This window comes from Protomyctophum bolini, assembly GCF_963924005.1.
Source record: "Protomyctophum bolini genome assembly, chromosome: 21".
In the NCBI taxonomy this organism is placed as follows: Eukaryota; Metazoa; Chordata; class Actinopteri; order Myctophiformes; family Myctophidae; genus Protomyctophum; species Protomyctophum bolini.
In genome coordinates, this window is record NC_137882.1 from 30954316 (window position 1) to 31026404 (window position 72089).

At 42.4% G+C, this 72089-nt stretch overlaps 4 protein-coding genes across 10 annotated transcripts; 2 read left to right on the forward strand and 2 right to left on the reverse strand.

Annotated features, from left to right (window-relative positions):
* Positions 1–6083: 6083 nt before the first annotated feature.
* LOC308336490 (eukaryotic translation initiation factor 3 subunit G-like) lies at positions 6084–6959 on the forward strand (the record flags this gene model as incomplete). The annotated part of the gene is made up of 1 exon (XM_080793854.1): positions 6084–6959. One exon carries the CDS (start codon positions 6084–6086, stop codon positions 6957–6959), a length of 876 nt encoding a protein of 291 aa, XP_080649980.1.
* A 5340-nt stretch (positions 6960–12299) lies between these two features.
* LOC308336282 (uncharacterized protein) lies at positions 12300–17145 on the reverse strand. 7 transcript variants are annotated; one of them, XM_080793599.1, is made up of 5 exons: positions 17059–17145; positions 15893–15974; positions 14081–14231; positions 13486–13611; positions 12300–12663 (listed from the first exon to the last, which is right to left on the reverse strand). In XM_080793599.1, the coding sequence occupies exons 1-5, from the start codon at positions 17081–17083 to the stop codon at positions 12646–12648; spliced, it is 402 nt and encodes a 133-aa protein (XP_080649725.1). In that variant the 5' UTR covers positions 17084–17145; the 3' UTR covers positions 12300–12645. The 7 variants fall into 7 exon arrangements, with proteins under 7 accessions (XP_080649725.1, XP_080649726.1, XP_080649721.1 ...); XM_080793600.1 differs by having other exon boundaries at positions 14081–14188; positions 15880–15974; XM_080793595.1 differs by having other exon boundaries at positions 12300–12660; positions 14081–14242; positions 15880–15974.
* Positions 17146–19735: 2590 nt separating this feature from the next.
* LOC308336491 (cysteine-rich secretory protein 3-like) lies at positions 19736–23392 on the reverse strand (the record flags this gene model as incomplete). Its single annotated transcript, XM_080793855.1, has 7 exons — positions 19736–19829; positions 20414–20511; positions 21149–21269; positions 21672–21745; positions 22135–22232; positions 22670–22737; positions 23340–23392. 7 exons carry the CDS (start codon positions 23390–23392, stop codon positions 19736–19738), a joined length of 606 nt encoding a protein of 201 aa, XP_080649981.1.
* Positions 23393–26828: 3436 nt separating this feature from the next.
* LOC308336284 (cysteine-rich venom protein-like) lies at positions 26829–30753 on the forward strand. The gene is made up of 7 exons (XM_080793603.1): positions 26829–26902; positions 27119–27210; positions 27723–27813; positions 29100–29242; positions 29652–29734; positions 29938–30023; positions 30357–30753. Exons 1-7 carry the CDS (start codon positions 26830–26832, stop codon positions 30488–30490), a joined length of 702 nt encoding a protein of 233 aa, XP_080649729.1. The 5' UTR covers position 26829; the 3' UTR covers positions 30491–30753.
* The last annotated feature ends 41336 nt before the right edge of the window (positions 30754–72089 follow it).

Genomic DNA, 72089 nt, shown 5'->3' on the forward strand with positions numbered 1-72089 from the left:
CATAATGGAATGTCAGAACAGGTCAGCTCCATATTATGGAGATCTAAGGGCTATATATGTTTGAGGTCAAATGTAGAGTTGCTGGCCGGCTCCATATATGCAGATCTAGCATGATCCGGTATTCTCCATGTATGGCTATCCAGAGTTTGATGAGGTCAGTGTCGTGATGTTCACATATGGAGACGGCCATATTTGGAGCGTGTCACGAGGCAAGATGGACTGACGGCCATATATGGTGGCGTGACGTGTCACAAGGCGTGATGGACTGAAAGCCACAGTATATGGTGACGTGACTGACTGACGGAGCGACAGGTTTTACAGGTTTTAATAATATATATATATATATATTTAAATACATAGCATGAAATATAAACACATGTATTCCTCACCCAATCTTTAAGTCAAGAGGTTCCCTTGTTTTGTTCTGTCTGAATCAATTATAGTCTGTTGACCATCCGTCGTCCACACTACTCAATGTTCTGATTTGGTTTATAGTGTCCTTGAGCAAGACACTGAGCCCCTAACTGCTTCTGATGAGCATGTTGGTCCCTTGCATGGTTTCCCCTGCCGTGCGTGCGTAAATGTAATACACATTGTAAATTGCAAATAAAGCACCTTGGATAAAGTCTCTATATAATTGCACCATTTGTGGCCATGGATGTTTTCTTTCGTGGTTTAAGTGGCTTAAACAATACAGAACCTAATGGCTTCCTCACAGCAATTATGCCTCATTCACCATTTTATTCAAGGGCAATGACAAATGGCTTTCATCTATACGGTATAATATGCACTGATACTGAATAACTATACGCCACAAATTCCACGCTAATTCCAGCCCACATTCCACACGATATTGTCATTGTTTCAATCCAAGAACATGGAACAGTCCCTTGTGTAGGCTTATTATGGGGGACAGGGAGGGTAGAAGCACCGATGACTGCTGCCGTTGCTGTCGGGACAGTTCTGAGCTTGTAGATCTGCTACTTTGTAGCAGATATATAATAATCCTGAGAAGTAACAGTTTTGGACAATAGTTTCCACCCGACAGAGGCGATATACAGTAACAGCTGCTACGAGAGGGACTGCACCGAGTGCAGAACTATGATTTATTATGCCAACACGGTCCCGCTCTCTTTCACTATTCATGTCACTGCAGAGAAAAGGAACAGCGCTGTTCTTCTTAATGAACGCTGCCTGCAGCGACCTTTACAACGGGTGCTAAATCTGAAAAGTAACTGCCGGTAGTAAAGTCAAGTTTTTAAATAGTTGTGGAGGAGTATAACGTACAAACATTTGCCTCTGAGATGTTAATGGAGTAGAATATAAAGTCTTGAAAAATGGAAATACTCCAGTAAAATAATAGCTCAGATTTATATAGCGCTTTTCTAAATACCCAAAGCGCTTTACAAGGGAACACTAGGAACAGACTTTATTAAGAGAAAAAAACTAAATAAAACATAACAGATACAGGGTTAAAAAGATAAAAGGATAAACGAGACGTCAACTGGGGAAAGCTATTTTGAAGAGGTGGGTTTTGAGTGAGGTTTTGAAAGAGAGGAGAGAGGGAGCAGCTCTGAGATGGTTAAAAGTAATACTAGTAGTATAGTAGCCTACCTTAACAATATTGTACTACAGTAGTAAATGCTTTTAAATGTACTTTCCACCACCTTTAATTGTTGCTAGACCCAGGACCTTCTGCGAGGCGACAGTGCTACCGTGCCCGCCCCCCATTTACTCAAATATTGTAATTTTGAGGGATTGTTTTTTTTGAGTATTTGCAATACTTTACACTTCTACTCCACAATATCCCAGAGGAAGATATTGTACTTTTACACCACTACAATTATTTGAAAACTTTAGTGACTAGTTACTTTGTATAGATTATGATGATTATTATTATTATGAGACATGCATGAACCACTTCAGCCCTATATATTTACCTTGGCTATTATATAAAATATCAGTTAATGTGTCGCTTTGTGAGCTTGTGGATCTGCTATTTTCAAAGGCTTTTTAAACATTTGGAAACTTGGACCCTTGGACCCCGTCAAAAACGTACATCTCAAGGGGATATCTTTTCTCAATAAAGGTTCATATATATATATGTATATATAAAATGGGACATTCTGCATTGTGAGTATACTTTTACCTTTGTTACTTATAAGTATATTTTGATGTCTTTACTTTTGTAGTTCTGCTCAACATTTAGAATACCGGACTTACTTACTTACTTATACTCTTACACCCGGGACGTGCACACATAGACATCAAAGGGGGCTTCCGCCCCTGCCCTTTTACCCGTCTGTAAAACAACTACCCTTTCCAGACCACGAACGCAGCGTTTGCCGTTTACTACATGGTGGAATAAATGCAAATGCCGCTCCTCTCCTTTCCATGCCATAGGCCGATATACCGGAAGTGTCACGGTGAACTTTGACTGCAGTCCTTATTTACATTTTGGACTTTAATTTGTATTCCTGTCATTTCACTGATTTCAGTATGTTTTGTATGTATGTGCTCTTGTATTCCTGACTGTTTCTCTTTGGTTTTGGTTTTCTGTTACTCTGTTGTTGCCTTAGTTTTGTGTATCTTATTTTGTAGTATTGTTCATAGTGGTTCCTGTCTCCCTAGTTACTGTTAGTTTGTCAGTGTTTCCACCTGTGTCCTGTTAGTCCCCCAGCCTATCCTAGTGTTGATTGTACTTTGGTTCCACCTGTGCCCTGTTATCCTGTGTGTATTTAAGTCCTGTGTTTGCTTTGCGTTCTTGTTGTGTGAGTTCCTGTATGGTTTCTGTGTTTTTGTCCTGCCTACTTTTCCCTGTTAATGGAAGAGTTTGTTTAATAAATCCTTCTAAGTTATATTGCTCTGCCTATACTGTCGCCTGCATTCGGGTCCTCATCTGTACTCACTCTTAACAGGAAGGCAGCATTCAGGATAATTGCTTTTTTTTCTCCTGAACTTTTTTATTATTTTTATTTATTTATTTATATAGCACATAAGTGCTGTACAACAAATTCACCAAAAAAAGCAGGAAAATCGAACACAATTAAATAGATGCAACATAGCAAATCAACAACTTACTATACAGCCAGCTGGCCAACAGCAGAAAGCAATATAAAAAACAACAATGTAATAGATAAAAATACAGACAGACAAAGTTCAGTGAACAAACATTCAACGGGGCAGGGGGGAGGGGGGGGTGCTTTTCTGAATCAATAAGTTGTGAGAAGAGATTTAAAGGATGCAATGGTATCTGCTTGTCGGATGGTTTTGGGAAGAATTTTACTTTGAACAAATTTGTTTCGAAATCCAATGCCGTTACACCGCATCTCTCCACTAGCAAAAGAGTGCTGGGTTAATACGCCCCGAAAATAGCTGATCTACAAGCTCTCAACGTGTCGCAGCGCGACGCGTTGTGAGCTTGTAGATCTGCTATTTTCGCTACTGTCCAAAAGTGCCCTCCTAGCGGGATTTCAGCCCCTGCCTCTCTAACGCTCTCTGCACGTCCCTGCTCTCACTTACTTAAGTAAACGAATGGAATACTCCATCATTCCATCATTGCCAGTAAATGAGTGGAATACTTCATCATTCCATCATTACCAGGAACAGCTCTGCCCCCGAGAGCTGGTGCATGGCGAGAACTTCTGGGAACTCACATTACTGTACGTTACTGTATTATGTCTGGCAAATGTCTTGGAGATTATTATTATTATTATTATTACATTTAGAGGTTACGGTATATATATATCACTTGATTTTCAAACCTTTTCATATCAAGGTCCATTATTTATTCTGGCATTTGAGCCATGATGAAGGACCAACATTTGATGAGATTTATGGCCCGATTGTATCCCTGAACCTTCTGTTATTACTATTTTGAAAAACATTTTTAACCCATTCAGGACGGGAGAACCCCGTTTGGTGTTTTAAGCATTGTTATACTTTAGCGATTGAAAAATAGCAGATCTACAAGCTCTCGTAGCGTGCCACATAGTGCTGCGCTATACGAGCTTGTAGATCTGCTATTTATTTTTTTAATCGTGAAAATGTGACGCAAATCTTTGAATATTATATTCTTTCAACGTTTTTAACTCAAATATTTGCTTCTGGGGGGGGTCCCCGTGGAACAACATATAATTCAGATGGGAGTCGGCAGCCACTTTTAAAATGTGCAGATACCCTGTATACACTTACATAATAATGCATCTTGGTTTGTTTACTGTTAAGATTCAGCTAATCCTCTGGGGTCCCCCCTCCCAAAAAAATATATTAGTGGATCCCCCAGTTTGGGAACCAATGACCAATTAGGCCATGAATGCAAAGCAAACCCCAAATCACACACAATTATGCAGGAGATGCATTTGTGTGGCTCATTTATATATATAGCCTATAACATGTTGTGAACAATGCATGGGCTGCAAATGTATAGCCTGGGTAGAAGAAATGTGGTTATTTGCTGTCATGGTGTCATCCAGCCAGGCCCCCCTGGGCGCCTTGGGGGTCTTAATCCCCATTTAGCCTCGTTGTAAATCCAGCCCTTGGTGAACAGTTGCATTGGAGACTAGTGACAGTATACAGATGGAAGAGCGAAAGTCATTTTTCGGATTTCAAACCCTTGAAGTCATACGTATAGCCTACATAAGAAGTTATACAACACTGGGCTGAGGTTCAATTGTTTGCATCCAGGGAGAGTGTGTGCAAAATTTAGCAGCAACCAGGTTAACGGTTCCGGAGATTAGCTGGTAACAGACGGACGGACGGACGGACGGACGGACGGACACACACACACACACACACACACACACACACACACACACACACACACACACACACACACACACACACACACAAACGGACGGTCGGACGGAGTGCAAAACATACTCTCTCCCCATGCCTTCGGCCTGGTGGAGACAATAATAACATGACTATAGGACACGTTTCCCAAACTTGTTAATAGAAATTGCAGTAATTGTCTTGTGAAAGAAAGAACTGAGGCTAGTAGCCTACTTACCGTCTGTATATGTGACGGTAAGTTATTCCAAAAGTGTGGTCCTCTGAACTTGATGGAGAATAGGGCAGATGTTGTCCTGAAGAAAGCAGAATGAAGATCAACGGATGCTCTGGTGTAATGATTTTGAATTTAGTTATTAAACTGGAATACATTTTGAAAACAGGCTGGGAGTAGTAGTTTGTGAATTGATTGAAATAAAAATGCATATTTGAACTGGAACTGGTTAATTTGCTAGAAAAAGTAATAATTTTGATTATAAAAGTGTTTTTGTAATAGAAACATGCAATTAAGATTAGATGTGAAATTGCTAACCAGAACAATGTTTACAGTGTATGGATAAATCATTGTATAATCTAAATGTAGTGGCATATTCTTCGAATGACTCCAATAATATTCTTACTTTGTTAGAAATAAGTGCTATTTGATTTTTCCAACTGAGTTTTTCATCAAGTATTCACGTTAAAATATACCGTAAGAACTGAGAGAAGTACTCGTTTGACAGAATGTTCCATTTCACAAGTTTCCCAAATGTGTTTTATAAACATATTTTTGTATGGTTTCTCAGATTGGAAAATCCCTGGTGCCATCATTATGTGATGCTGATTGCGAATGCAGTGAGCACTTATGAGACCTAGCAGATCATGTCTGTCTGTGTGTCTGTCTGTCTGTCTGTCCCGCTATCCAAATATGGAGTGTGTTGCATCAGCAATCACTCAGCTCCATATATGGGCACAAAAGGGGCCAGGTCCACATATGCAGTAACAGCGGGACAGACACACAGACAGACAGACAGACAGACAGACATGATCTGCAGGGTCTCAGCTGCGTTCGCTTCCCGCGTTTGCGCGTCTTACTGGTATGCTAGTCCTTGTCCGTTTTATGTCCATATATGGAGACCCCTGATGACATCATATTTGGGCATATAGCTGCATTGGGAACTCCATATATGGCTGAGACACGAGAGTGATGTCGGAGCCCGCCGACAAACAACTGGGGTTATAAATAGTTGGCGTGTCACACGGGCCGCCATCACAAACCTTCGAGGTGTGAGCTCAACCAACCCAAGACGACGATGGCATCAGCTGACGGCGGAGAATTCAAACCCAGCTGGGCGGACCAGGTCGAAGAGGAGGAGACAGACGGCGGCCGGTTACCGCCTCGGAAAGAAACGACCAAAGGAAACATCAAGACCGTCACGGAATATCAAATAGACGAAGCGGGGAAGAAGTTCAAGATCGTGCGGACCATCCGGATCGAGACCCGGAAGACCTCGAAGGCCGTGGCCGGGAGAAAGACCTGGAGGAAGTTCGGCAACGCCGAGTTCGACGCGCCGGGCCCCAACGTCGCCACCACCACCGTCAGCGACGACGTCTTCATGACCTTCGTCTCCAGCAAAGAGGAGCTGAACGCCCAGGACCACCACCCGGACGAAGACCCCATGAGCAAGCTCAAGGGGCAGAAGATGGTGACCTGCCGCGTGTGCAAAGGCGACCACTGGACCACCCGCTGCCCTTACAAGGACACTCTGTTTGCGACCGCCGGCGGCGGCGAGGAGAAGCCCGCCGCGGCGGGGGAGTCGGAGCCGGCGCAGCCGGCGCAAAGCAAGACCGGGAAGTACGTTCCTCCCAGCCAGAGGGAAGGAGGCTCGACGCGCCGGGGGGAGTCCATGCAGTCCAGCCGCAGGGCCGACGACAGCATGGCCACCATCCGCGTGACCAACCTGTCCGAGGACGCCTGCGAGGAGGACCTCCAGGAGCTCTTCAGGCCCTTCGGCTCGCTGTCCAGGACGTACCTGGCCAAGGACAAGTTCACGGGCCAGTCCAAGGGCTTCGCTTTCATCAGCTTCCACCAGCGGGAGGACGCGGCCAGGGCCATCGCAAAGATGTCCGGGTACGGTTACGATCATCTCATTCTCAACGTCGAATGGGCGATTCCGTCAAATAACTGAGTGCCACTTATATATCCAAAAAATATGCCAGTGCGGGCGCGATGCCAGATTTGTATTGTTCCAGAAGTTCAACTTGGCTTTTATTATGATAGCGGAGTTTTTGACGAGAAAACAACTTTAAATAGTAAAACCACACCCAGTGTGAAGTGAGGGGCGCTCTTATAATCGTACATCATCATGCATCATCTCATACTGGCCAATCAGAATGCCTGTTGCCTGTTGCCACAAATTTACATCATATTTGGCGGACGTAATTTCTCCTTTCATTGTCAATGGCGGATATTGAGATTAGTCCAGTAAATAAAGTAAAAAAAATCTTCTCCGGTTGGACAAAGTTGGATTATTTTGTTTCTCAACTGATTCTGACAGGGCATTATGTCTAGGATAAAAAATCTACCCAAATCTGCTCACTGCTAAGACCAGAATCATGAAAACCCCCTAGTTTGACACGTCACATGCTACTAAAGCAAAATTAAATTTAGAAAATATTGCCTTATAATAGGGTGTAAATGGTGGCATCTTGGATCAAATTTAGGGTATTAGCAGTGAGCAGATTTGTGTAGATTTTTCATCCTGGCTAGTAGACCTAATGCCCTGTCAGAATCAGGTGAGAAACAAAATAATCCAATTTTTCCAACCTCTGCCATTTAATTATTGGACTAGACGTGTGGAGCCAAAAGCTGTATATAGGAGCCGAGGGGCTAGCGCCCCTCAAATCACACTCGTGTGAAGTGAGGGGCACTCTTATCATCAGTCACAAAATGTATTGGCCCACATGATGTCTCATCATTAACTGCTGCGCTAAACACAAAAATAAAGTCCATAGACATGGCTACCATTCGATTTTTGAGGGGCGCTATATTCAGCTATAGATTCAGTGTAGATTTTCGTCTTACACAAACATTAAATTCCCATTGACAATGGAAAATTTATGTCATAATATGTGGACGAGCAAATCGGCTATTTTTGTCCTACACATTTGTCCTACACAAATTAAATTCCCATTGACAATGCATGGATGATGTACGATGATAAGAGCACCCCTCACTTCACACGGGTGTGATTTTTGTTCTCTAAACAAACATTAAGTCCATAGACTTGGCTGCCATATGACTTAATTTAAAAGGCCAGGCATTGGAGGGGTTATAGCACCCCTCAAAAAAAACTAAGCTCTATACTGACAATTTTGTCAACAAATGTAAACTAAAATGTTAGGGAGAGACTATAGTGGAGGAGAGATCCAGTAGAACTAAAAGACAAGTTCTTTCATGTGTGGTTATGTAGTGGTATATTAAGGCCTAGCAGATCTACAGATCATGATCATCTATTTTCAGCATGCCAACCACGTTTTAAAATCTGACATTATGACTCCATAAAGGCCTTATACAGATCTACATTTTAGTCAACAAAGTCAACTGTATAGTTGACTAAAACAAAAACTTTTCAGATGACTAAAATATTACTAAAACTAAATTATTTTTAAATTCAAAACAATATGACAAAAAAAAAAGGTTAAATTAAGTTCAAAACTAACTACATTTGCTGCATAGCCTATACAACCAATCAGATTTGGGCTGGATTTGGGGGCTGCCGCGGCCATCCCACGCTGCATAATACAACCAGATGCTAGACTTCTTAAAAAGGCCTTTGGAACTAATTAGATGTTACTTTGGTGAGAGAGAGAGAGAGAGAGCTGTGGGCCTTGGTGGTTTGTGTATGTGCGTGCGTGTGTGCGTGCGTGTGTGTGTCTGGACGACGACGACAGGAAAACGTGGGAGTATAGCCGCGATCCATCCATCTCCGTGCTTGTCAATTATGTCTGCGGTGGGTCCACTCCACGACCACCACGCGTCTTCATTTACTCTGTGGGCACACCACCACCACCACCACCACCACAGTCTCTCCGAGTCACCGTAGAGCCAATTAACCGCGCTGGCATTATCTGCTGCAATGCGGGGTTTCATTAAGAACAGGCCCGGCACATGGGCATCAATGTGAGGTCTTCATTATGAAGCACTCGATGAATATTCATCCCCGGCGCTTTAATTCAATCGTTTATGTGGAGTTGAATCACGCTATAAAGTGTCCCCCCCGACAGAGTCATATAACACAACCTGGTAGGCTAGCAGTGTTAATGGCACTTAATGCTTCTGGTGTGGGAGGGAGGACTGTCTACAATGCATTAACCTCCTCGACCTCAACGCATTCAGACCCGTCACCTGAGGCAGATTCTACAAAATGTCTTCTAAAGATGCTTTTTGTTGTTGTTGCTATGCCAGTGGTGCTCAAACATTTTCATGTCAAGGACCCCCAAAATGAATGGATGTCCCAGGGATCCAAATATATTGCCCCCCAGAAAGGGCCTTAGTCCTACTCCTCCTCCCAGCCAACACTCTCCACTGACAGGTAGTTACCCCCCCCCCCCCCCTTTTGATTTACATCAAAAGGGCATGTGAGCTAAAACCCACAATTCAACAAGAGTGTCTTTTTCAAACAAAGTGTTTTTTGACTGAATTGCCTGTCATAATTTGACCCCTTAGTATTAGGATGTATTAGGATGTTGATATTCATTCATCAGCCAACACTCCCCACTGACAGGTAGTTATGCTCAACAACCTGGTAAACTAATTTCATGTTACAAACCTATATTCCCTAGACCCAAAAGGGTTTCATATAACAATAGTCTATAGCTAACATCAAATGACAGGCAAATAAAGGGACATATTTAGTAGGTGACAGAAAGCCATGCCTCAGGCTCAGTCTCACACACTTTATACTCACCCACCCAGCAACGACCATAAATATAGCTAATTGCATTGTCAAACCCCCCAACCCCCACCACCAATTAGCTGTCTTCCTCAACAGAGAATAACAAACCAGCCAATAAGTCACTCCAGGGCCAGGCTTTGCATCCATTACAGGCCCTAGCTGCTACATCTCCAAGGAGACCACACGCATGCACACACGCGCGGCACGCATGCATGCCGGTTAAAGCCGCAGAGCCGAGCTTCATACTGTACTTCTTAGCACGTACAGTGCTATATTATACAAATAAAAAGTATGTCATGACTCATGACATCACAGGTCCACTCAAAATGTCCCACTACTTTGTGTCAATTCAACTGTATACAGTATTACAACAGTTTTCTTGTACACAATGTATACACAAATGGACATATATAACCAAAATACCATTAGTTTCCGTATAATATTTGATATTATTTGCCATACAAGGCCCTTCATCATTTGCTGCATGGAAAGCAATCAATTCTGGATTAGTTGAAACACTGCATATTTACTGATAGCCTTAAAACCCATTTACAAAACAGATGGGAAAATTAGCTGCAGTAATTCTGTTGTCCGTTCTAAATGATTTGGCTTTTCATTTTCAAATAGACGGCCCGGATTTGCCTAATGTGAGAATGTGCCGCAGAACCACTTAGGCGAGTTATTTTGCATTTTGAAACGGATTTTAAATGTCAAACATAATAAGCCTCGCCTCTGGCGGTTTTAAATAGAGTCCATTATGCAAGACGTGTGTGGACCTTGCTCAGATCCATCTTATGGAGGTAATCACTCAGCACGCACGCACGTGCACACACACACACACACACACACACACACACACACACACACACACACACACACAGACACAGCTGACACACTAATCAATGCACATTCACAATTCATTAATTTGTTGTCAACCCTGACTGGATTTGTTTGACTCATTGGTTACAGATGCGTACCTTTAAGGCAATGCAATGGCCGAGGGAAATCATTCCCAGGGTCTGAACATGACATATAATTGAAGGACATCCCGTTAAAGTGACTCGCAGTATAGCCAACAGACATGCTATTTGTTTTTTCGTCTTCAAATTACAGAATAATTCCGTCTACTTATTGTAGCCAGGCAATTGTTCAGGTTTACCTCATTAAAACCTGAGGCTGGTTCTACAAATACCTTCTAAATAGATAGTTCTCAAACTTTAGGACCCATGAATGATATTTATCAAAACACGGACATACAACGTATATATACGTGGACGTAAAAATAATATCACCAGAAACACATGAGAGCCAGGCCTTTCATTACCATAACACCATAACACTTGTATAAAGCTGCTTTTAACATGCACCTATCGAGTAATACAATACACATAGAAAAACATCACAATACATCAGGAAGATCAGGAAAAGAAAAACAAAAGGTAAACATGTGAATTACATAGGTTTACAAATAAAAAGCTATAAGACAAATTTCAAAATGATCTAAAAACAGTTAGATATTGTGGGGATCTATACGCTCACCAAGGTTTTAAAATGACTCTAGGGTACCAATGTGGTCTTTTGTTAACTTTTGGTACCTTGAATTTGGGGAAATTGACCGGGTGTGATATTCACTCGAGGCCACGCCCTAATTGGACCCTGTCTTATTGTTAATCATGGCTGCCAGATCCCACCTGATGTTGTGTGGGAGTCCTGACCGACAGGTCCAGGTTGGTACTGAATGACTGCTAGCTTGCATAGTGTCTTCAGACTAGGATTACAGTCTAAAATGTACAGCAGGTCACGAGGTGTGTTCTCCCCTCCAAAGAGGACGACACCATCTCCATGAACAGCACGACCTGTACCCACACGTATACGGACTAAACCCACACAAGGGGTGGAGGTGGAGCCCTTTGGGGGTCAGCAGACAGACAGGCTCCACGCAGCAGGCAGACAGGCTCTACATAGCAGACAGACAGGCTCCACACAGCAGACAGACAGGCTCCACACAGCAGACAGTACCCTTGGTACAGAACTACTTCTGATGATGAGTCAGTCATACATTTCACAGCTCAACTTAAGTTGTTCTCTAGCCCAACAATGTGAACGTCAATTAAACTTGGAGCAGGAGCTCCATCGTGTGGCTGAAGGTGACATTACAATTAATATCATGTCTTAGTGTGATTAACTGCACTGTACCATTGGTTGTGCATTTTGTTAAGTGCTCTTGTTAAAATGCTTAAATGGGCCATAAGTTCATAATGCACAATGTCATGATATAACTGAATATATCTATAATTCATGTAAGGTTAAAAATGTTAAAACCTAATGTGACTTTCTGGGGGGGAATAAAAGTTCCATAAGGGGCGAGCTCCAAAAGTGGTATATACAGTTATACACCACTCTACAAAAAAATGATTTATACCACTTTGAAAACGGTATGCCATTGGGCTTCATGCCTCCTCCTGGCTTTTCTCTTTTATATGTTGCATAATTATTTTTGTATTGTTTTTAATAGTGTGCTAAATCAAATACAAAATCAAAGAGGTGGAAAACATGAAAAAAAAACTCCACAACAATCCAGTTTGCTTGTTATCTTGACAATTATTGACACTTAAAGACATTAGTTGCATTTGTACACATGAATACAGAGTCACAAGTCAGACAGTAGTAGTAAACAACAACACAAAGGTGCTTTCAGGCCACATGTCGTCAACACACGCACATTTTCAAACATTTTCAGAACTTTTAGAAATTGTTCACAAAGTAAGTAGTTGAAAATAATACAAAAATAGCATAACCCAATCGATGCGTCATGTGAGCTTGTTTATTGTCAGTTGTGGGCTATTTCTGGGCTTTATGAATTACAGCTGAAGTGGATCAATACGATCTGATTGCAGCTCACAGAAGAAGAAGTCGTTCACTCTTTCTTCTTCTCCTGAAATGAGACGTAAACATGACGTTACTGCAAGTACATTTACTCATAAGTGCTGTAATTAAGTACAAGTACAGCGGTGCCCGTTGGGCTCTGCAGGCCTACTTGGAACGATGCAAGTTGGAAATGCGTTTCCATTTTGAGAATGTCCATTTTTTTCCAATCATATTATATTTACACTCCTGTATGTGTCAGTCAGAGCTATTCGGAAAATAATTGCCGATCTACACGCTCACAACCCACTGTGAGCTTAAAGATCATATACTGTAGTGGTCCTCTGGAGTGAGTGTGGAAATATAGTGGCCCTCAGGAGTGAGTGTGGAAATATATAATAGTGGCCCTCTGGAGCTAGTGTGGGTAATGGCCCTCTGGAGTGAGTGTGGAAATATAGTGACCCTGGTGGAAAAGGACAAGTTGTCATCACTCGTTCATGGTTCACAGCATTCTGAACAGAAGCAGCACAGCCCTTTTCCTGCTCGACTGCATTTTTTTAAAGTCACATTAGTTTAGAGTCCTTTGTTTGTCCTTTCCAAGTATACTGTCAACGTCGCACGCCCACTTTCAACTATTATTTCACGGATTGCTTCTACTGTCAATGTGGTCGACACCAACTTTTACTTCACCACGGGATTGTGCCGTTTGTGTGCAGCAGCAGACACGTGTGTGTGTGTGTGTGTGTGTGTGTGTGTGTGTGTGTTCTGCTATTTTTCAACAGCTAAAGTTAAAAATAATGGTTCAAGTGGTTAAAAGCTATACGAGGTGACACGGATGCGTCCTCAGGTCTAAGTAGGTTAAGTGGATGCAGGTGTTACGTTATAGACCCACCTTTTCATCACTGCTGGAGGAAGATGAGGACGATGAGGATGATGATGAAGATGACTCATGTCCGTCCTCGTGTTTGTGTTTGTGTCCGTCCTTGTCCTTCTTCTTCTTCTTCTTGTGTTCCTTGTCCTTGGATTGGACAGACAGACAGACCGATATCATCATAAATGAATTCATTTGAGTAATTATTATAAACCTCCCCTCCAAGTTTTGTAATATAGAGCTTACGGTCTCCGAGGAAAAAATACTTCAACGTGAATTTTCGCATTTTCCCATTCATGTCAATGGGGAAATGTAATGCACGAATACATTAATATCAATTAAACTATACAATATTTCTCCTAGCAATGAGCAAGCACACCATTCCCGATGAAGCCGGTCAATTTGAGATATGGCTCAAGTGCGTACCGTCAAAACTGTGGGAGGAGTAACGTTTCAAATGTAGCCTTACTCCAGTAAAATAAAGTGTTACAATTACAATAGTCTGGTTGCACTAATAGACATTTCATTCCCCACACACACCAGTTCCGTGGCACTGGTTGGCCATGCCACGGAAGCCCAGCCCATATGAGACATGGAGCTAATAATAAAAACATACCTTGCAGTCAGACTTGTCCTTGCAGTCAGACTTGTCTTTGGACTTGTCCTTGCAGTCAGACTTGTCTTTGGACTTGTCCTTGCAGTCAGACTTGTCTTTGGACTTGTCCTTGCAGTCAGACTTGTCCTTGGACTTCTCCTTGGACTTGTCTTTGCAGTCACTCTGAAACAAAGCAAAGTATTCTGGAATTAAACAAAGAATAATGAAATCTCACGACTGAATATCTTTGACCAGGTCCAAACTCCCAATCTGTTATCTGTGAAACCGGGTGGAAAAACATGCCCCCACACTATCTAGCACTCTGATTTCAAAACCTGTCACTTCTCAAACTATAATAACTTCAAGCAACTCCATATACCATGAGAGTAGATTTGATTCAAATTCAAAAGCATCAAAAGTAGCAGATCTACAAGCTCGGAATGCATCGCCTCACGCTGCGCTTCGAGCTTGCAGATCTGCTACTTTTGTGCGACACTGTAGTGTGATCAAGTACGGCGTTAATTTATGAAGAAAAATAATCACACAAGTTAGAATATGGAGATAGGAGGATTTCTGCAGAGTATAGGGTTTAAGTGAGCTCAGCATGGTGAGGAATGCATTATGCATAAGCAGGTTGGACAAACTGACAGACTGCTTTCCATAACCAGCTTACACCAACTGGAAAAACGCATGAATGTGTTCCATACGGCAACAGCGAGACTAGCCCTGAAACATGACTGTCATAATCATGACATTTGCAGAGCAAACGTGTACATATAAACATTCAGATTTCAAGTATAAAGTGCTCACCCCAAGGTGCCACGGGTGTTAGAAATGTCCTGGAATATGGCTATTAGCACCCGCGCATCCTGTGAGGCCTAAGGCTCTTGGGGTTTGCCAGGTACAACAACCACTTGGCCCCCGATAAGGCCTGCAGACGATAGACATGGCAGGCACATGCAGTCCCGGTGGAGAGCACCACAACCAGATCCATTACATCGTGGTCAAGAAGTCAAGCGTTAACACCGGTATACGGTAGGACATGCAGCTTTCCAAAAGCAGACATCGGGAGCGACCACAACCTTGTCCTGATGTCTTTCCGGCTATACGCTTGAAAAATATCAAAAGCTCCAAGTGCACTAGAATGAAGTATGATCTGGACAAACTACCCTGAGACCTGAGGTGCCTGAAGCCTTCAAAGCAATGATAGGTTTGCAGACTTGTTTGCACCACTGCTCATCCTAGGTGTGACCACCGTGTTGAACATAGTCATAAAACAAACCGCCACTGAGATACTTGGCAAAGTCCGCCCAAAGAAGAGAGTTCAGGAAACTGTGGGTAATGAATGTGAAATGTGAAGATTGAGCTAAAGACTGGCTTGATCAGATTGAGCTAAAGCCTGGCTTGATCAGCTTCAGAGACTAGAGTCACTTAATGATATTCTACCATTCTATAGCATTTGCCCCAATAAATACATGTACATGACATGTTATTTGCGAATGCATCTCTTTGTTATACAGGTAGGGTTAAAATGTAGTTTGGAAGCAACTTGGAAGGGAATTCATAACTTATAAGCAATGAGTTAAAAGCAAACACAAATAAAGAAAGAAAGAAAACAATGTAACAGAGCTTGCAGATCTGCGTTTTTCAAATGAGCATTTAAATCAGCCTCATAAGTGATGAAGAGATGGATACAATAGCGCCAGTTACCTTACGGTCAGTGAAGAGGCTGACTAGAGATGTGCTATAGTGTACTCCTCAACATTGCAAATCAATCAAACATGTTTTTAAAGTTACGGTTTAAAAGCTATGGTTCTGACCTTGTCCTTGTCCTTGTCTTTCTTCCCATGACCAAACAAGGAGAACTTCTGGTCCTGACCAGCGGCATCGCCCTTCTTCACATCGTCCTCCATAGCTGGAGACATTATAATATAAAGTATTACTGTAATTAAATCATTCATATACACCAGAGGGAGTTCAACAAACCATGTGCAACCCAGATTCGGCACAAACAAGGGACTAAATTATTTTCGCTCCCATTATGTGGAACGCCCTATACGAACAGTACAGTGGTGAAAAGTTGTCTACATTTACTTAATTTTGTACTTGAGCAATTCCAAATTCTAATATTGGCATCTGTCTACATAACATGCTATCTAAATTACATTTTTAGCCTCTGCAGAAGCCTGCAAGGTTGTTGAGGCTTGGGGCAACGGCCGTATACCATAGTCAGATGCCTCATGCCAGGTTGATAATTGATCTGGCATCCTATAGTGTGTATAGTTTCAATGTGCAGATTATTGATGTGTTTAGACTGATGATATAGGTTATCGGTTTACCCATACCTTGATTACGATTTCTATGCATTGGATGTAAACCTCCTATTATTGTAAATCACTCTGCGACCAAACCATTTGGCATCAGAACACAGCATTTGCACTGCATAATGCATACATTTGGCTTTAATCCAATAACATCCTAAAATTATCACAAGATATTCACAAATTAACCCGTTAAAACCGGGAAAGCATCTGAGTCACTTTAGATTCGAACCTGCCGGCTCCCCCAGAGTTATAGTGTCGAAGTGTTCATGAGCAAGACTCTGGAACAACATATCTTGAGGTGGGGTCGGTGAACAAATACAGACATTTGTGGAAGTCATTGAAATGTAAATGTTTGAGCACCACTGATAGAAACAAAGTTTCAATAAGTTATGGTGCTATATTCCTTTTAGACCAAGGGTTATATCTTCTGCCACCCCTTATCCCTTATCCCTAAACTTATTTTGAATTTTGAAAAGCAATTTTTAAAATAGTTCAAATAGCCGATCTACAAGTTCCCAATGTTTCAATGTAGATCGTCTAGTTGAGTGCTTGACTCTACTGATTTTTTACTGTTTTCACATTTCTGTCTGATTAAGTTTAACAGAAAACTGTTTATTTAGAAGACATCTGTAGAATAAACCTCAGGTCTTAAATGGGATTAAAACAAAGGCTTACCTGAAGCCAAGTCGAAATCTGCCATGATCCTCCCTGTTGCAACACCTGAGTGGAAGTGACAAAACACGGCTGAACACACTCACCACGTGCACACGCGCACACACATGCGCGCACACACACACACACACACACACACACACACACACACACACCTGGGACAAGACTGAGTGGGTGTACCCACATGGGCACGCCCCAAACAGTCACATGACCGAGCTATTTCAGATGGGTGTGTGTGTGTGTGTGTGTGTGTGTGTGTGTGTGTGTGTGTGGGTCAGCTTGTTCCATATCTCTGGCTGATGATGGGTGTGTTTATTATGTGTGTTCACGTGAACTCCTCCAGAACTCGCAGAGCTGCATTCCACACCCAATACAAAGTACAGCACATTTACGAGTTATGACTCATTTACTATGAGTACTTAAAAGGGGATATTCCACTCACTTTCAGTCATTGTAATGTTGACTCTGGCTTTTTTTGTGCATTGCACCCCTGCGTGACAGTTTTCTTTTTAAGTTGCTTGATTCACTATTATTTAAGGCCTAGTCATAGTTCAGTTTGTGCTAGGCCAATGCTGGTTGAGGGTTGAAACCATAGATATTAAAAGAATAGATGACTCATTGGCCGCTGCGGTTCATTGGAGTGATGCGTGTCGACGGCGGGGGGCAGAAGACTTTAGGAAGTAGAGGAATAGTACAAGAGACTATAGTGGCCAAGAGACTAGTGGCCACAGCGACAGAGAATGGTCCAATGACATCATATTGGCCCCTTTTCCACCGGTTGGTTCACAGTGGGAACCGGTTCAGTTCTTTTTGGTTTTTAGTCCACGAGCCAGAGTTCCAAAATTGAAACGTTAATTATTGAATTGAGTGTCAAAACCATACCAATATTAGATTGTTATCACCATTAAACTTCCCCCAATTGAGTACTTACACGAAGACAATGATTTATTGTATTACACATTTTTTATTTTAAAATATGCAAATTAGGCATTATGTAGGAAAATATGCTAAATAATCAAAAATATGAAAAAGCTACTACTGTGGAAGGGTTTATCATGTATTAATTTACTTGGATTGATCCTATAAACAATTTAATATAGGGTATAGTTTGCCCACCAATTCTGGAGCTCTGGCTCATGGACTAAAAACCAAAAAGAACTGAACCGGTTCCCATTGGGAACCAACCGGTGGAAAAGGGGTCATTGTGTCAAGTACAGTATATAGTACAACATGCCAATTAACGTATTTATTTTGCAGCATAATCAAACAATGTCCAGAGGAACTGAGGTCAATGTCAGTTTGTTTCATTCTTCAAACTTTATGAGGTGACAATCTACTGTAGCAACTGCTAAGTTGGATATTTGGAGGCTTATTTGGAGGGTGGGGAAGTTATACTAGTGCATACACATCAAAGTTCTAAGAAATACATCATAGTAAATGTATCTATTTACTAACAAATTCAATACACTCTGGTTTCTCAACATTTTCCCGACCACTGAACCCTTTCGACCTCAAGTATACCCCCTATATGATTTGAATTTGTGTGCAATATATAGTCAAGGGATAATCATTGGGGAACGGGTCCTTATTGAGAAATAACACCCGACGGGGTGATAAGATCCGGCCATGATCGATCATCCTGCTTATTACACGGCTACTCGTTCACTGCCATTGACAAATCTATTTGTCTACTGGCGCAGACCTCCATTGACCTGGTATGGCGTTCGTCATTTGGTGTTACTGAGACTTTTTACTCAAGTAAAGTAAAAGAAGCTGTCAAGACTCAAATCCTTGCATGAACCATTTCTCTGTAGGTTTTGTTTTGTAATGGTGTCGTCACACCTCCACAATGAATGTTAAGTCCACGTGGCTACAGAAGATGAACCGAATAAAACCATGTGCCATGTTCAGTTTACACTTAATAACCATTTGATTCTGATTCGGTCAGCCAGCAATATTATTTTCTATTTTCATGTTTTTCAAAACAGGCGAGAAGAAGAAAGTCAGTATTGTAACGCTCAGTCGATAAATGCCGCTTTATTTTCTGAAAGCACAAGAATGATATTTCCATTATATACAGTAGAGCAATGGTTCTCAAACAAAATAATAAATAATAAATAAATATAAATAATATAAATAATAAAGAGTGTCATTGAATGCAGATTCCATCGTGTTTCTTGTGATGCGTGTGGAGTCGGCGTGGGCAGGCGTTTACATGATCTCCCCACTGTTGCAATTGCAGAAGGCCTCGCACTTGCCTGAATTGCACCCCCAAGTCCCCAGAACAGCACAGTTGCTCCACTTATCGTTATAGTTACATGGGTTGGCTGAGAGAGAGAGAGAGAGAGAGAGAGAGAGAGAGAGATATGAGTAGCAGGAGTGTCCATGTCTATATACTATAGCCCTTTATTCATAAACAGAACAAACACCCAGGTCGGGATACCAATTTGATCCAATCAGAATAGAGAACTAGTAGAAGTCAGGATGCAGATTAAACAACTGAAATGGGAAGTGGTGACACAAAGGCATTAGCAACCAGTGCCACAATTGGAACTGGAACCCCATACAAACGAAGCTGCAATGATAAATGGGTACGTGTTCTGATTGGACTTTTTTTCCAGAATAAAGTGTTAGTTTTACTATTACCTACTTTTAACAAAAGAAGAAAAGAAAATCGCGGTCACTTATTACTGCACAGCCCGTCATCACAGTGGTCGGGACAGTCACCACAAGCTGTTCCGTTCTTGTAGGGGTGAGTGTACCCGTAGTTACCGCTGAAATGGGGGGAAAACAACATCAAATACTAAACATCGTCTGACGAGACCAGTGTCCAATATCTCATGTCCATCTACACACTATAGTGGTTCCAAACCTTTACCGGATCAGGACCGACTAGGAAACTCTTGCTAATGTTTGGTGATTTTCAACTACTTGCTTCCCTTTTCTTTTTTCTCTCTCCTGCGTACCAGTAGAGGGGGGGCATCACGTACCGCCGGTGGGAACCATAGGTTGGGAACCATGTCTCTATTAATGCATTTGAAAGTGTTAATTTAACACTGGGGATCTGCTATTTTTTGAGTGGCGCTAGCGCCACTTCTAGTACAGTACAGTACAGTACAGTATTTGGAGTTTAGGTATATACAGTTGTCAGCAATTCATAGTGTCTGAAATCCTTTTTACCCTCTTTTGATTTTGCGAATATTGGAAAATGTAGTACTGAAATCAACCAGCAGTTGAAGCAGTTGAGTATGTTTTTATAATAGGACTGAACCCTGCACTATAATTAGTGTAGGGAAGCATTCAGGTCAGACACAGATATTTGTACACAGTGTTGGGACAGTAGGCTACTAGTACTTACGGTGGACAGTACTGACACACATGGATGTATTTTTGGTACGTGGCGTCGGGGCAGTGAGCCACGCCACACCCTATCTGGTTGGAACGGTACCACACAATCTGCAGAACACACACACACACACACACCACTGTTTAAACACTTTCTTGTCAGGGACAGGGGGCGCCATTTGGAGTATAGCAGGGGATATAGCAACTGGCACCCCCTATAGTGTTTAGCCTCAAATAATTATCGTTACTTTTTTTTTTACATTTTGTTGCCAATACTTGTAAAAGTGTACTTGTAAAAGTGCATTTTGCCACTATAACAATATCAACTTCTTATTGATTTTACCATTTCATATATAGTGCAGTGGTTCTCAAACCTATTCATGCCAAGGACCCCTAAATCGACATGCATTAGCCTGCCTGCGGACCCCATTTTAAAAGATATGCCAGGTACCCCCATGAGAGAAGATTTGTATGACGGTTCTAGCAGTGATTCTCAACCATTTTCATTTCAAGCACCCCTAGTTGGACATGCATTGGGCTTCGGACCACCCCATTTAATGGCACTTTTCTCTCTGGTACCCCAATTTATATGGTAAAATAAATGGTCATTTAACTCTGAGAGTGTACAAATGGAACCAAACGGACCCGTTAGAGTCACCCATTTAGGTGGGGACCCCCTGGAACCCCCTCCTCAAGGACCCCTGCAGGGTCCCCAGACCCCACTTTGGGAACCAGCGCAGTAGTTTACCTGTGTGAAGTGTCCCACAATGCCTCCATAGACAGAGCCCTCCCCGTACTTCCAGTCCTTCACCTCATCGTACCACATCTGGATCTTATCGGCCCATGAATTCTCTGTATGGCTATATACTCTATATATGACATATATGTTCTCACCACAACCACTGGCTAGAGAGAGAGAGAGAGAGAGAGAGACAGACAGACAGAGAGAGACAGACAGACAGGTCAGAGTTTTGAAGCACTCGTTATCAGTGAAGCCACCTCCTGCTGCCTCCTGCAGTATGTGCGAATTTAAAACTGGTGGTGCACATACAGCCGTCGGCGAGTTTGACGTTATTTAATACTGAATGGGCTGTCTATGGGAAGTTGCACCTAGGTAGTACCTTGCTGGCAAGATGGCAGCCGTGCGCATGTGTCATCAATAGAGAGCCGATTGCGCTGCAGTTATGATTGTGCCCTGTTAAGTGATAACTTACTTAATTATTGACAATAATGTTGAAGGGGTCTTACTGCTGATTTTCCTGTCCGCCCACTTGCTGTGTTGCAAGACACACTGTGACTTGACGGCCCATGCCTGAGCGTTGGCAGCAGCGTCCTCACTCCACGACTGAGAGAACGAGAGGGCATGAGAGGATGTGTGTTTACTATAGCATAAAGATAACGGTATGCATGTTTATCCCATTCTGACCTGAGATCAGATTCATGCGAGGTTTCCACTGGACACTACACTGGTCTGATGAAACCATTCTGACCCGAGATCAGATTCTAAAAATGTCGGTCGTTCTTCGATTTTTCAAAAAATAGCAGACCTACAAGCTCGTAGCGCGCCACTCGGTGGCGCGCTATGAGCTTGTAGATCTGCTATTTTTCAATAGCTAAAGCATAACATGATGCAACCAACACCAAAATGGGTTCCCGTTCAGAATGAGTTAAACATGATACGAGCGATGATGTCATTAAAAGATGTCTGATCAAAGCTCCAGTATAGTGTCTTACCATCTTCAGCATGTTGCTGGCGGTAGGCTGCACACCTCTTCTCAGCTCGTTGTGTCTGTTCACGATGTATTCCTTGTCAGCTTCGGTCATCTCGACGACTATACACGGACACACCAGAAAAGACCCCAAAAAATGTATAACAATATATAATATGGCACGATTTTGTAACCCTTTTTTATACGCTGTGCCAATTTCCTAAACTGTAATCCTGGGCGCTATACTCTCCCTCTGCCAACCTGGGGAGAGCCCCGAACTGATGCTCCCTTCAATGCATGAGGAGTGAGCAGGCTGCCTTTTTTATCACCTGACAGCAAGACACTGAGCCCCAATTGCTCCTGATGTGCTAGTTGGTTTGCCTTGCATGGCTTCCTCTGTTATCGGTGTATGTATGAATGTGTGTGTGTGAATGTAATGCACAATCTATGTAAAGTGCTTTGGATAAAGGCGCTATATAAATGCACCATTTACCAGGTAATAAGGGAGCATACGGTAGTATGGAATCAGTAATAAGACTGCATAAGGCTGATTTTCTTACCTTCAGCTTCAGCTTCAGCTCCAGCCAGGACAGCAAAAAGCACCGTGAGAACAATGTACACCTTCATCCTATGTGAAAACCATAAGAAAACATCACGTTCTGAGTAGACATACAGACAGACAGACCAAGGACCAAAGGAGCAAATTGTACAAATGTACTATTAGTCTAATGATGGAAATTGATGAACCACTGAAAGTAGACAAAACTTACCTCCAATAGTTGTGTGTCCTTTCAGATGAAATAACGACTGCTGTTGAATGGTATCGGCTGGTCTTATGGTGGTGGTCAGGTGGTGGTATTTATATTCTTAAATTATTAGGATATTAGGTGTGTCTGTGTCACAGTATGTGGCTCTGTGTTCCCATACTGTGGCTGTGTGGGCGTCGGCTTTACTCCCAGCTTCCAGCCTTGGCACACCTGTCTGTGGTCACCTCATCACACTCAATTGACACACCTGCCGGCCATCAACTCTTCAGCCCTGACAGTATACCCTGGTCTTCACTCCACTCATCGTCAGATCATTGTTCAACCTTTCATGGTAGTACTATAGCTTGACTCTAGCCAGTGTTTATGTTCTAGTGAAGTTATAGTCTAGTTATATTTCCTAGTATTTGCTCCTGTGTTTCCTGCAAACTCAAGCTCTTCTCCTCTCCTCCAGAACCCAGCTCACCTATTCAACTGCCTGCTCGTCTGCCTGCTGCCTGCCTGGACTGCTTTCCTCATCCTCCATGTTTGTTTTCCACAATCTGCAATTCACCATTATTGTGAATAAATATCTGAATTTTGCTCCTGTGTTTGGCACTGCATTTGGGTTCAACTTTCTGCTATACCGTGACAGTCTGTGTTGGCATAGATAAACAGCCAGGTCAGATCAAACAACACTGTGAGAGCCTATACACCTTCGTGCCGTGTGAAAACAATTACAGGGATGACACATTAATCCGGAGCAATTAACAGTATTAAAAGCTTTAAAGTTTAGGTAAATACTATAATGTAAATATATACTATAATAATAAAGGTAATCAAATGCACGGAGACATGAAAACCATGAGCAAACATCCTGTTAAAAGTTTGTTTAGTTTATCGTCTGTGCGTTGACTGGATACTCCCAACATGGTGAAGTTGGACGGTTGGACGGTGAGTCGGCCACGTTTGTGTCTTAACACATTCTGAACGGGAACCCATGTTGGTGTTAGCATCATGTTATGCTTTAGCTATTGAAAAATAGCAGATCTACAAGCTCATAGCGCGCCACCGAGTGGCGCGCTACGAGCTTGTAGGTCTGCTATTTTTTTTAAATCGAAGAACGACTGACATTTTTAGAATCTGATCTCAGGTCAGAATGGGTTCATCAGACCAGTGTGTGTCCAGTGGAAACCTCGTATGAATCTGATCTCAGGTCAGAATGGGTTAACCGGCAACGTACAGTACGTCGGATTAACGTGTGCCCACCGTGTTAACCGGGGGGGAGTGGGCTTTTGCAGCCTGTGTACCTTTGCCCTGGAATGCCAGTCGCCTTTAAAAACACATCTGTATGTTAAGTTTTTTCCCTACGGATGGATATGTGCTTCGGTCAACTCTTAACTTGTTTGTTTGGCAGTACAAGTGCAGTTTTAATGTTTTTGTTTTCTTATTTATTTTTCTCTCTTGTTGATGTGTGCTAGCCTGTATTTAACTTTAAATCACTTTGTAACTATGTTGGAAAAGTGCTGTACAAATACAATTCTTTCAAAATTCATTCAATAGGCTATGTCCACTTTGAAAATAGCAAATTATTTATAGCCACTAAGAAATACTTTTAAAATGTCATGGAAGATATGAAGGCGATCTGTGGCTGAAATGCCGTGACTTGTGTGCCATCTGTGTTTTAAGTAAACAAAACACTGAGGAGCAATGCCGTTGTGCAAACTTGTGTATTCTTTTAAATTGTCATTTTGTGTCCAGTAGGCCTACCATCAAAAAAACTGGATGTGTGCGCTGCGCAGCCCACTGTTTTAAACTTTGATGGCCACGGTCCCTCGGGTTTGGCCTTCTGCCACTGAAGTGTTGATTTTGACAGCAAAGTTTGAAACAGTTTTTGTCATAGTCTTTTGTCATTTATAATTTTCATAGATTTTTTGCATTTTGACAGCATACAGTACATTGTGCATGTCAAGTGGCTTCTGTCCCAACATTGGGTCAGAAGCCACTTGATGGCACACCTGCAGTGACGGGAGGGGCACCAAAATGTGGTGTTTTGATTGGATAATGGGGGCACTCCCTTATTATAAAAGTACAAACTTTTGTGTATGTTCACATGACCTGATGAAGATCAAATAGATCGAAACGTTGTCAGAATTCTGAATAAAGAACGTATTTTCTTGTACCTGTGGTGTGCGGGCTCCATCCAATATCTACTGAAGTTTCTTCATCTTTAGAAATGCATGCAAAAATTGCACACAATAAACATAAAACCAGCTATAGCCTAATACAAAATGAATCATCTGTCTGTCAGCATGACACTCTCACAGACGTAATCTAATTCATGCCATGTGTGCGTCACTGGTATTACTTAATTTTTTTCACCAGATAAGCCTCCCAATATCCAATTGATTTTGAGTAGCTATACAGTAGATTGTCACCTGTCTAGACGGGTGAGACAGTTTAAAATAGAACAAACTGACATTGACCACAGTTCCTGAACATTGTTTGATTATGCCACTAAATAAATAAGCATGTTGTACTACTGTACTTGGCACTATATGATGTTTTGTATGTAAAGTATACAATACATGGGTGTTTGTCTATGAAAACACTGACACACAACCCTAAGGCTAATCATATAATGATTTACACGATGGCTGGCTGCCTGCCTGTCTGTCTCCGTCCGTCTGTCTGTCCGTCCGGGACTTTGAACAGGATGTTTCTTTATGGTTTTCAGATTCAGATTCACAGAGCATGAAGAAAAACCACAGTACTGGTATAAATATAAGGAGAAAACTTTAGCCTGCAGTACGATGGCCAACTGGCCAAGCAATGTATAATGATGTGAAATGTGAAAGGGATTTCAGGGAGGTCACGTACGACGAAGGCCATGGCCGTCGTTGCCCCTCAGTTTGGCCTTAATGTGCTCCTCAAAATGGCATCAAATGATTGACTGGGCAAATTAGCATCGTGGGGGGAGAGGGGTAACGCATCTCCGGCCGATAGGTGTTAACGACTTTGCCGACGTGGGGGACCGTTTAAAAGAAAAGCGGCTTGCATGCTGTAGTTTGCTGCAAAACAGACATTTGCATGCACAAGGGCTGCTAAAGTATAGGCCATCTTTTGTTGTTGTTCTTGTTTTTTCGCCCCCTCTCTTCGAAGTTAGACTGGGTCAGCTCTAAACTGACTGCAGGGCCACGGCCCACATGGCCCAATTTGGACCCTACGCCACACTGATAAGGACCTGTATGCCCGAGCTGGTTGGGGACAAAAGAAACGTAATGTAAAAGTGGTCACAGTAGCCTACTGACGTGTAAAAATGCACCCCAACAAACTTCCAGGGGCTGTTTTCCTCCTAGTGTGGAATAAGGAGATTTAGGGTGGATGTTTCCTGTGATCTCTCGCTCTTGAAATATATACCGTGGTTTATGGTGTGTCAACAATAATACTGATTCTCAAAGAATTTGTCCCCCAAACCCCACCTCCAGTCTCCGAGGGAGTGCTTCCTATGATCACGGCTTATTGATCGCGCAGCTGTAGCCCCTCAAACCTAATTATGTACCAAAGTGAAATTTGCAACAGGCTTGCAGAGTCTGTGCCCCGGTTCAAATCCCTCCTGAAAACTCACTTTTATAAAGTAGCTTTTATCCCCCAAATGTGTTAACCTAATTATTATTATTATTAAAAAAAAAATCTTCTTCGAAGAAAGAAGCTATTTCCTCCAAATAACCATCTGACTATCCAATTGATTTCAACAGACCAGCCAAATATCAGCAGGTATTTCATCTGAAAGGACACACTTCTGGAGGTAAACTTATACAATCTGATCTTTTCCATAAGCTTCATCACATGCATTATTTTCTGTTTTGTCTCATTGTTGTGGTTGGCTTTAATAATGATTCATTGTTTTCCATAATTATTATCATCAGCATCATTTGTTCATGAATGTGTAACTTTTCTTATGGTTTTCACTGAAGATGAAGGCGTACATTGCTCTCACGGTGGTCTTTGCTCTGCTGGTTGGAACTGAAGTGAAACCAGCAGCTGGGGGTAAGACAAAACAATTAAACTTTTGTCTTGATTACTGAATGAAAAACAAATGTTTGAAAAACAAACAAAAGGACCCGCACTGTCGCACACTGTCGGAAACTTGGCAACTTAGCCTGCCGTGGCAGATTTGTCTGGTTTTCCAGGCTATACACTTGAACAAGCCTATAGCATTTCACCCACACTGTATGGGTCTCTCTGGTGCGTTTGTGTTCATAGGCGTGACGGACGCTGAGAAGGAGGAGATTGTGAACAAGCACAACGAACTGAGAAGAGGCGTGCAGCCTACCGCCAGCAACATGCTGAAGATGGTAAGACACTATACTGGAGCTTTTATGCGATGTGACATCTTCAACGACACCGCTCATAATAATGTAGAACACATGCAGCTGCATACCAGTTTAATACATTCCGCACCGCCGGTTAGGGTTTAGGGTAGGGTGTCGGACTCATGACTGTTGGACTGTATATATATATATATATATATATATATATATATATATATATATATTAATTAAAAAGTGACTTTCAGGGAATATAAGCTAATTAGTAATAAAGAAATCTAAGAGGTTATTTCCATTGTGGTCCCTCAGGGCTGTATTTTGCGTGTCTTAAATACCAGGTCTTATTACTTAACTTAAGACCTGGAGGCGTGATCAATGCCATTTGGCTATTCTGAGTGACCAAAGAGCAAGTAATAAGACACGCAAAATACAGCCCTCAGTGTGTGTGTGTGTGTGTGTGTGTGTGTGTGTGTGTGTGTGTGTGTGTGTGTGTGTGTGTGTGTGTGTGTGTAAAATGTCCTGTTCTCTTGTTCTCACAGATGTGGAATGAGGAAGCTGCTGCCAACGCACAGAAACATGCCGACAAGTGTGGCTTAAAACACAGCACCCGCAAGGAAATGAAAATCAGAAGTAAGACCCCTTTAACATTATTAATAACAATAATAATAATAATATGTTATTTAATATAACATGATTTTTTCCATGACGCAAGTATGTGTGATAAATTAGGGTTGCCAACTGTACCTTAAAATACGGAATCGTCCCTTATTTGGAAACTAAAAGGAATGGCTCTTATTGTGTCCGGGTATAGAGCACCAAAGTCCTGACGTCACTTTCAGTAGAGGGCGTCAGTCCCCAGGTTCATGTATTTTTTATTTGCATTATATATAATCCCCATAGGGGGATTTTAGATCTCTTCATATAAGAACTGCGTTTGAAAAATAAACCGATCACCCCGGCCTTTTCACTCATATGGATATGAAGCATCGACTGAAGGTGGAAATGTACAAATATACCCAAAGAGTAACAAAATAAGCGTTAGAAACGAGTCAAATAACCCAGAGACTATACATTTCCGGGTAGGCAGGTGGCTGCCTCTGCCCGTCATACAAACATAAACTGAATGTTAATTACGTTTATTTTTATTTTATTGATATTTAATGTTTCGTGGTTAGTACGAGTTGAGTCACCACCAGCTGAGCTTATGTCAACGAGGAATCTCAGGAACGCAATGTGTTGACTGCTGGGCGTGACGTACAGTATATTAGCATTCATAGAGCTTCATATGTAGTTTCAAGGCTTTTGCGGCCACATTAATTCCATTTTCTCCAGAAACTGGCTGTATCAAATATTAATGAACATCATTAACGACACACAGCCGCCCCCCTGACAGAAAGGCCGGGTTGGTCGGTTTATTTTTCAAACATAGTTCTTATATGAAGCGATCTAAAATCCCGCTATGGGGATTATAATGCAACTAAAAAAATACATGAACCTGTGTACTGGCGCCCAATAAACAAAACAAAACGTTTTCATGCTAAACGTTTGCTTGATCTGCATTCATTTTAATGATAACCAGAAAACGTTAAGACTGAACGTTTTGACTGAGAAAAATGTTACTTGATAACGTAATGTAATGTTGTCCGAAACGTTAATACAGAACGTTAGGCTTCATGGGAGACAGGGTTGCAGGAGCTGATGGTAGGTGTGGCGCCCCACCTCAGCAATCAATTTCCCAGGGGTCTAGTGCATTTTAACAGGGACATACTCCCACCAGCTGTTACCGGCTGATACAGACAAAGCCACTCCCTATACTTATTCTCTTATTGAACTGATGACTATTATTATTATTGTGGGGGGAATCAATCAATGACGCACCTCTCTCTCTCTCTCTGTCTCTCTCTCTCTCTCTGCAGCCAGTGATTGTGGTGAGAACATTTTCCTGTCCAGTAGTGAGCTGTCATGGACCGTTGCTACCCAGCACTGGTACAATGAGGTGAAGAACTTTGAGCATGGGGAGGGATCTGTCAATGGAGGAGTAGTGGGACACTTCACACAGGTACACACTACACACAAGAAATACTCACATTTCATATTATCTCTGTGCATGCGTGTGTGTGTGTGTGTGTGTGTGTGTGTGTGTGTGTGTGTGTGTGTTGGTCCGTCTGTGACACCTATTGGCCCGATCAGTGTGTAACTGTGCATGCATACACTCACTGGAGGCCAGAGCAGAGGCCTGTTATAGCGCCACCAGGAGGCAGATTTCTGTTAAACACATATATTGGATATTACTCCTATATTGCTCCAAACATCACGTGAATTGGTACCCGTCATCTCTATAGTCATGTTATCAAGAGCGACTCATCCGATTTGTCATATTTAATCCTGATTGGCTATTAAGACTAATAATACTTGGCCTGGCCGGATTCTAGTTTAAACCGTGATGTTGTGTCGTGTGTGTTTCACAGGTGGTGTGGTACAACTCCAACCAGGTCGGCTGTGCCGTGACTCACTGTGCCATGTACTACTACGTCTGTCAGTACTGTCCTCCGTAAGTACTACACCATGTTCATGTACTACACACACATCACTGGTTCTCAACGTCATTCAAATTAAACATGCTCTGACAATGCACATGCATGGTCCACCCATCTGACCACTTAACATGGCAGTCGAAAGACCATCTATGTTTTCACGCTTTCAAGATGTTCAAAATAGGCCGTTTAATATCTGATGTTCTGTCTCACTTTGCAGCGGTAATGTGGTTCAAATGAGTGAGCCCTACAAGCTCGGACCATCTTGCGGTGACTGTCTCAACGCCTGTGACGACAAGCTGTGCAGTAAGTCACCAAAATATTATAGAGGGTTTTAGACTGAAGAAGAGCAGTGTGCTTGCAAACGTCACTTTTCTGGTGGATGCTACAATAAAGTCTTAGAGGGGAGCTACGGTGTGCAAACTCATCTTTTTGCCTACATGTTGAAGTTGGTATGTGGATGTGTGTGACCTACTTTGATACTTGTTGGTTGCAACAACAACATCACCATCAACTTAATGACCAATTATGTTATTCTCTGTCTGTCTGTGTCTCTGTCTGTGTGTGTGTGTGTGTGTGTTTCTCTCTCTCTCTCTCTCTCTCTCTCTCTCTCTCTCTCTCTCTCTCTCTTTCTCTCAGCCAACCCATGTCCCCATAAGGATAAGTTTGGCAACTGTCAACTGCAATTGGCAAAGGAGAAATGGACCTGCAGTCACCCCGCCGTCGCAGCCTGGTGCCAGGCCTCCTGCAAGTGCACCACTGAGATCGTCTAAACGCCTGATCATATTCCTTATTATGCAAACCTATATGGCTATCATATACTATCTGTCTCTCTGTCTCTATCATACTGTACGCATATACCACTGGTTCTCAAAATGAGGTCTGGGGAACCACAGGGGTCCTTGGGGGGGGTTCCAGGGGTTCCCCAGCTAAATTAGTTAAATGGTATTCAAATGTGTTTGATCACTTTGACCGCATTGTATACTTCAGCTATTTGAATATAGCAGAGCTACTGTACTAGCTCAAAGGATCGCAATGTGATTTGTTTTGAGCTCGACTCCAGTTGGGCTATTTTAGGGGAAAAAAAGTAAAAACTGCACCCACACAATTATTTTAATTCCTTGACATCAAAATGTTTGAGAACCACTGGCATATACTCTATGTACTGTTTATCTAAGATATCACTCTATGCTTTTAGAAAATAAAGTAGCATTTATAGAGCATTACAATACTGACTTTCTCGCCTTTTTTACTATGTTCACACTGGCAGACCAAATAAGATCTTCAAATGTTTTTGAATAGAATTCAAATAGTTTCAAATTTCCAGTGTCTGTTGGAGTTGAATCTCTGTTTTGGGTCCTACTTAAAGTTGGGGACTCCGTTCCTGACAGCAATTATTGTCCAATAAGACACATTGTACAAGATAGCGAGTTCTAAACCAGTGGTTAGCAAAATCCCTACGGGTACTTGCAGGTTTACAAAATTGTGAGGGAAACTGCAATTAAAAGACATATAAACACGATTCAATATATTCTGTACACAGCACAATGTCACGTGTATGAAGTGAATTCCTCACTGCATGTGTATAGCCTACCTTTAAAATCAATCGCTTGTAGATTAAAGCAATAAGGCACAAGAGGTGTGAGGTCACCTTGATCTTTTGAGGGGCGCTAGCCCAGTTGCCCAGCTATCTGGGTTTGTGTAAACACAAACTTTAATGACAAAAGTCAGAATAAGATGATGTATGATGATGTATAAGCATATTCATTCATCAGTTCAATGGAGTGCTTATATTTGTTAAAAACATGGCATGTTAACATGCCATGTTATGTTGTTATGTTATGTTATGTTATCTTGTGACTCTGGTTTTTGATCGTGACTATACTGTTCCCAAGTTCACACCTGGACAGACGCACATAAGATAAAAAAGATCGTCTCCTTCAGCAGTTGTCAGCGCATCATAGTGTGATGTGTTGCGCACGTACAGCTCCCCAGGTTATTTTGGTTCATTGCAAAGACGGTTCGAATCCCATTTCCCATCATAATGTGTAGCCTTTGTAAATTATACTATTGACAGCCTATTCTGCATTTGTCAGACTTAACACAAGAGTTTGTGTTTCATGGTGTGATACCAACATCATTGACTTGTTTCTACAGCTATTCATTCATCAGTTCAACGGAGTGCTTATATTTGTTAAAAAAACCAGGCACATTGGTGTCACAAAGTGTCAAAACTAGAGGCCTCACATCTATAGTAACCTCTCTCTCTCTACCTTTGTCTCTCTCCCCTGTCTTGCTGCCCCTGCGACCGTCACATTTAGCAACCTAGGCCTACACATCCGCATGTGGCCCTCAGTGGAGAGAAGTACTCACACTGTTTACTATAAAGAAATACTCTGTTTAAAAGTCCCGAATTCAAAATGTATATGCTACTTGAGTCACAGTACAAACATATTGGTGTCAAAATGTACTTAAAGTAGAAAGTATACTCATTGTGCAGCATGTCGACCATTTCACACGATTTCAAATGTAGGCCTACAACAAAAATCATTTGAAAATAGCAGATCTACATGCTCACAATGTGTCGCATCGCGAGATCGGCTATTTTCCTTTCCATTCTGGCCTAAATGTATATAGGGCTGTGGGTATGTTTTGTAATAATAATCAAAGTTACTAGTAACTCAAACGGACTGACCTCATGCTTCCTTATATAAACACATAGGCCTATGTGTTTTTACTTGTTAAATAAAGGTTTAAAAAAAAGACATGGAGAGGAACTGCAATGGCCAGTCTTTTCCTAACGGTCAGGGCCCTGTTACCTCCCAGCTCTCTCGACCAGCTCAGTCTCTCCTACTGCATATGATGTAAAACTGAGCCTAAACTTCCCTACTTTCCACCACTGGCAGCCCTCACATCTAGCAAGTATTAGTCTCTCAAGAGGCGCTGTTTTCCCGAATATTTGACGATGGGATTCTCAGATTGAGCAAGTATAGATAGGCCTAGATGTAGCCTTGCTGCCACCCTGTGGTGACAACGGACAAATGCATAATACACGTCCTGATATTACTTTTTTTTCCAATACTTTTTTTGTTAGAATACACCTTGACATGCATGGTACATTATTCATAATTTTGGAGTTGTTGTTTTATTTTCTTTATTCTCTCTTGTTTTTACAATCGATGTGTCTGTTTATTTATAATCAAAATCTAAACGCGCATGGGGTTTCTGCTCCCATGTTTCTGCTGGAACCGGCTGGAACTCTGTGTGTTTCAACCCGGACGAGGGAGATCGAGGCACGCGCGAGGACTGTGTCCGCCCCTCTCTCTCGTCCGGGTGGAATCACCAACCAAACAGTGGCAGAGCAGAAGTGATAGAGAGAAAGTATGTATAGTGATTAGTGAACAAACTGATTCTATACAACTCTATGGAACAAACCTTTCTTTGTGTAACTTGTTGTGTCCGAGACTGTCTTTGTGTAGACAGTGACAGACGGGCTCGTTGTGAAAACGAAAATTTTAATTTACACAGTTCATAAAGACTGTTTGTTTTGTACGCTGACGCTTATGCTAAGTTAGCCACTTTGGAGGTGTAGCAGTGTGTTTTCTACCAGAAGAAGGTATGTTTGTGTTTGGATGTGTTTATATACAATAATGATGTACGTTGGACTAGTGCTGGACTGAAAGAAAACGGGCATTTCTTTCCAGTATTAGTGAACCCGAAAGAAAACAATGTTGTCATTATTATTATTATTTGTAGTAGTAGTATTGTAGTAGGCATGTTCACAAATCATTGAGAAAGCAATGCTATAACCGTATAATACCGTTTACTCAAAACATCACTGTTTTTTTTCTCTCCTGTGTAATTCAGAGTCATCACATTTTACTTTATTTCATTTCTTCAGTTTTTCCCCCCTTGTTTGTTTTCGTCCATTGTTATCCCTCTGCTTTCTCTATACTGCCTCTTTGCCTAAAGCTATTCTATTCATTGCTGGTCCTTTTGTGTTCCTTTCCTATTATAGTATATAGTTCCTATATATAGTATATAGTCTCTCTTTCTGTCGCTGTCTCTTATTATTATTATTTCAAATATTATTTCAAATTTGTTCTCTCACAGAGCGAGTCTCAGAGCTGGGAAGAGTGTAGCTGCAATTTGGAACTCTAGCTTTTATTTAATAATAGATTAATCTAGAATTGCATTAACCTCCATTGACTCATGTCCTGCAAACTCATCCAAATTGCTTTTGCGATCTGCATGTATTAAACAACGTTAAACTCACCAACAGTGCAGCTGTAGGGAAAGCTTGAATTATCCTCTTTCAATCTGCAAAACGTTTGTTGATAAATCCACTGTAGACATGTGTTATTATGAGCTACTTTCTGTCAAGTAATTCTGTGCAGGTGGTTTGAAGTGTTGGCGTTTGTAAGCACTCGTCGAAGTCACTGAACTGCCCTGCGTACCACCTGTTTCGAATTTGCACATAATGCAGGAGGCAGCAGCGCAAGCTATTAATAAAAACGAGTGCTTCCAAACGCTAACAGTTAGAAAAATAATCACCAGTGTAGCAGAGTGGCTCAGAACCTCAGTCTGATGGCCTTAAAAGTCTAATTTGGTCCATAGGGTAGGGATATCCCTTTGGTCTAGTGCAGTGGTAATCAACCTTTTTTCACCAAGTACCACCTCAGAAAATATTTGTCTCTCCAGGTACCACCATTATGACGATGAACTGTCAAACACATACAGTAGCGTACACCTAATATATCCCATCCTATTCACACAGGAGGGACATTTGAACTGTACTCATTTGTGCTGGGAACTCAACAGTAACACCGACCTGGATGGTCCCTATATCACCTAAAACTGAAGTATGAAATTATGAATAGGCCTAGTCTTTGTAATTAATCCTGAACTTTGGGATTGTAATGGTTTCTTTCCAGACTCTTGAGGAGTCCAGACTGCAGCAGGTGCAGATGAACTCTCCAGACTCAGCCAGACCTGTTTCAATTAAACAGGAGGTACCTGAAGACCAGCCACACCTCAGTAAGTCTCTCTCTCTTGTCCAGCTCGAAGGTGTTCATTGTCACATGATGCAACAGTTGCTAGCTGCACTATTGGCAGTCAAATGAGTGTGCTTCAACACTGTGGAATACTAGTAATATAACATAAATAACACATTCAATCTGCCAGGACAGTAGCATCTTATATATAGAATTTGGTCAGGTATGCACTTCCATAGTCTAGAAAGATAATTGTTTCTGGTTATATGAGCTTTTGCACTACACGCAGTGTCAACTTTGACTGAATACGGGGGGCATACGTTAATCCGACGTACACATACGTGGCCAGTTAAGACTCACCCGTGGCTTCAGCGTGCGGTTAGGGAGTTTGGTTTAGTAATGTGGTATTATTTGGATGTCGGACTAATGCTAAGCACCTACTGAATACAGCTTCTTCCAACAGTAAATACTAAAATAGTCCTTTACTCTTACAGAGGCTTACAAAGGCTCTATTTCCATCATCTTGGACTTGGATACAAATGAACTAAACCTCTCACAATCTAACTGAGATTGAGTTTGGGATTTTAGGGAGTGTGGATCACTCATCCATACTTGTGAACATCAATTGTAGCTTGGGGATGCAATTTGCAATCTTAACCCATTCTGGGCGGGAACCCCTTTTGGTGTTTTACCCCTTCAGGCCGGGAACCCATTTTGGGGTTCTGTACACTGTACAGTATGTACAGTATTCAAAAATGTAAAAATAAAAATGATGCTGCTATATAAATATTTAAAGATTTTTTAGGTCAGGATTTAGAGACGTTTTCAGAATCGGCCTCAGGCCTAAATAAATGGGTAAAGTTAAGTGATAAATTCTACGCTAAGATATCAATATATATTTGTTTACCTTTTCACTCCTAGTTCTTATGTTAGAGAGAGTTGGACTTGGGTACCTTCAGCACATTATTCACAATTATTCAATTCCTTCAGACCAGTGTGTGGAGTCCAGACTGCAGGTGAACTCTCCAGACTCAGCCAGGGACATTTCTGTTAAACATGAGGAACCTGGAGACCACCACAGTACGTATTGTCTTAATACTATTAAGTCAACCAATCAATTAGCCATCAGGAGGAGGACTTCACCACTTTTCAGCCTATCTTCATGTAATTCATCCTCACTAATGCTCATGATAAATTAGAACAATTAATAAATAATAATAATCGACTCTGTCTGTGTCTCATTAGCCTCGTAAACCCAGACGTTTTTATTTCCAGGGAGAAAAAAAGTCCACGTCAATTCGACATACAGTAGCGCAAACATCACTCCCTCTCTGCTGATTATTGATCGTCTGCACCTTTGTTAAATTGACGCACACACGTCACTCCCAAAGTGAATGTATTCCATCCCATTTAAAAAAAATATATATATATATATTTTTTTAAATGTATTATTAGGGCCACGGGTCTCACTTTAACGAACTCCTAGAATAGAAAACAGTACAGTATGCAGTACAGTATGCATCCGTTTATGTTTAGGGATGCAAAATGCACCCTATTTTAATCTCTGTTAATTTCAAGGACCCCCATAACTCTGAGAGTATACAAATGGAAACCCTTATGGGTCCATTTGGTATACTCTCAGAGTTACACACCCGTACGGGACCATTCGGAACCCACTCAAGGACACTTTGAGACCCGCTCTGGTGTAGCAGAGTGTTTCCAGTGAGCCAACATGCACCAATAGCAGCACCCTGACTCTGTTTGACCAGAATGGAACAGAGCCGTCATTAGTATAATCGGTAATGACACCTGTGAAGGAAGTAGGGAAGGGGCCCAAGTTCTTTCTCCTGTGGTCTGTCCGATCTGTTGAAGACTCACTGGTCTGGGTTAGCCAAGGTTTAATTCTCCTGTGGTCTGTCAGATCTGTCCCCGTGGGCCGAGCAGCACCCGGACGTGATGTCGCCCCCTGGAGGACACCACAAGCGCCACACCGACGCACCGCGCGGCGCCCGCTGCCCTCCCCCTGGCTACGATATGTCGTCGTGGGCCAGCGACGACATATCGGCACTCAGCGCCTCCTCCCTGCTCAGGCACCATGGTGCCCGCCGGACCCCCGCCAGCGGCACCCGCCAGCCCCCCGCCAGCGGCTACCCGGGGGCCAGCAACCACATGTCGGCGCTCGGCGGCGGCGCCTCTTCCCTGCTCCATCGCTACGCCGAGCAGTGCTCGGGACGACCGGAGCTGCCGCCGTACGACTCCTCGCGGCCCGCTGCCGAACCGGTGGCCCTCGTCGCCCCGGGGGGCGTGTCTCAGGATACGACAGGCCCCCCCGCCTGGCCTCAGCAATACCCGCCCGTGTACAGCGGCACCTCCCACCTGCCCGCGGGTAAGCTCCACCCCATGGCGGCACGTTCATACACACCTGCATATCTTTAGCCTCATAGCATAATTGGCTAATGTCATATTTTTTTGTCAAATTGACATTTGTGTCTAACTCTATCCATCCATCCACCCATCCATCCATCCATCACTCAATAGGAACAGCTCCTGTCGCAAGTTGATGTCATAATATGTTCATGTGTGGTCCAGCCCTATGGAATTATGGAATGCACATGCTAATACAAAATATTGCTTTGATGCTCATATTAACTTTAGGAAGTATTACGTTGTTTTTGAGTGGTGCAACCAGTAATGTCCGTGTACCTGTGCCTATGAGCACGAGTATGTTACTTTTCATACCAGTAGGGGGCGCCAGAAACAGAGAGAGGGGTAGTGCTGTGTCTCTAATGAGAGAGAGAGAGAGAGAGAGAGGGGGGGGGGGGGGGAGAATTGCACCACTCAGTTCACACGTGTGTGATTTTTATTATAGCATATGCATTCCATAATTCCATAGTGCTAGACCACACATGGGCATATGACATCAACTTGCGACGGGAGCAGTCCCTATTGACTGAAAGATTCATGAAAGAAATAAAATATTTAAGGTGTTTTTATTTTAGTTTTAGAGGGCAAGTATAATATTTTAAGGTATATTTGTCTTATTAGCCAGGGATCCTTTTAAGACACCACTGAATAATTGTACAGCAAAGCTATTCTCTTGAGTCTAAACAGTCTACTTGTAGGCCAGTGATGCATATTTTGAACAGCGTCTGTCAACAGACCTGTTGACGTGAGTCAACAGTCTGTCTCGGGACTAGCAGGGGAGCCACAGCGCCAGAGTCAATGCTGGCGGTTTATGAGTTAATGGTTCTACAAGCTAAAGTGTTGCATTGTCTCTATGTATTTATGGTTCTCTCATTGTATCTTTTTTTTCTAGACTCCCTGCACCTCTCTGTGAGTGAAGAGGAGTTTTCCCCTGAACAACATCAAGAGAGGAGCTCCAGTCTGGTCAAGGACGAGTCACAACCTCCACAACATGAGAGGAGCTCCAGTCTGGTCCAGGACGAACCAGAGCCTCCTCCACAGATTAAAGAGGAACACGAGGAGCTACTAGAAAATACAGGGGAGACCGAAGTGTCAGTGTGGGCTAGTGAAGAAGAAGATGAAGAAGAAGATGATGGTGAGGATGGTGATGATGATGATGATGATGGTGGTGGTGGTGGTGGTGGTGGTGATGATGATGATGATGATGATGATGATGATGATGAAAACAGAGACACAGAGCCTCTAGCCAGCACCTCAACTGAAGACATGAAAACACAAGCTTATATAAACTACTGGGTTGCATCACAACAATCGACTAGTGTTGAGCAGCAGCTCTCTTCACACTGTTCTGAATCTGACACCGGAGATGATTGCGGGGAGACAAGTGGAGGTGTCCACACTGGAGAAAAAACATTCCCCTGTAAACTGTGTGACGATAGTTTCAATCGGTCGGGTCAATTGAAGACGCACATGCTTGTCCACACTGGAGAAAAACCTTTCCAGTGTCAACTGTGTGACAAGAGTTTCAAAGGGTTAGCTGTGCTAAAGAGACACCAGCGTGTTCACACTGGAGAAAAGCATTTTCAATGCAAACATTGTGACAAGAGTTTCAATCAGTCTCATCACCTCAAGACACACATGCTTGTCCACACTGGAGAAAAACCCTTCCACTGTAAACTGTGTGACAAGAGTTTCATTCGCTCGGATCAGTTGAAGACACACCAGCTTGTCCACACTAGAGAAAAAACATATAATTATAAACACTGTGACAAGAGTTTCAATTTGTCATCTATGTGGAATGCACACCAGCTTGTCCACACTGGAGAAAAACCTTTCCTCTGTACACTGTGTGACAATAATTTCAATACGTCAGCTCAATTGAAGACACATATTCTTGTCCACACTGAAGAAAAACCTTTTCAATGCGAACATTGTGGCAGGAGTTTCAAAGGGTCAACTCACCTGGAATCACACTTGCTTATCCACACTGGAGAAAAACCTTTCCAATGCGAACATTGTGGCAAGAGTTTCAATTTGCCGTCTAAGCTGAAGGTACACCTGCGCGTCCACACTGAAGAGAAACCTTTCCACTGTTCACAGTGTGACAAGAGATTCAAAGGGTTAAGCGACCTGAATAGACACCAGCGTATCCACGTTGGAGAAAAACATTTCCACTGTGAACTGTGTGACAAGAGCTTCATGCGGCCGGGTCAATTGAAGGGACACATGCTCGTCCACACCGGAGAAAAACCTTTCCGCTGTTCACACTGCGACAAGAGCTTCAATCGGGCGACTAACTTGACGAGGCACGAGTTGAGCCACAATGAAGAAAAACCTTTCAAATGTACAAACTGCGACAAGAGTTTCCATACGTCGTACGATCTGAAGGCACACGAGGTCGTCCACGGAGGAAAACCTTTCCGCTGTGAACATTGCGACAAGAGTTTCAGGCAGTCGTGTCGATTGAAAACGCACCGGCTTGTCCATACCGGAGAGAAAAATTTCCAATGTGAACACTGTGGCAAAAGTTTCCATCAGTCACACCAGCTGAAGACTCACCAGCACCTAGCGCACACCGGAGAGAAACATTTCTGCTGTACACAGTGCGACAAGAGGTTCAGTACGTCGTCCAAACTGAAGGCGCACCGGCGCGTCCACACGGGAGAAAAACCTTATAGTTGTGAACACTGCGACAGGAGTTTCAGCGGGTTGACGGACCTGAAGAGACACCAGCGTATCCACACGGGAGAAAAACCCTTCCGCTGTAAATACTGTGACAAGAGTTTCCGTTTGTCCGGCGCCCTCAAGGGTCACCATCGCATCCACACCGGAGAGAAACCTTTCCACTGTAAACACTGTGACAAGAGGTTCCGTGAGAAGTGTCACCTAAAGACACACAAATGTCCACTATGAATTACCTCACCGGGAGGATCAAAGTAAACGGCTGCATCAGGAGAGATGCCTGAAAAGGGTCTTTGACCGAAACGTTCCTAAAGTGTTCATATTGCTTGTGCAGACAGTGTGCACTTTGTGTGCATTTTTCTGAATACCTACGCACCTGTCTCAGAACCCTCTGAGACCCCCTTTCAGTAACGCAACATCCTGCTGCCTTCCTGCATTATGTGCAAATTCAAAACGGGTGGGCTGTTGAGTGATTAATCAACGAGTGCTTCCAAACTCCTATACTAAAAATCACCTGCAAGGAATTTCTTGACATAAAGTAGCTCATAACATGTCTACCGTGGACTTTTATGCAACAAACACTTTTCAGATAGAAAGAGCATCATTCAAGCTTTTCGTACAGCTGCAATTTGAGCGAGTTTGACATAATGTAATACAATTAGATAGGACTTTGTCTGTTTAGATGTTTGGGCGGTCATTGGCAAATTGCGGCTAGTTTCCACCCTGCCATTAACTTGTGGAAAGATGACCGCCGTGTGCATATGGTCTATTGAGTATTCTGAACATTTTGATCATGAGCAGAAGATAGAGCCATGTTTGAAGTAGATTTCTGGTGTTGTCATTTCCGGGTATTTTGCCCCGGATAGAGGGATACATATCTTACATATCAGGTCCTAGAGTAATTTAATATACAAATGTATCTGCAATCAGTGATAATGGTGGCCAAACAGGAAAGCAATAATCTCATTAATAGTCTGCCTAATCTTAATCCTGTCCTCAGTACAACTATGACTAAATCTAACCTTAAAGGGACATTTCACTTTAACAAAAGTTGCTCAATTCAATATTTCAATATGTTATATTCCTATAATAATAATAAATACTTTATTTATGTATTCATTTCAATAGTATTATTAAGCGCCATTTCTTTCAGTTTCAGAAAGAGCCACCGGCCATACGTAGCCCAAGGAACCATCGGCGTTAGTCACTGCCTCCACCCCCCTGTAGGTGGCGAACACATCCTTCCAAAGCGTTTGTTCCTGTCGTGAAGAGAAAGCAGATCTCCCGGCTCCTTTAAACAATGCATGCATGCAACCCATGACAACATTCATCCCGTCTTTCATAGGTCTACCATCCGCACATACCGGCCTCTAGGTGGCGCTGATCGTGGCTCAGACAGGGGGGGGGGCGAGGTTCGAGAGCGCGTCTCAGTGGAAACGGGTTGTAGCAGTGGCTTAATTTCACACGGCAGTTCCTGGGTCAGTGCTTTCATTTGAGTTTTAACGTCATCCATTATCTCTTCCTTTAAAGACGGAGTGCCACGGTCTTTTCCACCCTAAAACATTATCATCGGGTATTATTTTAACTTTTTCCAAAAAGTGTACAGTATTTGTTAAAATCATGCTTTTATGTGGACACGTCCACCAGTTCATTAAGTATGCCTGGTTTGCCTGGTGGTTGGTGATGGGTGACACTGCCAGACTGGACTACCAGTGCCTGGACCGCTGAGCCACAGCCCAGGCCCCTCTGCAACACTTATTAACCTTAGCTTCTGTTTGTTCAAGGTCACACAGGTTCAAGTTTACCAGGTAAGAGAGCAATAACCTTTCAGTGCAGGAGAGAGACTGTCGCTGAACCATGGATCAAAAGATATAACACATATTTTATTCCCCTTGTACAGCGGTCACTAACATGCCATTAAAACAATGTCTATTAAACCCTAAAATATATAAAAACATGCGTAGAACAACGACAGGTTATTATTTTATTTATTTTTTAACTTTATTTATTTTTAAATTAAACTGTGATGTTTATATGTAGCCTACTGTACAGTCAAGTGTGAATACATTATGTGCTATAATCTGTGCATGTGTATATGTGCACCACTTTGACATGGCCACTAGAGGGCCCCCAAAGACCACAAATGGTCCTCTTGTGTTTAAGATGCTAAAGTGATTGTGTTTCCTCAAGCCTCATACGTCTGTCTGTCTGTCTGTCTGTCTGACTGACTGATCATGTTCCGTAACTGTGTTCCGTTTGGATTATAATCAGGAGCAGCTAAAATGAATATCAAATATCTAAATACTGAATCAAGCAATTTATAAACTGTCTATGGTGCTCATAAGCCTGAGTAGACAATGGAATTACCAGAGAAGTGGAATTTGAGAGTGCAGCACATTATTCATGAAAGCATTGGATTTAAAGAGGTCAGTCACAGGACTGTATACAATGAGTATGGCTGTTTGTTGTATTGTATTCATTGTTAGTGGCTGAGGAGGAGCAGGGGTCAGTCTGTAGTACCAGTGTTGTTTTTGTCGACTAAAACTAAGACGAAAAATGAAAACTAAGCTATGATGACTAAAACTAAGACTAAATATATTAACAATTTCGTCAAGAGATAAAAACGAGACTAAAATGTTGGGACTAATGGACAAGATATAGTATCATCAGTCATTTTACACTTGGTTGCATGATGAAAATAGCAGATCTACAAGCTCAACGCATTGCAGCGCGACACGTGAGCTTGTAGATCGGCTATTTTTAACAAGTGTAAAATGAGCCATTGGGACACCATCAAGGCCCACCAAAATACATTTTAGTCGACTAAATCAACTGTAGATTTAGTCGACTAAAATCTTGTGATTTTTAGTCGACTAAAACTAAAACATTCCAGGTGACTAAAATATAAATTTGCTGCCAAAAAGAACACTGGTCTGTACAACGACAAATGTGTACGTGGCAAACACAAATGTTTGATTTTCTATTTTACACACCATTATAACGTTCTTACATTTTTATCATCATAAGACCCGATTCCTGAATCTCAAAGTCTCTGGTTTTCTTCTGAATATAGTATGACACTTCATGTTTTTACTATGACACACTATACTATAGCATTGGGAGTCCAATTAGTACTAGTGGTTTTCAAATGTTTTATTTGGAAGGACCCCCTTAACTCTGAGTCAGAGTGTTCAATACGGGCCCTTTTGGTTCCATTTGAACACTCAGGGAGTCAGGATTACAGACCTGTTATGGTCATTCAGGGCTCTTTGTGTTTCTGCAATATTATTGTCATAATACATACAATATATTTTGTATGTCTGTGTCAAAAAAATAATGTTTCCGCAGGGTAGACTTTGCAGAACGAGGCACATGGCACAGTTGGTAAGTATACCTACCAGCAGGACAAATTGATGACTTTTTTGAAAACCAGCTATTATTGTGCTTTTTTTCCGATATGTTGTTGTTTATTTACACTTGATTGATATAGTTTAGTTACTGTCCCATGTCTTCATTTGCAGGGTACAGTAGGTTCCTCTTTCACTGTCCCACTATTTGTCACCCCATGTTATTTCTAGCGTAGCTGATGTGGTTAAGTTGAACTTCATTCCTGCCTGAGAACATACATCACTCGAAGGATGGTTGTCACTGACGTTTAGGAGTTCAGGTAGGATTCAATATCCCCAATTCTTTCACCCTGGAAAAGTGAAAAGTATTAATCATTGTGACCTTTCTGTAATAGGAATATTATTCCTTGGAATATTAGGTTGTAATTTGAAGTCTCTTCAGTCTTGAATTGGTATAGGCCTACCAGTGGTTCCCAAACTTATTTTCAGGGAACCCATTTTTTGAAGATGAAGAACCAGGTGACCCAATTCCCGATATTGCTCATACAATTAAGGCATATATGTTAATGACATATTGACATTTGATAAATAACCCAATAATGCAGATTGAATAGATTGTAGATGTAGCGTTCAATCGATGTCTTTGTTTTGTCTTTACATGTGTAAGCACAGAACATCCTCATCCACTTGCACTGTATGTGGATGTAAAAGGCATACTGTAAGTAGATAAATGCTTGCTTTGGGTTTAACAGTGGCATACAGGGCCTGGGCCGTGGCTCAGCGGTCCAGGCACCTTGGCTGGTTAATCCAGTCTGGCAGTGTGCCGCGGGTTCGACTCCCGATCCCGACGGCCTTTACTGCATGTCAACCCCCCCATCTCTCTCCCCATTTCCTATCAGCCTATACTGTCTGTCAATCCATACAAAATTTAAATATAAGCGAAAGCCACAAAAAAATAAAAACAGTGGCATACAGTATACTATACATTCTCTAAATTGATTAATTCAAAAGTATATGGCCATATATTGGACCCCGTGTGATGACATGGGTAGAAGGAGAAACAATGGAGATACCGGTAGCTATAGGGTGGTGTAAGTAAAATTGTATTATTCGATGAGGATGGAGCTATAAGTTAAAGATCAAATGAAAGGTTCCATGATGTGTACTCCCCTATTTATTTCTGTTGTGCTAGCTTCTTCTTCTTTGTCCCATGTTGGCTTACTTCCCGAAACACTGCACTGTCCTTTACACTGGAAAATAAATTAAATAGAAAACTCAAAAAAAATTGCCAATGCAAATTAAGTGGAACAACATAATCTCTCTCTCTCTCTCTCTCTCTCTCTCTCTCTCTCTCTCTCTCTCTCTCTCTCTCTCTCTCTCTCTCTCTCTCTCTCTCTCTCTCTGAAATGTTTTCAATCTGGTCTGCAAACTCTGCATGAATAGCGTTGCCAGGTTTGATGTTTCCAGGTGCACCCATCATGGAGAACATTACAGATGCCATCTATGGCAGCAGAAAGACCATCTGTGTGATCAGCCGTCATTACCTGGAGAGTGAATGGTGCCCTAGAGAGATCCATATGATGGCCAGGTGGGGGCAGTATTGCACATGCTATGGCGGTAACTAATAATTTAGTTGCATTCTTGGCCCTTTTCCCATTGGCCTCCGTCCTGCTTCATGCATATATGGTCACTTCCGCCCTAGTAGGCTGCAAGTGAAATGCAGGTAATCAGAAATGGTGCCAGCTTTGTCAAGAGAAACAAGCCGCTAGGTCTATGAAAATAAGCCCAAAAGAAGTGACTAAGCAGACACTTTACCTCGGCTATTTTCAAAATTATATTCAGATGTTTTTTTGTTTTTTTTTAACATTAACATATTTTCAGATGGGGGACTGTGGACGATAATAAGCATTAATCTGGGGTATCCTTGAGCTGAAACAATTTGGAACCACTGATTAAAACATTAGTAAGGAGGCCAAATAAATCCAAATGACAAGAGAACTTACAATAAATCATAATGACAACATGAAAACTTACACAAACATGCACAGTTAATACAGCACACACATGTGCACATGCACGCACACTCACTTGAAATGGGATAATATTCTGCACAATGAATACTTTTACTTAGGGTACTTTAAGTACGTCAATACTTTTACCCTTTTACGTGAGTATTTATTTTTAATTCCAGACCTTTAGGCTACTTGTAGTATTTCTATATTGCAGTGTTGATACTTTTACTAGTACTTGTTCCACCACTGCATACAACTTGACTGATACAAATGTCCTCTGGCATTCCTCCTGTGTGCTTGCAGCTACCGCCTGTTTGATGAACAGAAGGACGTACCGGTCCTGGTGTTTCTGGAGGACATTCCAGCCCACCAGTTGTCTCCCTGCTATCACACGAGGAGGCTGGGGAAGAGACACACCTACATGAGCTGGTCCCCCCCAGGACTGTTCTGGCAGAACCTACGCAGAGCTCTGGACACACCGCACGGCGCACGCTGACCTGACCTGAACCACCCGGGTAAGCCCGCTGAGACCGTGGTATTGGTGGACGTGTGGTCTGCAAAATACCCACACTGAGGACACTCTGTACTGTTTGGTACATTCAAAGGTGACCTAAGTGAAACACTGTCACCTTGGCTTGTACTCAACTAACCAGCCTGGATCTACCTGGCAATGAACTGACTGAACTGCATAAGGAGTCAATAAAACAAATGAAGGAACTGACTCACTTGGAAAAATCTCCAGCAACTACCTTTCCAAAGTGCCAGACGACGTTAGGAATCTCTCCATGCTCCAAATTCTGAACATGCGTGCTAATTATATTAATGATTTAAGCTGCTCAGACTTCTTGAATTTAACCAGAAAAAAAATACAGAAAACAATATCAAACATATACATAGAACATTAACTTTCACTCCCCCCTGTCAGGTGTAAAGGAGCAACTTGGACACTCAGGCATGAAGGAAGCGTGAGTTCAAGTCCGTTGCTCTCCCCTTGTCCCCCATATATGGGGACTAGGTTGGTGGAGGTTGTGTAGAGCCCAGGATCACATTAGATGATTGACACAGGGGTGAAAAATGGGTTACAAAATCGTGGGATAAAAAAATATATATAATAGAGAACATTAACTTTCACAATACAATATGCAAATATTGTCATAATGATCTAATGTGTCAAGATAGTGTCAACATACCGTCACATTGGGTGTTATTTGCTAGGCCTATTTGTCCCTCTTTTTGTGACATGCAGTCACATACTGTGCAGCCAGATGTGCTGGCTCTCTCTCTCTCTGAAAAGTTTTCAATGTGGTCTGCAGTGCAAACTCTGCATGAATAGTGTTGCCATGTTTGATGTTTCCAGGTGCACCCATCATGGAGAACATTACAGATGCCATCTATGGCAGCAGAAAGACCATCTGTGTGATCAGCCGTCATTACCTGGAGAGTGAATGGTGCTCTAGACTCTAGAGAGATCCGGATGGCCAGGTGGGGGCAGTATTGCACATGCTATGGCGGTGACTAATAATTTAGTTGCATTCTTTTCTTGGCCCTTTTCCCATTGGCCTCTGTCCTGCTTCATGCATATATGGTCACTTCCGCCCTAGTAGGCTGCAAGTGAAATGCAGGTAATCAGAAATGTTGCCAGCTTTGGCAAGAGAAACAAGCCCAAAAGAAGTGACTAAGCAGAAACTTAACTCGGCTATTTTCTAAATTATATTCAGAAAAAAGAGAGATATTTTCTATATTTTTTGAAACATTAACATATTTAACATATTTTCAGATTGGCAATAAGCATTCACCTTGAGATGAACAATAAACAATTAGGAACCACTGATTAAAACAACATTAGTATATAGGAAGGATCGAGGCCAAATACATCCACATGACAAGAGAACTTACAATAAATCATAATGACAACATGAAAACGTACACAAACATGCACAGTTAATAGGCTACAGCACACACATGTGCACATGCACGCACACACTTGAAATGGGATACTATTCTGCACAATGAATACTTTTACTTTGAGTACTTTAAGTATGTCAGTACTTTTACCCTTTTACTTGAGTTTTTTAATTTTATTCCAGACCTTTACTTGTATTTCTGTATCGCAGTGTTGATACTTTTACTAGTACTTGTTCCACCACTGCATACAACTTGACTGATAGAAATGTCCTCTGGCATTCCTCCTGTGTGCTTGCAGCTACCGCCTGTTTGATGAACAGAAGGACATACCGGTCCTGGTGTTTCTGGAGGACATTCCAGCCCACCAGTTGTCTCCCTACCATCAGGGCTTCAGCACTGTGTTCCGGCAAGTATCACTGAAGTGACAATAATCTCCGTAAAGCACAAGTGTAACATTGTGATTATACAACAGTTAGGCCTATATTTATACCCTTACAAAAACTCCACGTCAACTCAATTTAATTACAACTAAAGACATTTGATAAAAGACACAAGGCAAATTGCTGGAGGTGCGAGATGGCAGAGGGCACACTGTACTACATGCAGTCTGGCTCCGCTATTCACAAAATACTGGCTCAGTGTACACAAGAAAATCTGTGATATTTATGAACAGTATACTTTATCTTCATCCCTATAGGCTGTGCTAGGTGACCCTGTGCTTCTTGCCAACTGTAATAGATCTGAGGCAGAATGGATCCAGGCCAGTATTATGTTGGTTAAGCAGATCATAATGAGGGGTGTGGAAAACACTGGGGGGGGGCTCTGTGAAGGAATGGCTGACTGAGCTGGGAAAGGTAGCAGCTTATGAGCGGGTATCATATTAAGTAGACCAGACTAGGCTACCTAACATATATCGGGGGGCGTGAGGTACCGGACTAGTTCCTGGTCCACCTCGCATATCGGGGTCCCGGTCCGGACTCAGGGTCTCGACCCACTTTGGGCTTTAACAGCCGAGGAGATTATTAGGCACGTAGGTGTGACACATACTATAATGTACATGTATCCTGTCACGTGAAGCGTGTTGTGAACAGACAGAGAGAAGTGAAGCTTGGTTTTGGTCAGAGAGGTGCAATGCAAATCTTCGATGTGTTTATTGTCATTGTGTTTGTTTTTTCGTTTTGTGTTTGTAATTTTAGTCTCGTTTTGTCTCTTGTTTATTGGGGGATTCCTGTGTATTTGTTCGTGTTGCCCTGATTATCTGACCTCAGCTTTGTCCCTGCTATAAAATGAAAAAGCTAAATAACGAACGGCTTCGATCTGCGATCGGCTTCGATCAGTGCGACCAAATAAATATAATGTTGGCGGTCCTTGGCACAAAAAAGTGGTTTGAGAACCACTGATTTTAGAAGCCATTTGTAGAATCGACCGCAGGTCTTAAAGGGACACATCACCCTTTTTGCAAAAAAATATATGTTAATGACATTTAGAAGCTTTAGAACACTTTCCTGGGGGTCTTTATGTGTGTAATATGTGGTTTTAGATATTTTAGATTGTAGCAGTGAGCCTGTTGTCTCTGATGTCATGGACACTGGGCTCACTTCCTTCCTGGACTACATGTTGTCTCAGTAAGACAGCTCTCCCCCCTATCCACAAGGAGGAGCAGTGCACCAAAGAATTATGGGAATTGTAGTCCAGGAAGGTAGTGAGACCAGTGTCCATGACATCAGAGACAACAGGCTCACTGCTACAATCTAAAATATATAAAACCACATATTACACACATAAATACCCCCAGGAAAGTGATCTAAAGCTTCTAAACGTCATTCACATATATTTTTTTGCAAAAAGGGTGAAGTGTCCCTTTAATGGGTTTTAAAGGAAGATTTACAAAAAGTCTATATCAAACTCACATTTATTGACAGCGGTCAATAAATATGGTCCCATTTTACATCCTCAGAACCACATCATCAGATAAGGCTTCAGAGGGAAGCACGCCTGCTGACTTGCAGTCATTTAAATTGACAAACTCACCACAGAGAGCTACAGAATAAGTAAACGGCTCACCAGTGTTGTTTTTGTCAACTAAAACCAAGACTACCTTTTTCCACTGACGAAAACTAAACGGAAACTAAATGAAGACTAAGCTATGATGACTAAAATAAGACTAAATATATTAACAATTTCGTCAAAAAAAAAAAAAAAACTACACTAAAATGTTAGGAAGGCACTAGCCCATTCTGGGCGGGAACCCCTATTGGTATCTTACCCCCTCAGGCCGGGCACCCATATTTGGGTTCTGTACAGTATGTACAGTATTCAAAAATGTAATTTTTTTGATGCTGCTATATAAATATTTGAAGTTTTTCAGAAACCTTAGGTCAGGATTTAGAGGCGTTTTTAGAATCGGCCTTAGGCCTAAATGGGCTAGTGGACAAGATATCCAGTATAAGTCATTTTACACTTGGTTGCATGCTGAAAATAGCAGATCTACACACTCACAACACGTTGCAGCGCGACACGTGAGCTTGCAGATCGGCTATTTTTAACAAGTGTAAAATGAGCCATTAGGACACCATCAAGGCCCACCAAAATACATTTTAGTCGACTAAAAACGTATGATATTTAGTCGACTAAAACTGGACTAACACTGAAACATTCCAGGTGACTAAAATATGACAAAAACGAAATGAAGTTTTATTCCACAGCCTATATGACTAGACTAAAATATGATTTTGCTGCCAAAAACAACACTGCGGCTCACCCGCTTGCATATGCATCCCCTGCCTGAGGACGACTGTCACAGACTGTGGTCTCTTAATTGCATTAGGGGGGAGGAGGAGGAGGGGGTAATTCCATTTGGGCTCGCAAGCTATCCTGCATGCAATAGTGGAAGGAGGACTGAAGCAAATATATGGGCATGAGGCTGATTCGTATTTATATATGTGGCTTTAATGGCACTCATCAAATAGTATATGGAAACGTCATAATTCACTCCTCCATTGCAAATCACTTTTACACCTGAGAGCCTCCTTGGGAAAGATTCAATATTAGCCGATAAATGACTAAACCTCGTTTAAAATAACTCCACAGAGAGAGAGAGAGAGTGGTATCTCGCTGCATTTCACAGAGTTGTACATGAGACATGATTAGACAGCAATGCACTGCATGTGGACATACCTCCTTTCAGTGTTTCTTTTTACCTCGCCACTTACGGAAGATTGCACTGTGCGTTGCGTTGGTCTTAAAGGTAGACCAACGCAGGTGGCATATAAGTCTGCACGATATTAGAAAAGCATGCGATATTCGATGACGTTGTTGAATATCTCGATAACGATATTACAAGTACAAAAATACTGCTGACTTGCTGTAGTATACTAATCTTATTGTCTTTTTGCTTCACTTACGTTTAGCAAACAAAGACATTAATTCAATATGTAAAACAAAAGGCAAACTGAACTTTGACTTTCAGTTGCATTATTGCACATATGGCTAAATGCAATAATAACAGGCCTGCTGCCATTCAGGATGGAAATTGTCCTTTTGGATTTGGTGAGAAGTAGTTGAATGAGGAGCTATACTGGGAAGTACTTGATTTAACCCATTTTGGGGCGGGAACATAATTTAGCTATTGAAAAATAGCAGATCTACAAGCTCATAGCGTGCCACCGAGTGGCACGCTAAGAGCTTGCAGGTCTGCTATTTTTTTAAAGTCGTGAAAATGTGTCGCAAATTTGGAATATAACGTTTTTAACTCAAATCTTTGTTTCTGGGGGGTTCCTGGAACAACATATTTTCAGATGGGGGTTGGAGGCCAATTACATATCATTTTTGGGGTCCTTGACATGAAATATCGAGCACCACTGATACAGGAACATGAGGTATTTCTGAATTTAATTTTAAATGGGATAAACAGAAAACATTCAGTTGAGAGGCGTGGGGAGGAGCAGCATGGGCTCAACCTGATTTCAAGCCTCGGCTTGAGCCCTTTTTTCCTATTCGGTAAATCGTATCATGTCAATCCCTTTTTCTGTATGTAATAAAGGATAAACCATGACTTACTTTGACTTATTCCTGTAGGCTCCTAGGTGGAGAATCACACCCCGCCATGGGACTCTGTTTTGAGCAGTTTTCCTCAGCTGGGCCCACGATAATCCGGTCGTCTTTGCCTCACTCTCCACTGATCTTCTCCAGGTCTGTTTTGGCCCTTGTGGGTTCCAGTCCAGTGCTTGCCTCAGTAGGTTTTCGGAGGGTATGTCCAATCCACCCCCCACACTTTCTCTTCTTCACATCCTGGCTGATGGAGTTTTGGTTGGTTTTCTCACAACAGGCTCGCATTTGATATTTTATCAGGCCACCTGATGTTCAGAATGCACCTTAGGCATCTGTTGAGAAATGTCCGGAGTTTGTTGGTGGTAGTATTTGTCACTCTCCGTGTCTCTGACCCATAGAGGAGAACTGACTTGACGTTGGTGTTAAATATTCTGGTCTTATTACGGAGGGACAGTGCCTTGGAGTTCCAGATGGGTCGTAGCGTGGTGACCCATCTGATAAACTCTCTCTCTATCTATATACTTCTCCACTCCACGGTTCTTTGGCGATGGGATCGCTCAATCAGCAAATATACATAACAAGGTGTCGTTTATTTACCTCAATACCTCTCGCAATATGTGATGCCCCCATGAAGGTACATTTTTCAACATATCTTGCAGCATTAGTAGCGAGATTTATTAAAAATAGTTTAGAGGCAGCCCTGTGGATTGTGCGTGGCGAAACATAGCGGAAATATCGCTGCGGGTGACACCCTCAAATTGCAGAACGATTGATTACAGAATACAGAATCAATCAAAACAATAAGTATGTGCAGTATATCCTGACTGCGGGCACAGTGATGTCAGCAGCAACACAAAGAGTGTTCACAAATCTTAAAGTTACATCTTATCTAATCCTATACAGCATTATTGTACCTCCTGGCTGTAACTGCACATTGCAGTTTGTTTTGCACAAGCTGTTGTTGCGTGTTGTTTGCACATTGTTATTTATCTTGTAAAATTGGATTTGTTCTGTGTTTCTTGTTTTGCATGTTGGCACCTTGGTTTGTGAGTGTTGCCAGCCCTGCCTGTATGCACGACAAAGTTAGCAGATTGGTGAGTAAACATCCATATGCTAATGTGTACTATACCCATGCCATGTAGCCTGTTTTGGTTTATTACAAGGGGACATGCATTTGCATGTACGCGCACACGCATATTAGGGTCGGGATACACCGATATGGAATTATTGGCCGATACCAATGTTTAAAATAAAACTTTAGGCGATTTTTGTTTTTATTTCTCACTTATGTGCAGGGAAACAAATACATCTTCAATACAATAAATAAATGTTCATGTTACCAACACACCATCATAGCCAACGCAAAATGTATGCTTTATCGACAACAGATAAATATCGCCTACTGCCATTGGTTAATGTTAGTTGTATTTGGCTGATACCGACGATGCGTGGCCGATACATCAGTGCATCGATAATACATACAGTACATACAAGTAGGCCTGTCACACTTTTATCTAAAGAACTTTACATAGATAGGTATAGGCCTATACCAACATCATTTAAAAGCGCCAGGGTTACAATTTAGACATTTAGCAGATGCTCTTAATCCAGAGCGATTTACAGTTAAAGCAAGAACAAAACATGCTAATACATCAAATAAATAAAAAATAGTCATCAAGATTTCTGATGGCTATTCTTGATTCAAGAATCATACGTAAACTATCCTAACGGTGGAATATCTATATAATGAAACGATGCGTACAATACAGAGCTGGGGTTCCCAAAGTGGGGTCTGTAACTCTGAGAGTGGAGAATGGAACCAAATGGGTCCATTTGGTTCCATTTGTACACTCTCAGAATTAAATTAACATTGATTTTACAATATAAATTGGGGGTCCCAGAGATAGAAATGCCCATGTAGACTAATGCATGTCAAACTGGGGGTCCTTGATATTAAACGAGTTGAGAATCTCTACTAGAGCTGTATAAATCTTCTCTTATGGGGGCATATATTTTACGCAGGGCCAATTAGTGTCAATTTGGTGGTCCATGACATGAAAAAGTTTGGGAACCACTGATATAGAGTGCCGTCTACATGAAATGCTATCTAAGTTACTGCAACACCTTCAAACAATAAATGTACTGGACATTTAGCAATAAACAATAATCCTACACTATGCCAAAAAACACACGTGCACATGCACTCGCACGCACTCGCACCCATACGCACGCACACATTCACATTCCCCAGCAGGACTGGACAGCTCGGGGAAAACGATAAGCAAGTAGACCTGATTATGAGTTCAATAATAAGCTCATTATCTCCGCGTTTCTCTGTGTATCTGAGTGTTTCTTTGATGAGTGCACAGGGGAGCTTATTAGCTGAACAGACATGTCAATTATGTGCACGCAGGTGCACGCACGCACGCACGCACGCACACTTTGGGTTATTTGATTATTCTCCGTTACCTTATCCACCCATCAAAATGTGGAGATGTAATTATAGGTAGCCTATACACTGCTGCACGGTGAAATGGATTTACACGAGGACTATAGCCCCCATCGTGGGCTGTGTATAGCCTGCGAACAAACATCAGCCGCCCTGTTGTTCAGAGACACCAGGGTGTGTGTGTGTGTGTGTGTGTGTGTGTGTGTGTGTGTGCGTGCGTGCATGCGCTCAGAGACACCAGGGCGGTGAGGGGAGCAGGGTCATTGGGTGTCTTAACTGAATGCCTTTTGTAATTGTATGAGCCATGAGTGTGCTATTGACCGTGGACCATCAGCCACCAACATGTTACTGTACGTGGCCAAGGAAGCCCTGTATAGACCGTAGTGGGAGGGTTGTAATTGTATCTCATGCACAGTGCAGAGCGGTGGGCGGGTGGGGTGGACCTCTCTGCTGCCGAGTGCCGTAACAATGACAGAAAGGCCTTGACACCCACCCAAAGAGCTCTGGCTCTGCTCTGCTTCCTCCTGCAGACACATCATTACTCAGCCTCTAGTCTCTCTGCAGGAGTGCTCTGGCATAATTATGCAACATGGCACACTTATTGGAATATAAGGGTCTTTTGATCGTTGATAATGGGGTGGGGTGTGTGCTGGGGGGGGGGAGGGGGAGGATCCTATGTTGAAATGTGCACGGCCTATGTATAATAATAGCCTGACGATGTGTCAGACTCATTACCCTGTGAGGAATTCTAATAATTGGTATGCGGTCAGGCTTAGGGCCGATTCATACTCCTATTTTACCACTGTAAGAAATTTTCAGTAGCAGAAATTTTCAGTAGCACCGAAGAGCCGACTTTAGGACGGTACCGCCCCCCCCCCCCCCCCCCCCCCCGAACCTCAAATTACGTCAAATTGTAGGCTCTACAGAGCCGAACCGACTTTTATTCGGCTCTAAAATAGGAGTATGAATCGGCCCTTATAGGCTTGGCTCAGGGAAGAGGACGCCCCTGCCATGCATATAGTCCTCCATGGCACCGTTGGAGGTGCGACAAAGAAAGCAGGAAGACCATCCATTCTGTATGAAATAATTACCCTGTGAGGAGTTCTAATTTGCTTCTCTTCCATGATTTGGAGACACTGGGGCAGCAGCCTCTATAGAATGTGAGCATATTCTTTATGGTTTTCATATATCATTTAGTTTTTTTATCTTAATTTATTGTGTATTGTCATTTATGTGATATGGACCCTGAGTCTGAAATAAAGATTGAATTGAATAGCTCTGATCCATAGTGTTAGGAGGGAGAAGTCCTTCTAACGCTATGGACCAGAGCTGGTCATCAAATTATTGGCTTGGGAATGCGACAAGAAAAACAAAAAACGAATCTCCCTGAATTCAAGGCTTCATGTGGGGTGTGAACTGGGGGTGAACTATACTCCTTTATGAAGTTGCACCTAATAAGAAAAATACACAGCCCTTAGAAACCTACATATAAATAAATTATGTATTTAAACATATCAGAAATGCAAACATAATGCCACAGTGATTCTAATGACATTGAATACAATAGCAACAGAATGGTTTCCCTAACTCATGAGTTGTGTTGTGTACTGCTGTCATGATTACAAATGTAAGTTGTGTCAGGGGGTGGTTTTCAAGTAGGACCCAAATGCAAGGAAGTAGGAACTCTTTATTCAAACAAAGATTTGCAGGAGCTTAAGACTATAGCAAACAAAAACCGAACTGGAACTCAGGATACAATACAATAATCCAACAGAGAACACTGCAACCAAACACAGGGCTTAAATATAGGCACATAGATTAACGGGACACAGGTGAATTAACTCAAATCAAATTGCTGGGGAAAACAAGACACAGGTGAAACAAAGAACCACAAATCAGGGAAGGTGAGACAAGGCAGGACACGACTACAAAGGAGGACAGGAAACACAAAAGCATCACTTAAAAAAAGAACACCAAACACAACACACGGAATTAACCCATTTAAAAAGTCTATATTATATATATATTCAAAGATTTGGACCGCATTTTCACGATTTTTCAAAAATAGCAGTCCTACAAGCTCGTAGCGTGCCACTCGGTGGTGCGCTATGAGCTTGTAGTTCTGCTATTTTTCAATAGCTAAAGTATAACATTTATAACGCGGGAACACCAAAAGGGGTTCCCGCCCAGATCCTGACAAGTTGACGATTAATTGTCACAAAGAATTGTGATTATTGTCAACATAACCCGTAATCACACATTTCACGGGAAAGATAAGAAATCTCTGACACAAACATGTTTGAAAATGTATGGACATTTTTCAACGTGTAAATGATGGACAGTTATGCAAAGATAACTGCGATTATCTCAAATAACTGCGATTAGGCCATCAACATAATAATCCTTATGTTGCTTTGAATACGTCATACATTCAAAATTCTCTCTCTGAAATATGAGTGTTTGTCAGAGTGTCTGAGAGGAGCATTTCTGAACTAGAGAGAAAGCTCACTATTTCTCTTGAATTGCTTTGGCTGAAAAGGATTTCACTTTCCCGGCTCAAGTAAAATAAATAAATAAAATGAAAAGTATATCTTCCCCCAGCAAATCACTTCAGCCTGCCTGTGCCCCTGTGGGCGCGCAAATTTGGATAGGCCCGCTTGACAGCTAGAAAGGGATTCTAGAGGAAAATAAATTACAATACACAAAACAAAACTGAAGGAACTGGGTTACTGTAGGTGAAAACAACTCTCAGCTGAGACGAAGCCAATTAGAATGAGCTAGAGGGGATTTTGGAAGTGTTGGCGGCAGATCTAGTTCTGCAACCATCTTATACTAGCACCTGATCACCATCATAATATCACACTGTACCGGATCAATCACCATCATATTATACAATACTGGATCTATAACCATCATACTATCACCATCATAATATCACACTGTACTGTGGATCAATAACCATACTGCACAATACTGGATCAATCACCATCATACATTACACCACTGACAAACAAACAGTGATATGAAAAGGGTTGAAAACCACTGGTAAAGCACTCAAAAATACAAAACTCTGCTCATAAAAGTTGGCCATGGGACGGCAGTGCAATATGGCTCACAGAGCAGCCAGACTATATGACTATAATGACCTCTACTCTGAATGACTCCTAACTGTGTGACGGGAAGGAAGGGGGTCTGCCCAAAGTGTCAACATGTGCCTTCTTGGGAGTGATACCGTGTTGACTATAGTGAGGAAAGCGCCGCATAGAATGTGCCAGCCCATTATTGTTAATGTTAATACTAGAGGGCGAAAGTATTCTTCGTTGTGGCTATTTGACAAAAAAAATGAATAAAATAAGACTCATACAAATTGTTATACCCATGCAGGACAGGAACCCCCTTTTGGGGTTCTTATTGCTATGTACTGTACAGTATACTGTTTTATAGCCACATATCGGCCTCGGTCCTAAATGGGTATTAATAATACGAGCACCGTCTGGAAGATCGGTCTACACATGACAAGATCTACATGAGTGTAGAAATGGATGGGGATGTGTGGTTTACAGCAGTGATTAAACGGAAGGGCTCGCAACTCACTTTGTAATGGTCCACGTTATAGTTTATTCACAATCACAGCATGTAATGCTCCAGACGTATGTCCTACCTGCTGTGATTGTGAATAAACTGGAGCCCCAAACGTATTAGCCCGAAGACCCTTTTGTTTTTAGAAAAAGGCTGATGCACAGATGCACACCAGTTTGGTGAAGTGCATTCATTATAATAAAAATCACACCTATGTGAACTGAGCGGTGCAACTATACATTTATTGCTATAGTGATAACTGTACTGTGCTCTGTACTGTATAGTGTAGGTACTGTGCGGGGGGTCCCCGGAACCTCCAGACCCCCGGGAACGCGCCCAGGGTGCCGCCTCACCTCACGCCCGAAACAGTCGAGAAATGACAAAGGTTACCATGTGGGGGTCCGTGTGGGGGGGGTCTCCGGAACATCCAGAGCCCCAGGAACGGCCCAGGGCTCGCACTGTAGTGTACTCTACTGGCCACTTTACTCTGTGCTGTACTCTACTGGCCACTTTAGGTGTTGCAGCTGTCCGTGCTCAGACATATCAGACATACACACATTGCTATGTAATGGAGCGGTTAGGCATCGCTCAGAAATTAGATCTTTGAACAACAAGGAAAAGGAGCCGCACACTCACAAAGATAGATTAGACTAATAGCAGACAAAAATAGCAGATCTGTTTTTGTCGACTAAAACTAAGACGTCGACTATACCTTTGTTTCACTGACGAAAACTAAATTAAAACTAAGCTATGATGACTAAAACTATGACTAAATATACTGACAATTTCGTCAACAAATAAAAACTAGACTAAAATGTTAAACGGGGAGTAGTGGACAACACATTTTACACTTGGCTGTATTCTGAAAATAGCAAAGCTCACAACGTTGTGAGCTTGTAGATCTGCTATTTTCAGCAAGTGTATTTAAATCAACTGTAGATTTAGTCGACTATAACTAGACTAACATTCCAGGTGACTAAAATCTAAATGTGACTCAAACTAAATGAAAACTATTCAAGAGACTATGGGCTCCATCTTGCGCCACCCTTATCCCCTTATCCCTAAACGGATTTTTTTACTATTTTGAAAAACATTTTAAAATAGTTCAATTTACTAGCCGATCTACATTGAGACATTGTGAGCTTGTAGATCGGCTTTTTAAACTATTTTTAAAAATAGTAAAAAAATAAGTTAATTAGTTTAGGGATAAGGGTTAAGGGAGATATAGCCCTGAGACTAAAACTAAAATGTAAATTTGCTGCCAAAAACAACACTGCGACCCATCAAAATGGGCCTGGGACCCAACCTCGGGTCCCGACCAACTGTTTTGGAAGCTGTGGGTTCCCAGAACAGTATCACGAACACAGACTATATCCAAGTGATAAGCAGGCAGTGCAATGCAAGATTATTCTTGCTGAATTTCCATCGTGATTAAATAATACTTAAGCGTTTTAAATATTGAAGTGTCAGGCAAAATAAGTTTGTGTCTCGGTACACAGCGCACACAATGCACTTAGGCTATGCATTAGGAAGGAAAGTAATTGCCGCTCCTCTGGAATATTAAGGCACTTCTTATTGCAGCAGATCACAGCTAAGCATAATTTCCATTTAGAATATGAATGGGGCATTTATTCTGCGCCATGTAATGCGTTATGTATATGAACGCGCTGTTCCCGTGATCAATCTCCATGCGACACATTTGTAATAATTACATTCGAAGACAAAGACCCACATTAATTTGTAAGGCGTTACCCCCAGCTCATTCCGAGTTCTATAGGCATAGTGAATTATTGTGCGAGCATGGTGAATGGTGAATGGCTGTGTAATGATAACATTCATCATCATATTGTACAATGGGAATTATCTAAAAACAATATCACAATATCGGTTGTCAAGTTCATTTTCAGGTCAATACATTGTCTGTTATGCAACACTCAGGAGATAGCCTTGCTAGGCGTTTTAACAGCAGCAACAGGCAACACAGCAACAGGCACATACACAGATCTCCATGTGGGACACCGACTAAAACGAGTGCTATGACAACGTATATCATTAGGTTCCCAAGTTGCATCGTTCCCAAGTAGGCCAGTGGCCGACTGCGACGGGCACATACAGGTCTTTTGCTGCCAAAAACAACATGCATAAAGCATGCATCACTCAAGTTTGAGCCCGATAATCATCGACGATATGGCTGCTGCTTGCAATTTAGCGTCATGTGTGATGGCATTATATATACAGTAGCTCAAGCCATGGCCTGCCCCCAGCAAGTTCCACCGTCCCTTTTGCCGCAGTTTCCAGCAGATCGTCCTCAGAAACACTGCGTGCATCACACACCGCTGACGGTGTCTCTGCCGACAGGCCGCCGCCACCGCATGAAGCCATCATTTCAAACGGTCGGAAAACGCAGTGGGGGCTTGATGGATGGGATCATTATACTGCCCCAAAGGCAACTCGGGACACCGTGAACGTTTAACACGCGTTTTGTTCTATTAAAAAAACCCATTGTCATTTGTTCCCCCGCACCTTACTACAATCCAGACACACACTGTAGACTGTACTGTACTGTACTGTACCCCACTCCGTATGAATCTGTGTCCATGCGACTGAAAGGAGGAACCTGCTTTAATATCACACATCACCTCTCCTCGCAATTTAATGAATTGCGTTCAGAACCCCGAAGAGCGCGGGGGCTGAGAATGAAAGCCTCTCTCATTCCACTTGTGACTCCCTGATATGGCACACAGAGCTTCTGCCTCAGATGTAAGCGCTCTCGCCTGCAGCGGGCTTGGCCAGCGATTAGAATGCACGTTGCGCTATAGCTGTCTCTTATATCTGCCTCCTATATTAATCCTCTGACATTCCACTGATTGCTATGAAACCTGAAATGTGAAAAGAGCCGGGATAGGGTGTGGTGTGCTGCTGGGAGGACTGCATGCCACCACCCACACACACACACGATGCAGTGACTGAAATAGTGATGAGAAGGCAGAGAGAGGCGCATGGTGGAAATGAGAAAGAACCTCATCAGAGCAGAGGACGATTTTGACGATTTTAACTTTTACAGTACAGTAGCTTTGCTACTGTACTGTACTGTACTGTAACCTATACAGGTTTTACAGGCACATTATTCTCAACTGAACGTCAAAGTTTAGGTTGGCTTTCACTTTCTGTGTTGAAGACAAAATGTAGTATGTATAGGCGGCAGCCTAAATTGTATGTATGATAATTAGCAAGGGAAAATCAGGCCCTCAAGCACTCTCGGGTGGATCGAAGCTTACTGTCCAAAACTGTTATTTTTCAGGAAATTGGAAATAAAAGGATTGCATGTTCCAATGTTCTTATGTATAGTCACAGACTTAATTAACCACGTCCAACCTGGCATCCCTATACTTTGGGCATCTCATAGGCGGAAGTGTTCAACCTTTCTCGAAATCCTTTAAACAAAAGTAGGCAATCGATTGATTGATTGATTGATTGATTGAATACTTTATTGGCAGAAATGTAATCACTACAGGGTATAGTCAAACAGAAATGTAATCAGTACAGGCTACACAGTCAAACTTCAAAAGGGATCACAGAAAAAAGTTCTTGCAGTCAGTCCTGGGTATTCAATTCATGATAATCATGACATGAAAATTAAAAGAAAAAATCTAATCATCATAAAAGGTTAAAAATAACAAAAACGACGAGTCACAGCGTGACACATGGTGAGCTAAAAACTACCGGTAGTAGCCATTTTTGTATGCATGGCACTCACATCGTCTCCGTTTCCATGAAAGGTGGCGAGGCTGCATTAGCGAGGCATTAGCAGGCCAGGCAAGTAGCAATTATTGTCGCTGACATTTGCAGATAAGTGCAAATATCAAAGGGGACTTGTGTGTGGGGGTTATTTTCTGCTGTGGAGGTCACATGGGTTTTTCACTTCAGACGTATACTAGGGATACAGAGCGGTGTGGAAGATGAGAGTCGACAGCCAGGGGGAGGGGTGATAAATGAGCTGACAAATGCTGTTTGTGTAAGATCACGGCTGCTCTAACACGCAGGCTAGCTGTGTGCGTGCGTGCGCGTGTGCGTGCGTGCGTGCGTGTGTGTGTGTAGCCTGCATTTGCAAGTGTGCAAGTGCACAGCAGCAGGTTGTCTAAAGACAAGCGAGTCCTTGGACCTTTTCTCGGAAAACGGTCATTATCACGTAAAGAGCGACTAAATGACGCCTACTCCGACGAAGAATGGATATAACGGCCATTTATATCAGCTCACAAACGTACTTCAGCACACCTTGGGAAGCCTTCCCAGCAGGCGGGGAAGCTGTGTTCCCATTATCATCAATGTTTTTCTTTTTTAGGTACAGCGCTGTATTTTTCCATTACCCATATAGCTAGCCCAGTTGGATACCTATAAAGGAGATTTTTGTTGTTGCTCAGCTCACATTACTTGCATGGCATGGTGGGCATAATAGTAGTATAAGGCCAGAGAGGAAAACCACCAAAAGAAGCATTTAGCTGACATTTCCATGCACATCTAGGCCTGTCACCGTTATTGCATATAATCTCCTATGATCGCAATTACGTTTTCAACAATCACCATAATCGTCATAGTCATTTTCGTGTTAAAAATTGACAATGCAATTTTCAAAACTTAAAAAACAGTGGAAATACAGTAGCAGATGTGCAAGCAAAAAAATGTGTCTTGTTCAATACGCAAATGTGTATCGGCGTATTGAGTTTGCAGATTGGTTATGTCCACTATTTGTTTATTTGTGAGAGTGCAAGCCCCTCCTATGCACAGCTTTGTGTGTATGTCTGTCTGACTGTCTCTCTGTATGAGCACGAAATGTGCTCAGTTGATTGGCTGAGCGCAGAATGTGACGTATGATGATAAGAGCATAGCAAAGTAGGGTTAGTTAGGCCGAGAAAAATCTATGTGAACCCTTGTGAAAGCTGGTCCCTCCCGGAGGGGTTAATTGGCACCATATGTTATCAATTAGCAAGGAGATTGTGACCAAATCTGGACATACATCGTTAATCACAGTTATTTGAGTAAATATTCATAATCGTAACAGCCCTAGTATGCACATCTGCATGATACACCATACCCAGAGACAAGGTTGTGATTGACAGTCACTGAAAACTACAACGTAACATAACATAACATAAGCAGTGCTGCAACTCAGGGCAGCCTAGTATGCCACTGATCATAATTCCCATTTTTAAACTTGGTATCCTTTTGGATTGGAATTCTCTCTGCCTACACTCTGCCTCTCGCTATACCCTGCAGCTCTCTCTCTCTCTTTGAATAACGCCACCAAAGAGTTGCAGTCTTTAAAGTCTTGAATGGAAAACTTGCAAAGCACATCTTAGGAACGGTGGAAAGAGGTAGACATTTGAAATGGATTCCACAGCGAGAAAACTTTTTAAAAGCCATATGAACACAGGGATATATCCTGGAGGTATTGATATGGCAGAAATGCAGTAAACTTTAAGCTGGCTGTCACTTATGGTCCTTGTAGTAAAACTACAGAGGAAGCTAGCCTTGTTTGAGTAGCTTAACATTTACTGTGGGGTTGTGTTTTATTACATTTGACAGGTGCTTACCAAACAACCACAAGCTGGCAGCACTCCATGAACATAAGTGAGCCCTTTTCAGCGTCATGCCAAACCGCACAAAGTTCTTTTATAATATTAGTTCAGAATCGCCCCTGCTCTATCAGGGGCGGAGCCAGGAACTCTTTATGAGTATAAGGCAAAATAAAATAAAGTTTGCACTGGACTTTCTCCGGTGCCATCGCGTGCCTCTGCTGTCTCAAGAATCAAATGAAGAATGAGGTCGGGAGGTCGTGTGTGTAGTGTTTATATGTTGTGACGTGAAAACCAGTTCTGGGGGGATGCATGCAGCAGACTATAGGCACCTAGGCTGTAGGCACCTAGCAGACACGTTTCACACTAGAGTGTGAAAAGACCCAACACCTTCCAGACACGCAGGACACAATAGATGTGTATTCTCCTGTCTGATACACTGTCTGTCAGCCTTGAATAGGGCAAAGTACATAGCAAATAATACACAAAAAGCCTCTCCAGGCTCAGTAGGCTGGACCAGTGCCGACTGCCGAGTAGCCAAATGTGCCGGGCAAAGACACAGAAACAGCAGCTTATATTAGCAGCCTTGATATTTTCGCTGTTTATGAAAACATTTGAAAGCGGAAGTGTGTCTGTCGTTTTAACAAAAAAGAGCATGTACATTAAAAAGAGCTTAGACTAAATAACTATTTAATGCCAGTGGAACACTAGGCAGGTTCTCTCACTGTCTGTGAGCTTGTAGATCGGCTATTTTCAAATGGCCGAAACGTATAGACCAATTATTTGTTTACAAACATTGGGACTGGGCGCATGGGTGAGCTTTTCATGTAATCAATTCCTAACAGATCTCCAAATCTGCTGTTTTGGGGAGCGCTGGTTTCAGTCCATTCACAGAGAACAACTGATATACAAGCTCACGTCACGTCATGGATGTGACTGTTGTGAGCTTATTGGTCTGCGTGCGCGACATCATCGCTGGACGGAGCATGAATTATGCTTGATGGGCTGCAGGTGCGCGTGCAGCCATGCACACACAGGCTCTTCTGCCGTGATCATGAGCGCACCTCCCGTTCTTATGACGGCTAATGTAGGTGTGGTTTTGAGGACAACTAGTTTTGAATTGCTATTATTCTTCACACACAACAGAAACAAAGGATTATATATTTCAAGGGCGAGAGATCACAATAGAAATCCTAATCATTCTTCCTCCACACTGGGAGTAAATGGTAAATGGTGAATTTATATAGCGCTTTTCTCCAAGGCGCTTTACAGAGATTGTGCATAATGTACATTCACCCATTCACACACACATTCATACACCGATGGCAGCGGAAACCATGCAAGGCACCGACCAGCACATCGGGAGCAATTAGGGGTTCAGTGTCTTGCTCAAGGACACTTCGACACTAACTCTGGGGGAGCCCGGGTTCGAACTGGCCACCTTGCGGTTTCCATCCAGAGCCACTCTACCCCTGAGCCGCTGCCGCACTGCCGAGTGAAACAGCATCTGAAAGTTTGATTGAGCATTTTTTACACATGAGTGCAGTGTGAACTTTTCCATTGCATCTTTATTAAGAGAGGCAGGGTTCTTGTGCGGCCGGTATGCACGCGCATGCTGGTGCTTTTCAGTGTGACGTCGTCTGTTAAGGCGTCTATATGGGGCTGAAGTGATTCATGTATGGTCTGGCCCTCTGCCTGTCTGTTCCCCTCTTTCTGTATCTCTCCCTCTGCCCAGTTGTGTCTGTCTTTTCTACTTCGGCCACTCCCACTTCCCATTGCAGCCCTCAGTCCTATAGTTACACACCTGGTTCCACTCTCATCAGCGCAGCCCATTACAAACCTGTGAACTCTGCTACAATCAACCCACCACCTATAAATACTGGACTCTTTGCACACAACAAACATGTCAGAACATAAACCTTTGTCCGGTGCTCGACATCTTTGCTGTCCCTGAGCTCTACCCTGAAGATGCTGGTTCTTTGTGTTGCTCTTCTGTTATGGGACTTCACTACTTGATAGTTGATACCTTTAGTAAGGTTTGCCTTTTTGGTCTTTCTGTTTGTGGCATTCTGCTTTTGAAATGTTTTGCATTCCTGATTTTTTCGTAAGCAGCTACGGCTAACACTTTGTAAGCTTGACCTCGTTTGGTTGAAAATCACTTCATTTGAACTTCCCTCTGCATTTGGGTTCAGTCAATTCTGACATTCGTGACAGTATATTTTGTAATAATAATCAAAATCTACTAAGTAGATAGTAACTGAAGTTTTCAAATAAATGTACTGTAGGCCTTTTGGAGTAAAAGTACAATATTCTATTCCGAGATGTAGTGCTAAAAGTATTGGAATTTGGAAATGCGCTCAAGTAAAGTACAAATACCTCAAAATTGTACTCAAGTACTTAGTTACTTCCCAGGCAGCACTGCATCTGCAGTATAGGCCTATACTATACTGTGAAACTGCGGTGATTAACGATAGCCGCGCCTCGTGCTCGTTGAATTATTAAAATGAATTGCCGGCTCAATTGGTGGTCTGAAAGGAACATGGTTTCATTGGTCATTTTTCTTTTTACGCTGGGACAATCTGTTGTATTATTGATGCTGGTGACTTTTTATTCAGTCACCGTCCTAATACAGGGGAGGGGGAAAAACAAACTATACGCTGTGTTATTGATGGGGACTTGTCATTCAGTCACAGCCATTATAATGCAGGAGTGGAGGGGGGGGGGGGGGGGGGGGGAAACTCCTTTGTGTTGATGGCTGCCGCGAGAGCCCAAACGGCAGCGCCGTGATCCATCCTCCCATGATGCACTTTGATTAATAGGGTCATACTGGTTGAGACGACACCGGTGGCAAATCTTAAATGCCAACACGGTTGCATTATATATACCGTATAGTACAGTTGGTTCCCAAGCAGTGGGGCCGTGAGTCGTGACCCATTTGTGGGTCGCGGCCACATTTTTATGGGTCCCTTATTATTTTTGGTTTGCTGCACTGTTTCAGCCGCGTTTGGTTTGAATTTACATCGGGTACTATACTATACTCTTCCTTCCCCGTCGCCCCGCGAGTGTTGAGCATGCTTCTGCGTTGCTCTGCACTGTATGTACAGTATGTGTATGTATAGCCTGCGTGGCTGGCACGCCTGGCAGGGATATTTGACCCTCCCCTCCCCTTCCCATTGGCCAGAAGGCAGCTTTGCCGTTGGTTGGTGTCCCATTGGCCAGAGGAGCCAATCGGATCAGTCTAACTATAGGTGGCGAATTGGTCCCTTACATTTCATGAGCGAAAAAAACATTCCCATTCAAATAATGTTTCAGTCATTTCAATGTTTTAGTAGTAGTGGAAATAGCCGATCTACAAGCTCTGGCCGTGGACACCCATCTGAAAAAAAAGTTGTTCCAGTGACCCCCCCCCCCCCCCCCCCCCCCAGAAGTAAAGGTGTATGAGTTAAAAACATCCGCTGTGAAATAATAGACATTCAAAGATTTGCACACGTTTTTCATGACAACAAAAAAGCAGATCTACAAGCTCATAGCATGGCACGACACAGATGCGTTACTTCCAGGTCTTAATGGGTTTTTTTTTTTTAAACAATCTCCATTTGGCCGTGAAACCTCCATCTGAAAAGGTATTGTGCCGGAAGAGAAGACTTGTCTTAAAAAAAAAAAAGAGAGAGAGAGAAAATAAAAATCTAATTTATTTTCCAATACTTTCAAGATTGCAATATGTACAATCTCGCGGCGGGGCACTAACTGATGCGCTCGCCTCGGAGCTTGTATATCTGCTATTTTTTTTTCTAACAGACACATTTTGTTTTCCGGGGGACCCCCCTCTGGAACTTTAATAATAAACAGGAATGGCTTTGGACATTATGATGTTTTTATACCGTACAGCGACAATATCAAATTCCCTGCTGTTGTTATGACCAGCACGCACAGAGGCAGGCGCACGCACGCATGCACGCACACACGCGTTCAATTGTGTTATCATCAAACATAAACATCAACATATTTCCCAAAAGGAAATGCATATATATTTAATTCTGTCAGAGAAGAAGACGGGATAAAAAACATCCTCACTGGCCATGAAAATGAATGTCCAGGGGGGATCCAAAAGCAGAGGCGTGCGTGCGCGTGCGTGTGCACACGGTGTGTGCGTAGCATAACCCCTGAGGCCACGGGTACAGCTTGACACTATAGCAGAGGCGGCCTATTTCAAGAGCATGTAGCCCACATTACAAAATGTGACAATGTCCAGAGGTCTACAAAACCTGTTTTTCGCAGATAAGATAATGGTCACCAAAGTATATCCATTTAAAGTGTTAGGGCCGATTCATACTCCTATTTTACCGCTGTTTCGGAGCTGTAGTGCCGAAATTTCGGCTCGTCAGAAATGTTCAGTAGCACCGTAGACCCCCCCCCCCCCCCCGAACCTCAAATGACGTCACACACCTAACCGACTTTTATTCGGCTCTAAAATAGGAGTATGAATCAGCCCTTACACACTACTGCCCGAACAGCGATCGATGCACATTGCAGCACCCGGGGTCCACTGACCTACCTGTGCGACCTTGTGTTTGGGAGGTGGGGTGTAGAAGACCATAGACAATTAGACATAAGAAAGGTAGACACCTCGCTGCCATGACACGCATCATGTCCATATAACTCTGGGCGCACTTCCGCCCTCAGTTTGATTACAGGTCGCTCCAATGAATTGCAGCGGCGAATGAGGCGTCAACCTTTCTATGTCTATGAGACTATACGACCACTTTGTGTTTAAAACCCTAAGTGAACGGATATACACTTCCAGGTTGCACACTTTTGAACTATTAGCTGTTTCCTCGCCAAGATTAATTAATAACATGCCAGGATATCGCGCCGTTCAACCCTTATTAAGGTCCAAAACTCTGCGGCGGTGCATTTATTGTAAGCTTCTACTTATTTGTGGTGAATGGCCTGAATATGACGTGTCCATGTCCTATAGCAGTTGTACTCGCAGCGGCGGCCCTTGGTTAAAGACTTCTTTATTGTGGCATTTTAACTTGATGAGGCGATCGGCGCCATTAACTAAAGAATACAGTGAGCAGCAGAGTAACATGATGTATGAAGAATTGGTGTCCTATAGGTTTGTTCTGGTTCTGGAAGTAAAGATGAGCTTTTCTTGAGCAAGAAAAGTAAAAAAGTACAATATTTGCCTCTGAGATATAGTTAAGTAAAAGTTTAAAGTTTAAGAATATCTGCCTATTATATCTGCTATTTTCCCAGAACAGGGACGTTGGGAAGGATTGCACGTATAGCTAAGCTTGCCTTAAACAAAAACGCATTGCAGGAAATGTCGCCAAACTCAATTTCCATTTCTTTACTAAAAGCCCTTGCTCATCAGTATTGTGTGTAAAGTTGAACTTTACCACACGATGAGATTATTATAACCTACGCTGCGGTATGCATCAATCATCAAGTCACTCGCCTTTTCAATGGCTTATATGGTTGAGTAAGCTGATAAAACTGGCATTTGCATTAAGAACTTAATACTTTTTATATACAGTAACTTCATAGGATCCATTGGAAAACAGTTTTTTTATTGTTCTGAAAAGTGAAAACTAACTGTTTTCAACCAACTGCCGCGACAATGTTGACAAACTTTTCAGCTGGCTTCTTGACATCAAAGTGAGCCAGGCCAGGAAGGCCACAGTGGTCATTTCATTTCATTTCGTGCACACCTTTTTTGCTGCAGAAAGTGGGACGATAAGGTTGAATCTTGAATCTTTTCTTCCACCCCAGGCAACCCCCATAATTGTGATGAAGACACAGGGAAGGAAGCTGGCATAGTAAAGGGCACAGTGTCCTCAAAAGAACACTTGGAAAAAGCCATCAAAACGAGGAAGTTAAGATCAGGTTGTATAATTTTAATGCACTTCCATGACTTACACAAGGGCCAGTCTGCCTTATAAATGACCCCCGAGAAGTTGAAATGCCGATAAAATGGCTGCATAATTTTAAAGACTGGCATTAAAAATGTGAAGTTTTTCACACCAGGTCCTACTTTATCTCTTTTTTAGTTAATGCATGACAATTGATTTGATGGATTTGACAGTCGGCAGTAATTTCACAGTCGACGTATAAAGGCATGCAAATCTAGAAGTTGGCACTGCCAACGTGCTCAGTAGTGCAGGTGAAATGTGTACCTATATCCAGTATACTGTAGTTGAAGGATGTCATCATTCCCTGTTCTTCAAATTATATTTAATGAGCATCCTTCATCTTCATCTTTTACTGTTGGCTTGTCAGCGGGAATACTCAACTTTGACAAGTTGATTCAAACGAATGAACTACATTCTACAGGACTTCAGTTACTTACAGCCTTGCTCACAGACAGACTGCTGAAGAGATCAAATTCAACCACTCTCTTCTAGACTCAAGAGAGAGTGGTTGGATTTAAACAAGGCTTTTACAAGAGACTCTTGTGCCCTTATCTGTTGGAGAGCCATTACAAACAGCCATATTGGCACCTCACAATGAGAGAACACACTGCACAGTATATTATTTTAGTTGAAAGATCTCTCAGTGCTCAAAATAACATTTAATGAGCAGTCCTACCCCGTTGATAGTGGTGTAAGATATTTTGTGACTGTGATGGATGAGCAAAAACTTTCACGGTGACCAGCTGAGAGCATCATAATGGCTTGATAATAATAATGGCATAATGTAAACATTATTTGCTAAAATGAAAACTCAAAAACCTTTAAAAGGTGGCCTCCTGGTGGTGATATAAAAGTTCACGTAAATTGCACGCTGCGTGCACAATTTCGTTCATGAACAAATCCTGCAAACTTTTTTGCCAATAAGGATGGAATATTATGAAATATCAGACTGGTCTGCCTTGATTACATTATATAGAAATGCAGCGTACCAATTTTTGGACAGAATCTGAAGGGGTAATATAAATAAAAAAGCGTATTTGTTTTACAAAAGTCGGCCTCCTGGTGTGTCCTCCTGTGTAAGGCGGCCCTATACACGCGTCAGACATTAGCCGGAAGTAGCATTAGGCTTCATCAGGCACAGCAGGAACTTCAGCAGAGCAGAGTATATAAGAGGCCAATTGAGATTTCACTGCCTCTCACAAGGAAAGCCACTTGACGTCTCCCCTAGAGAGCTCCATGTGTGACGTCAAAGGACAACAAGGCAGTTTGTTCTGACCTGCATACCCATGCTCGCACGCACTCACTTCTGTGTTTGTACATAGTGCACCCCCTCCAGCTATTACACTGTGGGGTGCAGTCCGCCACAAAAGACAAAAAGAAAGAGAAATTCACAACCGTGTGAAGTGAGTGGTGCAACTCCGTGTGGGGGTTAGTGTCTACTGTACTGCACTGTACTGTACTGTCACACCCAAAATCACATAATGGCTGCTGCTTCCCATCATGCACCTGTGCACAGTGTGAAGCTCAACAGTGCCACTTTGTCACCTCTTGGTACTCTGAACAGACATACACGCACGCATACAAAGGGACACACGTTGCAGTTTCTTGGAGTGGTTGCACCACTCAAAAAAGAGAAACACGTAGAACAGGTTCAACAGGACAAAGAAGACTAGACTTGGACAACAAGAACTCAGAGTCACAGCTGGCAGTCAGTGCTGGCGGGCTGGCGGCTGGTGTTGTGCTGGTGTAGATTAATTGTCGACACCCTCGTAGCAAAACAGTTTAACCAAATTTGTTCAGAAATACGCCCTCAGAGCGCTGGGAGCACGTACACCATGCTCTGGTCATACAAGATTTGTGTTGTCAAAATGTTTGTGTGTGTGTGTGTGTGTGTGTGTGTCATTAATCCTGTGCTGCAGCACAGTGCTTGCTTCCAGTTCATGGATATGTCAGGATGTCAGTCATAATGCTGGCTCTCCATGTGCATCATAAGCAACACCTTCAGTACGCATTCACAGGAGGAATAGAGAGAGAGAGAGAGAGAGAGAGAGAGAGAGAGAGGCAGGCAGGATACTGATATATGAGAGCGTGTCGGTATAGGTGTATCCGTGTGGGAACAGACTGTCAGGATGAATAAAGCACTTCTTTCTCTCCTCCCCATCAGTGTCGTCTTGTGATCACCTCGGCCATTTCTCAGACGCTTTACCTGCGGAGTCGCTGCCATGCCGCCCGCCGGCCCGAATGAGATGCACACACAGCGCCGTAGTAAGTTGCTTCTGGGCCCGAGCAACTGCAAAATAGGCTGAGCCCCCCCCCCCCCCCCCCGCCGGGACAATACACTCCAAAGGAAAACTCATTTAAGCACCAGTCAGGGCAGAACCAAAAATGTACATTGATTCGATAGGAGAACTTTGACGCAGCGGAGCCCCAAATTTCCCAATGTTCCCACTGGAAACATCATAGCTTTAAATGTGAATGGAAAATGTTAGATAATATGCAACATTTTCAGCTATGTCAGTTGAACCATAAGAACAAGGTGAAAAGTATAGCCTAGTTTGTCTATAGCTACTTGTCAACATACTGTAACATCAGTAGTCAATCATACACACACACACACACACACACACAGCACCCTTATAGGAATTTCAAGATTCTATAGAAATTCTATTCGTACATTTTGAAATGTTCATAATCCTAAAGAATTGGAACTTTGGAAAATCCTATATATTCAAATAGGATTTTGAAAATCCTATATGATCCTATTAGAAATTTAAAAAAAAATCTTATATGATGTTTTGACTAGGGCCGTTTTCCAGGCCAAGGACCCCATATAATAGCTGAGAGAGAGATGAAGACCTGACACTGCTTATCCTATCCCATATTAGAATTGGCTGAAGAGAGGACTATATTATATACAGTATTTTGCTGTGTGTACCTATGCTGTCTTTCTGTCAACTCGTTTGGTGTGTTACCTTGTCTCACAGCCAACAGTTGTGTGTAGAATGATTATGTAACTGTCTTATGATTTATCTTACCTTTCTGCTTTGTATCGTGTCTACTGCATAGTACAGTCTCGACAATAACCACAGAAAAGCGCTCCATCCCGTGTGTTATTGCTCAATTAAATCACTTTTTAGAATGGCTTTGGGAAAACGGGTGTGCCCTGTGCTTTTATGTGAGGCGTTTTGTAAGGAAAGTGGTGCTTTACAGCACAATTCTGTTATCATACCCTACTGCTGCAACAAGCCTATTTCCCCCTCAGGGATGCTAAACTTCCCACCATGTGTTGTGCAGCTATAGTATTTTAGTATTTTTTTTGTATTCCTTTATATTCAGCACAGTATAAAAACAATACAGTGAACATAAATATAAGAAGGGTAAAGTGCTAGGCTGAGGCAAAAAAGCCCAAGGAGCTAGGCCTCTACCTATATGAATCACAATG

Coding starts and splice junctions, on each gene's coding strand:
- LOC308336282 (XM_080793594.1), bottom strand. CDS start 17,083: ATGGCAGATTTCGACTTGGCTTCAG. Junction 15,975..17,058: donor AGATTTCGACTTGGCTTCAG/GTAAGCCTTTGT, acceptor TAATGTCTCCAG/CTATGGAGGACGATGTGAAG. Junction 13,612..14,080: donor AGGACAAGTCTGACTGCAAG/GTATGTTTTTAT, acceptor GTCCAATCCAAG/GACAAGGAACACAAGAAGAA.
- LOC308336284 (XM_080793603.1), top strand. CDS start 26,830: ATGAAGGCGTACATTGCTCTCACGGTGGTCTTTGCTCTGCTGGTTGGA. Junction 27,211..27,722: donor CCAGCAACATGCTGAAGATG/GTAAGACACTAT, acceptor TTGTTCTCACAG/ATGTGGAATGAGGAAGCTGC. Junction 27,814..29,099: donor CAAGGAAATGAAAATCAGAA/GTAAGACCCCTT, acceptor CTCTCTCTGCAG/CCAGTGATTGTGGTGAGAAC.